Source organism: Serinus canaria, chromosome 3 (assembly GCF_022539315.1).
Source record: "Serinus canaria isolate serCan28SL12 chromosome 3, serCan2020, whole genome shotgun sequence".
NCBI lineage: Eukaryota > Metazoa > Chordata > Aves > Passeriformes > Fringillidae > Serinus > Serinus canaria.
In genome coordinates, this window is record NC_066316.1 from 26,414,626 (window position 1) to 26,486,714 (window position 72,089).

The 72,089-nt window shown below is 44.5% G+C and overlaps 1 protein-coding gene and 1 long non-coding RNA gene across 2 annotated transcripts; one reads left to right on the forward strand and one right to left on the reverse strand.

Moving 5' to 3' along the window:
• Positions 1–14,599: 14,599 nt before the first annotated feature.
• SIX2 (SIX homeobox 2) lies at positions 14,600–18,995 on the reverse strand. Its single transcript, XM_030236194.2, has 2 exons — positions 18,363–18,995; positions 14,600–15,804 (listed from the first exon to the last, which is right to left on the reverse strand). Exons 1-2 carry the CDS (start codon positions 18,920–18,922, stop codon positions 15,501–15,503), a joined length of 864 nt encoding a protein of 287 aa, XP_030092054.1. The 5' UTR covers positions 18,923–18,995; the 3' UTR covers positions 14,600–15,500.
• LOC127059458 (uncharacterized) lies at positions 18,801–37,188 on the forward strand. Its single transcript, XR_007777333.1, has 4 exons — positions 18,801–18,923; positions 26,361–26,417; positions 27,606–27,696; positions 37,103–37,188. It is a non-coding gene; the product is annotated as an uncharacterized LOC127059458 (long non-coding RNA).
• Positions 37,189–72,089: the final 34,901 nt, after the last annotated feature.

Sequence of the window (72,089 nt, forward strand, 5' to 3'; positions counted from 1 at the left end):
CACCGCCACACTGCCGGGTCACCGCCACACTGTCTGCCACCGCCACACTGCCGGATCACCGCCACACTGCCGGATCACTGCCACACTGCCGGGTCACCGCCACACTGCCTGCCACCGCCACACTGCCGGGTCACCGCCACACTGCCTGCCACCGCCACACTGTCTGCCACGGCCACACTGCCGGATCACTGCCACACTGCCGGGTCACCGCCACACTGCCTGCCACCGCCACACTGCCGGATCACTGCCACACTGCCGGGTCACCGCCACGTCTGGGAGCGGCCCGGTGGGGACAGGGCTGACTCCGCGGGCCAGAAGGTGACGGAGAAGCGTTGGCTGAGCGCGTTTGCATGAAGGAGCTTCACGGCCGTGTCAGTCGGTGTCAGGTGCTGCGGCAGCAGGTGCTGGAGGAGCTGAGGAGGGAGCGGAACGCCGTGGAGTGGAGGGGTGCTCTGGAGGAGGCCATGCTACGGCTCCAGTCAGCGCCACAATCCTGGCGCTGCTTCTCTCTTCCCAAAGCTACAGCTGGAAACTGAGGAGTGGCTCCCGAGGCGAGGGACCCCAGGCTGCAGCGGGCTGAGCATGAGGCAGCTGGGGCAGACAGGAGCCCTGCTGGAAGAGATGGAATGGGGGACAGCCCCACAGCTGCAGGTTCCGAGGCTAAAATCGGCTTGGAGGCTGATGGCCCTTGTTAGGGTGCTTGGGGAAGTGGATAAGGGGCCCAAATGTGGCACTGGGTGACCCAGGCCCCTGACAGTGTGCTGGGAAGCCAGGCCAGCTGCACAAGAGGCAAGCAGAAGAGGCCTGCTGACCAGTCTGACCTGTAACTGTGGCAAGTGGACTGCCAAATTTTATGGCAGCTGAAGAAATTAGATGTATTTTTGTGAAATGATAGAAAGGGAAGGTGCTAGAGGAGAAAAGATTCGTTTTTTGGTACTAGTAAAAACAGGTTTTTTTGGAAAATTTGGTTGATTGATGCAGAATTGATGTCTCCCTACAATGACACACAGGCCAAACCAAATTAAAGATTTGGCTTACTTTGCTTTTGGTGCCTAGATTTCATGACCTCAGAGGTCCACTCAAATCTTCTGCATGCACCCTGCTTATCATCAACACTTCTCCCTTCTTTCTAACCTACGATTTCTGGTTCCTCCAGGAGGCTTCTCCCAGCCTACTATAAATGAGGTGTTTAGAGTCATGTCATTTTGAAATCAGTACATTAAGAGCTAAACCTCTGATGCTGGGAGGAACAAGATGAGATATTCACAAAAAAAAAAAAAAAAACAAAAAAAAAAAAAACAAACATGTCTCATCAAGAATATGTTCCCCTTCTTTCCCCAGGAAGTTGGCCTTTCTTGATGAAATTATTCTGTACTTTCAGATAGCAAAATATTTTTACTGTGAATTCCTCTTAGTTTTGACCACAAAGTTTTCCACTCTGAGGTTGCCTTGCTTATTGTATGCAACCTGCCATGGATGTGCATCCAACCCAAACCTTGTCCTGGAAGTTCTAAGGGTCTTATCCTCAAAATGGCATTAGTCATGGGAGGGGGAAATGCTGAAATCTTCTAGGAAAAACAATGACAAGGGGTGGCCCATGGCAAAACTATTCATTCAGCCAACAGGCTGCTCCTTCCTTGAGCTCCAACTGTTCCAGGAAGGCAAAAAAAAAAAAAAAAAAAAAAAAAGAAAGAGAGAGAAATCACTTGTTTGGGAGTGCACTAAGTTAATTATTCCACATGACAACTTTCTCTCACTGCTTTCTGGATCTGTCACCCTTCCTGGATCCTCCTCACACCTGGGGTTTAAAGTTAGTCCTTGTTTTATACCACGTGTGCAATAAATTCATGACTTCAGGGAAGCACTGGACCTCTTTTACACGTGCAAACTGATTACAACAGGGTTGTCAAGAAAGAATCCTGACATGGAAAAGGAATCATTCATTTTCCTATCTAAACCCAAAACTGGATGTTGAAAGAGATACAATATGTGCATTTTATTAGACAGTTGCATAGTGAAAGCTTACCTGGAAATTAATCTTGAATTCCTGAGAGAATGCATGAAGTTGCAAATGTGCTTGAATGGCTCTAAAAAAAAAAAAAGTCATCAGGGTTAATGGTACTGTATCAAATAAAGAAAGGACTATTTAGTGAGAGCAGTATTTGACATCATCTTTGACATCTTCATTAACAATCAGAGGGAACACAATGCATATCACTGACACTTGGAAATGGCACTGGGTTAGAAAATGTTGCTGAATTGAGAATGAAGCAAAGAAATCCAGAAAGAAAAAAAATGTGGGTAAAAATTACCTATATGAAATTTGTCTGAGGAAAAACGACACAGCCTAAAGAAGTCTATGAAAAGTAATTAATAGATAGTAAAAATAAGGCAAGCTAGTGAATGTCAGGGAGGATATCTCCCTTCATTTCATTGCTGCACCAGTCCAAGCTGTGGTCACTGATTTAGATGTTTTTTTATCTCATAAAACAGTTGCAGTAGCTCTCATGTGATTCCACTCCACTATCGTTGTTTAACATAACAATGTTAAATTCAGGAAAGTATTCTTTGAACAGTAGGGACAAACTGGCAAAACTTTGGGGAAAATCAAAAGAAGTTGTCTGACATAGCAGCAGTAGCAAAGCAGTAGCAGCATAGCAGCAGTAGCAAAGAGATGAGTATGAATCTGTACAACACTACCTAAAATGTAAGACATATTTAAGGGGATTTATTCTTCAGCAGGGTCAAATCAGGATGTGTGTCTTTTCCCTAGTAAAGACAGAGAAGTGTAAAATATCCCATATGCATAGAAGAGATACCTAGACAGTTTTCAAGGCTGTGGCAACAAGACTCACAATCCAAGCACTGGACAGTATTCCTTCTAGAGCTCATTATATCTTATGTTTATGGGTGCCTCCTGTTTAATTTTGGAGGTGGACAGTTCCATCACTGATGACACTGAAAGGTAAAGTATAAGCCTACAGCAGGGGACTTCAATCTGTGAATTCCATGCAATAAAATGAGAGTGGCTAAACAATTTCTCCTCAAACCCATATTTGTTTCCAGAAGGAATAATTCTATCAATAAATAAAATGAAATGAGCACCCGTTAGAGATCACATGCATCAACTGTAAGATATTTTCATCACAGAAACAATGACATACTGACAGCATTTTGCCAGTGAAACTCTGCCCAAATCACCATTTCTGTGGAAATGGTGGGGAATTCTGGGAGAACAGGCTCTGATGAAATGTTAACTGTACACTGTGCTATGTCCTATCAGATCACAAAACCTTCACTATTACTGTATCATGGTAGAGAATGCTGATACTAGTGAAAGGTAAAATACAGGTTTTTGGCTTTGCAGTGTGAGAGAACAAAGCTGTGTATGTAATAGCAGCATTCTTCAGGGGTCACAGCAATGCCTGCCCCAATGGACAACACTAAATTTGATGGGCAGAGGGGGCAAGACTTAATAAAGCACATGGGAAAATGTGTCAGTGGCACTTCCACCTGTCTTTCTCAGATGCTCAGGGAATTTATAAGGCTCTTTTGGCTGAGAGTTTTCATCTACAAGTGAGTCTTAAAAGGTGTTTGAGATAACACTGGGCTATCAGGAGTTTGGAATTCCAGGCTTGTTTGCCAGTTCCCAGTCCCAGATTGCTCAGCTGTAAAATGCTTATGCTGCTTTTGCTTACAGGTGCCTGTAGCCGTACCAGTATCCTGAAGTACACAGGTCACACTGGGTGTTCTTGCTGACCTTCACTCTGTAATGGACAATCAGATTAGCAGTCTTGCCTGTTTTGAAGAGTTGAGTGTGAGTTCTCAGAAATATTTTGTCCCCCGTTTTTTTTTTTTTTAAGCCTTGTCAATTAGGTCTCCACATCTAGTTAAAAAAACCAACCCACTGCCTTTGCAAATCCACCATTTCAACAACCACAGATGAAATGTAGCACTGCCTTCCACCACCCATTTCAACTGGATAAAACTTACCTGTTTGTAAATGACAGAAGATTTATGAAATATCAGTGTCACTGGCCTGCTTGTACACAATGATTTTGTGTCTGGTTGAGTGTAACAAGAGACTGGATACAGTTGCCACGAAGTTAAAAGGTGAGATTAATTGCTATTATGCCATAAATAAATGCTGAGTTCTATAAGCTCTATCTGGCTTCTGTCCTCACTTCCCCTCTGGTCTTCCCCAGCCAGTACTGCTGCACCAGCTGGAGATGCCAGTTATTCACACCTGAGCAGGAAGCACTGGCACCAGCAAACAGAGGTTTCTAAGTCAGTATTTGAGAAATACACACAAATGTAGAAACTCTTCCCACCTACCCAGCTTTATTCACTCATTGGACACCAGGGATTTGCAAGAAATGAGGAAACATTAATTATAACAATGTCTCTTCTGGACATACATGAACACAAGCAGATTTTGCAGATGAAATGTCAGTGAGTGCTGGTGTTGGTGGGTAAAACCCAGCCACCCATGTGTTCCTCCCTGTGGCCCCTCTCCTCCCTTCCCCGGGCTCTGCTCTGGCGGCTGGGTCCCTGACGGTGCTGCAGGGCTGACTCCCTGACACCATTTCATTTCTGCATGACACAACAGAACAGGCCTCAGAGATTCCTTTATAGTGCCACAGATAGACGTAAACAGATGCTCCAAACAGATGTAATCAAACACAGATGTGATCTGAAGAGTCCCAGGCGGGCTCTGGGGTCCAGCCAAACTGTACAGAGCACAGACTGACAGCAAACTGAAAATGCAGCAAGGGGCTCACCTTTCCCCCTTGCTGAAGCTGGCTGAACAGACAGAGATAGGTATGGCAGATACAAACATGCACCAGCTGCTGGGGAACATCTGGGGACAGCCAGGCTGCAGGAGGGACCCATCATCCTCCAGCAGTGCCTGCCCCTGCCCGGTGCTGGATGCATTGTTGTCCTTGGAGAATTTGGTAGTAGATGACTATGTCAAAGTCAGCTGTTTTCATTACCAGAGTCTACCCAAACAGCCTAGTCTTCCAAAGAGACTGCATCCAAAGAGACACTGACTCTTTCCTTTTACTTGGTGATGAGTGGTAAGGGGTGGATGAGTTTTCTCTAACTTGCAGAGAGCGTGAAAGCCATTCCTACTCATGTAAAACAACTTATCCTAGGGCATATTCATGGAAGGGAGGCTGGGGGCATTGCAGAGTGAAGAAAGCAGAATTGAACAATGGGGAGCGTGGGTCTTTTCATGTCATCGCGTCTGGTGCTGGTGTGCTGCTGGGGCTCCAGTGACTCCCTGCACCTCCTTATATATTTGGTGAAGGATTCCTGGGAAGACAGGTCAGAGGGCAAAAATAATGGGTTTGTGTAAGAGTAGTGCCACCTAGAGCAAGTCCCAAACTGGAGGTGAGTACCTGAGGGGGGCAGAGTAGAGAGGGCTGGACCCATTTTTATTTGGGAAATTTTTACCAAATAATTTCTTCATCTAGGACCCTAGAATATGAGGGTGGAAAAATCCTCGAGATGCAGTTATCTAAGCAAAGGCAATGTGCATTTCTATGAGGGAGAATTAATCACTTCTTAAATTGACTCATGCTATGGGCTTGATCCAAAGTCCATGGAAAAACTCTGACTGACTTCACAGCTCCTTGGGGTGTAGGTGGGAACTTTGCCACTGTCTTCAAAAAGAACAGGACCAGGCTTTAGCCCTTGGCTGAAAAACAAATCAAGGAAAAGACACAAATTCTTTTCAAATACTTTAGAAATAATTTATAATTTGAATTTCTGTAGCTATACTGTTAGTAATAAAATTAAATACCCATGAATCTATGTTTTAAAGCATATTGTACCTAAACAGAAGCTGTACACATAACTGCTTACATGTTTGTTGGATAGGAGTCACTTAATAGAAAAAGTAGCCACAGAGATTGTATAGACTGAAAATAATATGTTAAATAGCACCTTTGAGTCCTTCAGATTTAGTATCAACTGTTTTCTGGTTAGTGCAAATGACCACTTTTCAGAATAGCTGTTTTATTTAACTTCTCTTACAGAAATCAGCTGGGTGGCAGTAGCTATGATTTCAGCAGGTGGAGATTTTCTTCAAAACCTTATACTAATAAATTGATGATAATGCAAAAAGTATTAATAGGAAATATAAAATATCCATTTGTCAAACTCCATATCACCTGCAGAAAAATGAATTAGAATTTTAGCAAAATTTCTATGTAAAACCCTCGTAAGACCTTGAAATGGTATAAAAGTTTTGGAGAGGTCTTTTGAAATGAAGCAGTGGTTCTAAATTTATATTCAGATTAATATACAGTGCATACACACACAAAGATTTTAGAAAGAAGCTGAGATTGTGTTCATGATTATGCAAACAAAGAAAAAATAGACTGAGATTTGCAACACTTTCTGAATTTTTTTGTATGTCCCGTTTCTTTAACTTCTTTTACATTTTCCATACCTAAAAATAGGTTACACCAAACTAAACTGGTTTTGACCCCAGCTGCCCTTGCCACCAAAACCGTCCATGGAAATCACTGACTTTCACCGGCTCCACATTCATCTCGGGATGATTTGAGCATGTGGTTTGCGTTCAAGAATGCCCTGTAAATATAAACAACTATTACTACTGGAGTACTTTTAATGACAAAAATGTGCTAATGCCGAGCTGACGACATTGGCCCTGGAATTACATTCCTTATAAGGTCGACGCTGCTCGGCCCGGCCGGGCGGGCTGCGGGGCGGTCCCTGCTGCACTACCGTGTCCATCCTCTCATCTTTGTCCGCAGTAAAGTAACCTAAGGCAAAGGTGTGTGCCCCCACCTTCCGAGGGTACCCCCTCCCAGCGCCCTGCTGGGACCCTCTACGACGGTGCCTCACGGTCGGTAGCACGAAACACCGGGAAAAGTGAGAGCAAATCCGCCTCTCACCTTAAAACTCTTACTCCTCCGAGCTGAAAAGAAATAATAAAATGTTTTTGGAAAAAAGAAAAAAAAAATTAAAAAATGAAATCCCCGGCACCTCGCCCCGCAGAAACGAGAAGGGCAGCTCGGGCAGCGCCCACGGGTGCGCGGGCAGCGCCCACGGGTGTGCTGACGCCTGGGTCCTGTCCTTCCCTCGCCCAGCTGGCAGGGCAGAGCGAGGTGCGGGATGGCCTCCCGGGGAGCTTTTGGGGTCAGAAGCCGTGGTCCCGCTAGGCAGCCCCTCACCCCGAGGACCGAACGGCGACACGGAAGGGCTGGTGAGGGCCCTCCCGTCCAGCTCCCGGGTTAGTGCAAATGCGAAGCACCCGCCTGCCGAGGAGCTGCTTTTCATTAGGCGCGGTAATGACCTTCTCCTCGGCCAGGGGAGACGAGTCAAGTGCTTTTGCACTCACAGCCGCTATGCTGCCTTCGATGATGGCTTTGCCCGAACTGCTCTTAAAGTTGCGGCAACAGAGGGGTTAAAAAAGCCCCCGGAGCCCCGGTGGCAAGAGGGGACCCGGCCGCGTCACCGACCCCCGATTGTCCCACCGGCAGCGGGCTGTGGCAGAGCGGGAGACGGGCGGCCCCTGTGCCCCACGTCTTTCCCTGTCACCCCGATACCGCTTCAGGGCTCAGATCCCTCTCTTTCTGTCTCTCACACCACCCAAAATGACAGAGAGGAGCGACGGGTTTGTTCGCTTGTTTTCGCATTTCGAGTTAAAATCCCACTTTTCCCGGCGTTAACAGTTCCTTCCCCCGCTTCTACATCTTCTCTGATGGAAAAAGAAGAATCCCGACGAGGCCCCCGGGCCGGCCAGAGGCAGACGGGCAAGGCCGCCGCCGCGGCTGGGGGCTGGCGGTCCCCGCAGGAGGAGCCCCGCGGTGTCCCCGCCGATGTCCCCTGCCTCAGACCCGCCTCTGGCCCGGGCGTGTCGGCGTTCGCCCGGCCACCGAGTGCCGGAGCTAGAGCCTGTCCCTGCTGCTGGCGCGGCACACGAGCTGTTTCGGAAGACGCCCAGGGCTTGAGAGCGAGCGCGGAACCCGCATCCAGGCGGGTTAAGCGGGGGCAAGGCAGCGGCCGGGACCTGCCCCCGCCAACACCAAACCGGCACGCGGGGCTTTGTCGGCTCGACTGGCCCCTCTGAGGGGGCATCTTTCGAGAACTGCAAAGAAAATACTGTCTTGCAGTCACTGTAATCCACGGTTTTCATTTACTATTATTCAATCAGGATTTATCTCTGTTTTTTTAGGAGGCTACTTTTCCAGGGCTGTTACTCGATACTGATCCATTAAATCATTCCAGCTGAGAGATTAAATGTATGATTTGCAACCAGCTGGATTTCTTAAATGGTGTCTTCGCCTCCCTTCAGAGTATGAGCAGACCCGACGAGAAAACACTTTGCTTTGGCATGGAAACTCGCACATTTGCCCGAAAATTACCACACGGAGTTCATTCAATGCCAACAGTATTCTCTTCCTTTCTCTTCACTGGATTAGATTTCCCCCGGCCATAAAATGACTCCAAAAGCAGATACCATCGAAATGGCAACGCATGCCAAGCGAGCGGGTAGGCAGCAGACTTAAGCCTCCCCTCGTTCTAACGCCGCAGCCGCTCTCTGCATCTGTCCGGGCTGCCCCGGCTCCAGAGAGCCCATTCAAGCAGCGCCGGCCCCGGGGAGGGAGAGTCGGGGCGAGCTGGGCACTTACAGGGGCTGCGATTCCCCCCAACTCAACCCTCGTGGCCGATGGCAGGGACCCTCTGTGTCCTCGCAGGGTGGCGGGGGTCAAGGACAGGCTGGCGAGACTACGTCCAACGGACAGAGCTCCCCGTTGTGCCCCGGAGGGGCGATGCGGAGGAAGGAGTGACCCCTTCCCGCTGACATTAGGCCAGGTAATAAATACACTTGATTTAGGGTAATTACGGGAGAACTACTGGCCGCCCTCCACCTACGGAGATTCCCCTCGGGGACGGCATCTCGGAGACCGGCCATCCGATCTCAAACACCCGATAACGTGGGAAACACGTCGCTTTGCCTATGCCACTCTCGCCCGAAAATATAAAAAGAGCCCTCCAAGCTAAAAGGGATCTGGGGCTTTTTCTCCCACCGAAACCATACCGTAGAGACACCACACCTGGGGGGATTTGCCGCACCTATGGGGGGAAAAGCATTTTCTGGGCACACTCGGGGAGAGGGAGCCGGATCTACACACACGCACAGCACCAGCGGAGCCCCGCGTCTGTCAGCGGCTCTTCCCTCTGACCGCCTTGGTTTCTGCTAAAAGCGCCAGTGAGGTGTGATCATCCACTGATTCGGGGAAGCAGCGAGGTGACCTGCTCAGGGACAAACCCCAATCTCACGCCTCTCTCTCCACGGCTACCCGAGGGGCCCGCGCCGCCCGGTTCCGCGCCACGCTCAGCGCTGCCAACGCGTCTCTGCCCCACGTCTGGTTTCGTTTGGATCGGGGAAGTTTCCTAAGCGCCCTGACTTTCCAGTTGCTGATATTTTTGTTGGGTATGCTCTTGACACGCTCTTAAGAATGATGTCCCAAACTGTTCATAATTTTTTAGTGATCCCTCCTTTCCCCAGCCCCAGCCGTGGCGTCGCTCGGTGCGCGGCGCACTGCGCTGCGGATGCTCTCCCCGAGCACTGGGCTCGTGGGTAATCGAGTATGTCACGGAACCGAGAGAAGCCCAGCCGTGCCTGGCCCCGCAGCAGCCGGGGAGACCCGTTCACGGGCTTCAGGAGCCCCTGTGCCCAGGGGAGGCAGTGCTCTTCCCCGCTGCCCCGGCTTTGGCATTGGGCGGCGAGGCGGAGAGCACCACGTCCTTGTGAAGGACAGCGTGTCCCCACGCGGTGTGGGTCCACCCGCTGCCGAGGGGCCCACTTCCCGCCGTGGCACCTGCCGCCGGCTTTTCCAAAGCACCGGGCAAAAGCCGGGCCCCGCAGCGGGGACAGCAGATGCTCACCTTCCGGAGGAGGTGGGAAAGAAAGGGAAGAAAAGTGGGGAGCGGGATCAGATGTCCCGTCGGAGCCTGCCCGCGCCGTGTTCGGCTCCGTGGACAGGGTGGTCGAGGTTCGGGGTTCGGAACGGTGAAACTTTTACTGCTAAAGTGCTCTCTGATCTAATTCCCTGCTCTCTCCCTCGACCTCCAGCACGTCTACATCACTTTGGAACGGCGCCTACCTCTGCCCAGACCCACACTCCTGCACGACTAGAAATCGCTCTTCCAATATGATTAAATGGAATTTGTCCAACTTTGCAGAAAACTGTAGACTTGATAAAGTCCCTATTTATAACTCTTCACGCACTCCTTTTTTTTTCTTCCTGCCTGTTGCCAGTCAGTCTTGCCTGGGTTGACACCCAGGCGAGCTCCTGACAGTCACTTTTCAGACTATGTTCGTCTCCCAGGCGTTAGCTTCAAATGCTGCCTCGGTTTTCACGCTGCAGCCTATTCTTGGAGAGCAGGGCAAAGCAAATGAATATTCCCGATGAAGGTAGCTTTCAACGGATTCTTTACAAAATCTATTCCCCCTTCCTCCCTCCCACCCCCTGGGTACACACGCACCATACCGAGGTTTGCATTTTTCATGGCGGGACAAGTGAGTCTATAAAAGGCATGTTTGTTTTTCCTGGCTGTTTCAAATATGTATTTCCTGAAGGACTTCGCATCTGATGGGGTCATCAGAAGCACATGTGTGATTTTCATCTTTCCAAGTGATTTCTCCTCTCCTACCGTCCTTTCCTTACCAGCACTGTATTCTGATTTGACATTTTACCTGTTCGTCCACCTTATTTCCAACTAAACCAGCCTCTCCGTCCCAGACTCTTGGTGAGGTTCCAGTTTGTTTTGGTGGGTCTGACTGTGTCTTCTTGCTTTTGTTTCTTTGTGTTTTGGTTTTGTTGTTGTTAGTTTGTTTTGGGGGGGACAGGTGTTTAAAACTATTTTTTTTTCCTACACGGCTTGTGCTGGAGGTGGTCTGCCGGCCAGCTGCACACCGGGACTCCGGATAAAGGCAGATCTGATATTCAGACCTGGAGACAGAGCGTTCTTACCCAACCCCCCCCGCCAAAAAAAAAAATGTCGTTAATAAACGATCCCCTCCTCCCGTTTATTTTAATAGTAAGGAGATGGACCTTCTTCCCGAGTAAGAAGACGCCTCCTCGATACATGGAAGGGAAGCTTTGAACGCCGCTCCCCGTAGCAAAATAGGAAGAAGGTTATCCCGCAGCCCAGCTCCGACGTTTATGTATTTTTTCCAAATCCCAGAGCTACTCTCCTTCAGACAAAACCCTCACCTTTTCCTTGTGTACTGAAGCACTGAAAGTTCCCTTCAGTATATTTTTCTTGGCTGCCTGAGACTCAGCGTTTTGATTCACTAAGCAGAAGAGCTCTGCAGTTAGGGCCAGTGCCCAGTGTTTTCATCGCCACCCCCGTACATTATTTGTCATGCTCAAGTGAGGGTTTGTTCAAGGCAAAAGCTTGCTTGCTCATACTGGGCTGCATTTGTTTCTCCTAAAGAAGGCAAGAGATTTTGTTTCCGGGTCTGGTAACAGGAGCCCCAGTGCCTTGCACAAACATTGCTGGGCAGGCAGGGGCACTGCCAAGGCTTTTGGTTCCGGGGCTGTAGCAGCCCTTCTCAAACACATTGAGATGTTTGTTAGGCCCGAACTGCTGTACCAGGTCTGGGGAGAAGAGGCAAAGGAGCTTTCTCCAGGGTAGCTCACAAAAATTTGCGACCTCTCTCAAGTGTCTCCAAAAATGGCTTCTATTATCCAAAGGAAAATGCAGCCACCCAGCCTTGTAGATGAGAGTCCTGGTTACCCCCAAGAGCCTGGAAGGGCTCACAGACAGAAGGTGCTCAACCAGCAAGCTCTGGCATTCGGTCTCCTATAAACAGGAAAGGCTCTTCATCCTATAAACTTGCTACCTGTCCCCAGAAAAGTGGGGGAATTTGTGCCACATATCCAGTAGCCTGTCGGGATGCTCTCTCATCGCATCCATTAGTATTTGCTCGTCAGAGTCACGAGCTGCGCCTTGTCAGGAAGGACAGAATTGTTTTCTGTCTCAAGTGATCTATTTCTCTCATGGCTCTCTTCAGCACAGCCTCATGTCCGTGAACGCTCATACGATAAAATACAGCAGGAAAAAAACCCCTCTGCCCTAGTACCTGTGAATATTCAGCATGCTGCTGTCTAAAGGACTGACTCCATTTACATTTGCCGCAAATGCTGAATACATTGTGTAATTTGGGAGGATTATATTTCGAGGTCAAACACTGCATACGTATATATTACATACATGCATACGTACATATAGATGGGTGTGTATGGGCATATAGGTATGTGTGTGTGTGCCTATATGAGACAGACAGACAAATTGTCCAAGCTATAGGGCATCTGCCGAGCAGTTTGTCTGCCACATTCTGGCCTCAGTCAGAGGGTAGCCAGGGGAAGTTTCATGGATAAAACCTGCCAGAACCAAAATGTCTTTTTATTTATGCCCCAAAACCCATGTGGGTACCCCAGGAACAGCCAGCCCTGAGATGAGATATGTCCCATGTAACCTAATGCTAGTGAATCATAACTAATCTGTTTAAAACCAAGGATTAGTCACGTCAGTTTCGGCATATTCCTCTATCGGGAATTTTTTTTGTGCGTGGAAAATTGGAGGGATTTGGGCTAATTTTCCAAACATCAGTACTAAGGCAAGTACGGTCTGATAAAATGAGTCTTAACATGTTCGGGGTTTCAGGTTGCATTACACACGTCCCATCACAGGGGCTTTGAGCTGTGTGCATCCTTAATGCCAGATTGACCTGCAGAATTTCTTTCTTAGAGCATGATTTCTGTTTCTAGCCATCTTTAAGTGGCTTCAGCGACTCGTTGTCTCTTAATTCATCCATATATAAGTGTTTCTTACTGAAACGTACATGAGTTTTCACAGATCCCACTCTCTCAAAGGGCCTTTCTCACCGTGTCAGCTCTTAATTTACTTTCCCCGATCGAATTCTGCCTTCTCTGTGCAATATGACCTTTTATTAATCACGTAAACCCCATCCTGTTTTCATACTGCCTCTTTAAATATTCCCCATCTTGGCTTTACTCTTTCTCATTTTTTCTTTCTCCAGCGGGCAAAGCCTTAAGGCTTTATTTCAGTTTCGAGGCTATGTTTTATTAACCCAGACCTTGTTTTCCTTCCCAAACTTATTTCTATTTATAAAAATACAAAATAATTGACTATCCAATTAATTAATTCTTTGCCATATTGCACCACTGTGTGTGTTATTTTACAGGGAGCAGAGATTTTTCTGCAGCTCTAGAAAGCAGTGGTTCCTCTACTTGCAAAGTGTTTATTTTCAAAGATTTAAAATCCATAGCTAAAATTATTAGATGCCTCTCAGTGGAAATAACAGGATCCTCTACTGAGATCCTAATGCACGTAAGGCCACACTGGTACGCTCCCACAGCACAGGCATCAGCCACATCATCTCTGCTGCTAAAAAATCACCCCTAAGTGTAGAAGCGGGGGAAACATAAACCCGAATATACCACATTGTCTCCTATAAAATATTGCAGCCCGCTGCACCCCAGCATAACCAGAAAGCTGGATTTACGGCCGCGGCTAAGGGAGAGCTTTTTTCGGAGACCGAACCTCCCCATTGCTGACATCCATACATTCCCTTCTATAGACTTTTAACGGGACCTCAGAGAAATGTGCTTTTAGCGGACACCCGCAAACGCACAGAGGCGCTAATCCAGACCCAGATTACATCAAATTAGGACACTGTGCGCACAATACTCCCACTGATTGAAATTTCAGCCAGCATCTGAAACCTGGACTCGATCTTTGCTGATCTACACATTTTTCTATGCCGCTTGAAGTCAAATCGTTTTCTCGGTTTATTTTGCACAAGAAAATAATTCCAAAGAAGATTTAAAAAGACCAGAAATGAAGGTATAAAGCTGTTTGCAAGTTCTGAGAACTTTTTAAGCACATAACACATTTGGCTTCTAGCAAATATGGACAGCGAGGGTGCGAGCTCCTAGAGTCCTGAGCTCTTTTAATGGGGCAAACTGGCGAGGAACCTGCCTGTCTATTTACTTACAGGAAAAGAAATTTTTAAAAAAGAAAGAAAAAGAAGAAAAATCCCTTTCCCAGCATCCCGCAGGCTTCGGAAAGGCGTTTGCAGCCCAATGTCCGTGCTGGATCCCGGAGCGGGGTCTGGCCACCCTCGGTTTGCCCACCCGCCCTCGGGACGAGGTGGGGGGAGAGGGGGCGGCTTTTTGCCGGGACAGGCGGACACCGGGGCAGAAAAGCCCACAGCCTGCACGGCCGTGCCCTCGGGGAGCAGGTGGGCGACCTCTCCGCTTCCCTCAGGGCCCGCCTCGCCCGTCCTTCCCCGTGCCCTTGGCTCTCCGCTCCCGCAGGGCGACTTCGGCTGCCCGTGGCGTTCAGCGCTTCCCCGGACCGGGCCGGCAAGGGCTCCGACGTGCCGGGGCCAAGCCGGGCAGGGTGGCGGGGCTCTGGCCAGCCGACACCGCCGTCCCCGGCGTCCTCTCCAGGACGCCCGCCCTGCTTCGCTCAAGACTGAGCCCGAAAACATCCCGCGGGCGAGTGAAGCAGCCATACGCCAAGCTAGATTTCTAAATTTTATTATAAAATAAAAGCAGAAATATTTTCCAAAGAATGTATTCACATAATATAAACAATAAACAAAACTAAGGTGAGTGACTTGCGGTTGATACTGTCATTTAGGTCTAAACTTCAGCAGCAATTCCTGTTTTCTTTTTAAAGCCCGCTCCAGCCCGCGTCGCACACAGAGGGGAAAATCTACCTCTGCCTTCCTTCGGGCCGGAGCCGGGCCATCATTTCCTTTCCCACACAGCAAATGGCGAAAGCACCACATGGACAAGGCCAAAGAAGCTGTCTCTCTGCATAGCATCAGCTACAAGAAGGTTACAGAGTCTGCCTAGAGCGCGTGTTGCTGCTATATCTCGACTACAACTTTTGTATTCTTAGTTGAAATTGTACATCGTACACCTGCCACGGATACATAGCTACAATAGAATAACGGGAGCGATGTGTAACTTTCAAACAGGCATGGCAAGAGCAGCCTTGCGTTCCCCTTTCTTCCCCCCCCCACCCCCCCAAAAAAAAATATTACGATGTGCCTCTTCCGACACAGACCGGCCCGATCGAGTGACAACACTGCGAGATTTGTGAAGTTAAGGCTGGAATGAGCTGCTACACCGTGCCTTACAGCCTGCCGTGAAAATCACGGCTACTGTCCAACAGTCCTTACACGCCTGAAAACGCCTGTAAGCAACCCTTAAGGCTTTTCACAATATCAGCTACCCGCAGCGGAGTCCACTACCTTGCAAACCTGCAGCCAGCCTGCTGCCAAAGGGCACAACACTTCCACTAAGGTGTTTGTCATTGCTTTCAAAGTCCCTGGTAAGATTAAAGGAAAAAAAAAAAAAAAAAGAAAAAATTGAGGAAAGGAGGGCTGGCGCGAAGGAGTGAGCGTGTACACGGTTTTAAGAGCCCAGATCGACCAAGTTAGATGACATGGGGTTGAGAATGGAGTCCTGCAAGCTGTGGTGGTGCATGGGGTCAGCGCTGGGCACGGGGATGGCGCTGGGGCCCTGGGGGTGGCCCAGGCCGTGCAGGGGCTGCAGCCCGGGGTTGGAGCTGAGCAGCAGAGCGGGGCTGGAGGAGGTGTGATCCGGGGTCCCTGACGGCGTCTTCTCGTCCTCTGAGCTCCCCAAAACTGTCTTATTCCCGTTCATTGACGCCGAGAGCTGGTTGTGGCTGTTGGAGTTGGAATTCTCGTTGTTTTCCCTATAGGAAACACAAAAGAGGGAGGGAAATCACCATGCGGCCGTCGCTCCGGGGTGCGCACCGCAGGAGCGGGGGCGGCAGGGAGCTGGCTCCGGGGAGCAGCCGGCGGAGGGGAGTGCAAAAACTGTAGGTTTAAAAACTCTGCCAACCTCCAAGGCCTCTTCATCTGGCACTTAGGTCTAAGGTCCTCTGAGCTTGTAAACAGTCTCCCACCAGCCCAGCGGAAAGTGTCACTTTGCCAAACCGTAATTTTCTGTGTCCAAAGAGTTTGCACAGCGTGAGGAGGGGGGCGGAAGGGAAGGGAGGAAGACTTTATTAAAAAAAAAAAACCAAACCAGCCAACCAAACAAAAATACTTTTTGACTTTAAAACTACTCTAGGAGCTGAGGAGATGTTCAGCCATGATTTCTCCTGAGGAGGCCAAAACCCGGCGAGCTGCAAGCAGGATGGCTCCGTGCAGCCCTGGGCTCACATCAGGACAGAAAGTCTTTTGCTTAAGTAACTGGACATGTTTTTTTTTTCCCCCTCGCCCTGAGCTTCAAGCTCAAAACATAGCCCAATATGGACGATAAGGAAAGCGAACAGAGTTAACCCGCTGCTTTCCTCTCGGGAAATGCTCCGCACGCCCGCCGCTGCTCCTCCGTCCCCTCCCGGAGCGGCGTGGGAGCAGCCGGGCCGGCCCTCGCACGGCTCCGCGGCGCGGGCAGCCGGCACCCCCTGTGCGCCTGCCGACAAAGGCTCGGAAAGGCAGGACGTAGTTTCGAAATTCATCACCGCGTGAATACCAAGAAATCGCTGGAGGCAGGCCAAGCCCTTGCAGATATATCTATATATTTATATATCTATATATGAGCGCTTTTTTTTTCGTTAATGTGAGTGACAAGAAGGGGTCGGGGTTGCCGTCTAGGCAAGGCTTACGCGGCCTGCATAGCCCTTGTAGAAATACTTTAGACACCGTTCTGCCTGAACTACTGAAGGCAGTGCAAGTCTATTTAAAAGCTTCTGTGGAAGTTTTGTAACACGCTCTCTGGCAGAGGGGCCCTATCCTGCAGGATTTGGTCAAGAGAAGTTAAGCTATTGAACTGACGGGTTTTCCTCACTAAGGGCTGCATGATGTGGCTGGAGACACTTAGTGCCAAAAAAATAAAAATAGACAAGAAAGCTCTGTTTGAACAGGTTTCCTTGAGTGGATGGCAATCCCATGAACGGTCTGTTTTCCAACGCCTGGAGTGTAATATTAGGTTGAGTGTATTTTTCAATGTCAAAAATATAATTTGTCTCTGGAGACCTTTAAAATTTGATTCCTTGGAAAAAAAAAAAAAAAAGGAATGGAATAAGTGTAGCCTTCATTTCCTTTGGATATTTGAAGGTGAGTCCCTGCTATCAGCAATAAAAAGGATCTCTAACATCTCGTAAAACCAACACTTGTGAGGATTTGAAGGAAAATTAAAGTGCTAGCACAATTTCGGGAAATGAATAGAGCAAATCTGTGCCTGAATCTTCCAGGCTGCACAGCAGGGCGGCCGCGGCACTGCCCGTTTCCAAAACACGGCTGGCAGAAACCAAAGATAGAAATAATTCTCCTCGAAGGCACGGATCTACAGGATTCTGATCCGCTGATTAACCGGGCAGATCATACAATCATACGATTGCCTGTACGGACCGGGCAGTTCAGTGAGCAGTAAGAGGACCCTTTTTGCTTCTTCGAACCGTCTTCCTAAGGCACAGGGACTGCTGACAGAAAAATCACCCCGAATAGCCAGGGATGTAGGCATTAACCTCTTCCCGGCGATTAATGGTCCCTTCACTCCACTTAACGTGAAAAACACAGATGCAGAATCGTATTAGGCCTAAGAACACACACCTATTGACGTGCGTTCATGAGCACCTTGCTGGGCAGCGAATAAGAACTGCAAGGTCATGAGCGAGGCAGGAAGTTGCTCCACTCAGTCCTTGTCCAGGTCTCCTGCCGCACGCCAGGAGCCCAGGACAGAGGACGTATTTACTACCAACGCTCCGACCCACGCGTTGCCGGCTGCCCCCCGGCTGCCCCTTTCTGCCCCGGGGTAGCCCTCACGGACACGCTCTGAGCTGTGCGGGGCGCGGAGCCCTCGGGCTCCGCCGTCGCCGCCGGCCTCTTCCCGACGGGCCGCGGACCCGCACGGGCACCTCCGGCCACGGCTCCTGGCCGGGCTCCACGCCGGGTTACGGCGGAGAAGAGGCGGCAGCGCTGCTTAGCCAGGACTCGCCGCAGGCCGTGTGAAGCGTCCCTGGCAGCCGGGGCTGCCCCGGGGCCGCCGCGCCGGCTGTGCGGGGAGCGGGGAGTCGGCGGGGAACGGGTCTCGGCCGCCTCTCCCGGGGCTACGTTTGGTGCACAGACGCCTTCCCCGAGCCCCCGGTTCGCTGGCCTGTGGTTCTCTGGGCGCCCCCGAGACGGAGAGCCCCCGTCCCCTACCGGCAGGCCTTCCGCAGCCGGGGCCGGGGCAGATAGAGAGACCCGGGGTGAGCATCGGGGTCGGGGAGCCGCGGGCGCCGGGGGAAGCCGTGGGAAGCCGTACCTTTCCTTGGCCTCGGCGGCGCGGTCCCGCTGCCGGCGGTTCTTGAACCAGTTGCTGACCTGGGTGGTGGTGAGGCCGGTGGCCTCGGCCAGCTCCCGCTTCTCGCGGGGGGACGGGTAGGGGTTGTGGGCGTACCACTCTCGGAGGACGCTGCGGCTCTTCTCCTTGAAGCAGTAGCTGGTCTCCTCGCCGTCCCAGATGGAGCGGGGCAGCGGGAACTTGCGGCGCACCCGGTACTTGCCCACCGCCCCTAGGGGTCGCCCCCGCAGCTTCTCCGCCTCGATGTAGTGCGCCTTCAGCCAGAGCTGCTGCAGCTTGGGGTGGTTGTGCGCCGAGAACTGGTGGCTCTCCAGGATCTTGTAGAGCTCTCGGAAGTTGCCCCGGTGGAAGGCCACCACCGCCTTGGCCTTCAGGACGCTCTCGTTCTTGTGGAGGTGCTCGCAGGCAGGGAGGGACCAGAGGAACCGCCCCAGCCGCTCGATGTTGCCGCCTTGCTGGAGCACCTCGCAGACGCAGGCCACTTGCTCTTGGGTGAAGCCAAAAGTCGGGAGCATCGACATGGTGAGCCCTGCCGCGCCGCGCGCCCTACGGCCGCATAGAGGGGAGCGGCACGGGGCGGCGGGCAGCGCCCGGCATGCGGGGCCGGCCCCGGGGCGGCGGCGCCCGGCGGGGCCCGCTCGGGCGTCACGGCCGGGCGCGGGGGGCCGCGGCCATCGGCGGCGCCCGGCCCCGGGGCGGTAGAGGGAGCAGGGGAAAAAATGCGAAGAGCGACGAAAAAAGTCTCGAGAGCCCGAGCGCGGGCGGCTTTTCCCCCCGGCCGCCGCCTCCTTTTTGTAAGTCCAAGTTGCGAGAGTAACTTCGTGCCTCTTTTGTCTCCTATCTGCAGCGCTCGCAGCGGCCGCGGCTCTCACACCCCCACCCCCCTCGGCCGCCGGTTTGGGATCTCCCTGCTTCCCCCCCACCCCCCGCCGTCAGATCCCACATAATATAGTGGTAAAGCCCTGCTCGCTCGCTCCTCTCTCCCTCTCGGAGTTTTCCCCCCTTTCTTTCTCTCTCTCCCTTTTTTTTTTTTTTTTTTTTTTTTAATAATATTATTCTAAGCTGGCATGAAAAGTGATTATCCGCGCTGTGATTGGTCCGGTTATCTGACCCGGGGACTGCCAGGAGAAGACAATAGTTTTAGTCAAATTATTTGCCATGGTGACGCTGTCAATCAGGAGTAACCCGATCTGTTTTGAGGTGGCTCCCCGGCTGGGTTGACAGATTGCTCAGATCCACTCAGAGGCGGCCCTGAGAGCTGAGATATTAGCTAGCGAGGGAGAAATTTCCGTCGTGATTGACGCTGCAGGCGCCCGTCGGGGGAGAGGGGGAGCGCTGAGCCCGGGCCCCTGCTCCTCGCCGCAGGGCACTGCGGCGCGGCGGGACGGAGCCGCTGTCTCGGTCGGGCCCCGCCGTCCCGTCTGGATCCCGCAGCCCCATCCCGTCCCCGCCGCTCCGGACGGACAGCGGGCTCTGCCGTCCCTGACAGCCCCGGCTGCAGTGGGTGGAGAAGTCCGTCTCCGGCCCTTGCAGAAAAATTTCTTTCTAAAAGCGTTCCCTTATAGCCCCTCTCCCCAGCGCCCAGTAACCACTGTTGGAGAGTTTTATAAGGAAGGGGCCTCTCATGTACAATGGAGACCCTGTTCATGACCTGGGATCCCATTACACGCTTCTCGTACCTGCCCGGGAGCGAGAAGAAGGCACGATGATACGGGGTCGGAGAGGGATTGCCTCTCCGTGAATCGCCGGCCGTGCCCCACCGCGCTCCGGCGTGAAGGGCGTTGACATTTGTGATCACTGGACGCCGGACACTTACTTATACTCGATTTCCAGAGCGTGTCGGGGTGTTTCATCCAGGAGAGGAACACGTGTAAAAGTGTAAAAGTCAGAAACACTTCGCTGGGTTAAACGGACCCTTATCACCCACGCGTGCCCTTTGCAGACCGCGTTTTAAGTTTACCGACTCTGCGGGGCACGGACCCGCATCATTTCCCGTCCCTTGTCTGTCTACACAAAGTGAAAGGCGAGGGAGCGAGGTCGCGCAAGCTGCAAGGTCGAGGGAGAGGGTGCGATGAGCGGGTGAAGGGAGCCGCGGTGCCTCCTCGGGAGCGGCGCGCGGGGTGGCGGCCAAGTGGGACCGCCGGGGCGAAGGCTGGCGCCGGGGATCGCCCAGGTGAGGGCACTCGGGAGGAGCTTCCCGGCCACAAACTCAGGGTAGTTTCCATGGCCTGTTATGCTCCCCTTTTGCTGAGAAATAATAATTAATCCCACAAGCTCCTTCTACGGTATTTGCAGTCCTGACAGGAGGGGTCTCTGCAATTGTGGGTTCCTGCCACGGTACCTTTTTAGCCGCCCCGGCGCGTCAGGGATTTAGCGAAGCCACAAGAGACCGGGCTGCGGCTCCCCGCCTCGCAGCCTGAGCCTCCGCGGCCGACGGACCGAGCCTCCGTGCCGGCCCGAGCGGGCGCAGCGGCCGTCCCGGGGGAAGGCGAGGCTGGGGCGGCGGCGCGCAGCCCGGCGGCTCCCGGCGGCGGCGGCTCCCGGCGAGGAGCCGCGCCAGGGCTGCGGCCGGGGGAAATGCGGCGGGGGAGGGAGGCAGGAGGAGGAGGAGGAGGAGGAAGAGGGCGGAGTAGGGGGGCAGCGGATCAACCATGTCCAGCTCCCAGCATGTCCGAACGCCTGTGTATATCCGTGGCGTACGCCCGTACTTTCTCGAGTGCACTTCGCTGTGGAAGCTGCGTTGTCCTCCTACCTGTCCGTCCGGCCTTTTCGCGAGTGCTGCCACAAGCAAAGAGTGGCAAGCGGGCGGTTCCCGCCCTGGATCCTCCGGGGACGGAAAATAGAGGCTTCTTTTTCAGGTGGAGAAAAGAACAGCTCAAATTCGTTTAAAACAAAATCGGGCACGCTGGTGACGGGTCGGTAAAGTCCCCATGCGTGATGCTCCCTCCGTTCTTTCACAAAATGAGCTCTCAACCGCTTAGTGCCTCGATTCCGGTCGGTCTCTGCAGGATTCAAACTGTGCTTGTTTGTAAACGAAAGCATCCCGAACCCAGCGCTTCCTAGCCAACCTTAGCGGCTGGATAGTTCATAGCCGCAGCTGTAGCCAACAGTGGCGGGACGGTACAACCGCGCCACTTCAAAAGTTGCTCTGAGCAGAAAAGGCAACAAAACCACAAATGCCCTCTCCGGTCCCCGACCTCTGCGCGCACACACCGTGTGCCTTCCGCTCCCTCCCGCAATGAGGACCGTGGAAATAATGAAAAGTGCTAGCGAGGTCTGAGCTGCATCTCCCGCCTCCGTGCTACCACGCTCGGTCGCCCCAGGTTTATTAGGGATATACCTGACTCTCTTTCTATCTCGCAACCACAGTGGTTAAATCTGAACGGGAGCAGCTCTTAGCCCTAGCTGGAAAGGAAATGTCAAAACCTGTTGCATAGATTTAGACCTGAAAAAGAGTCTTCTTAGCACCCTAAAATGTGAGTACAGTGTTTACACTCAAGTTCCTCCGTAGGCGCTTTCACTTTAGGCTGTCTTAGCCGGACTGCAGCTTGCATGTAACTTAAGTTCACTTCCCGGAGAGCTGGGCAGAGGCAGGGCTACCCCCTTCCCGGGCACCCTGTATCAGCTTGCGTCCTAGAGCAATCGTAAATTAGTGACATCTGGACCCAAATTCTGCACAACTGCTTTTATCTTAGGGGAAAGAGAAAAATTTTCCTACGTGCTAGAAGTCAGAGCAGATACTGCCTGCACAGCCGCGGCGCAGGGCGAATCGCATTGTAGCGCCTTGCGAGCGAAATAGGCGATCGGGAGAGGAGCTTTTTTTGGCATTTGCGAAGGCTCTCGTTCCCTGACATTATATTTCAGAGCAGGAGGAGCGAATCGCCTGCTCACAATTGCCCCTGGACCGACGAGATGGTTTCGCCTGGCTACTGCCAGCTGTCTCCCGTTTAGCTGTCGTGGAAAGTCTTAGCTGAGCCGACACAAATTTTCGCTCGTCTCCGCTGCCGCCGGGCGGCCAAGGCCGGGGTTTCACCCGCTCCGGGTCCCGCTGTCACTTTGCCGAGGCCCCACTCGGCAAGGGCCTCACCCCTCCGCGCAGCAGCGTGCGAGGCCACCAGTGTCAACACAATCTTTGGGAAACATGAGTGAAATAAAAAGGTGTTTTTTATTGCCAGGCTCCTTTCATTAGCTGTGACACAGTCTGGCTGAGGAATGGGGTGTGGGCGGGCGGTTTTCTTCCGAGGAGCATTTCCTTGCCTGGAACTGCTCCGTGCCCCCGAGTGAGTGCCAAAGTAGAGCTGCAGTTATCTGAAAATCGCCTTTTCGGCTCTGCCTTCGCCGCCCCTTTGAAGACAGCAGCCTGCAAAGGAAGCTGCAGGCCCGCATCGCTCCTGTTAAACACAGGAGACGATTCACCTAAGCTGCCCGACACCTTTCCCCAGCCTCTTCGACGGCTGCTTTTGAGGAACCCCTCATCCTTTTCACCGAGCTGGGCTCGGGACAAACCTGTCACCCACTCTCACAGGGCTGTGGACACGTCCGCTCCTGCCAGCCAGCCGTGGGCTCGGCTCAGACAGGGCCACCTCCAAGGCCGTTTTTATCGGCAGGGGTAGCAAATAAATGATAAACCCCACAACTTCCACATGCCAGAAAGAAACACATTTCCCCGCAGATGTCCACTACCGTGGCGAGGACTGTAGGGAGAGAAACCAAAATGACAGACAACTCCAAGTTTTCGTTTCTTTCTTTCTTTCTTTCTTTCCTTCCTTTATTTTAAAGTATTTCTGAATTAAAAAAAAAAAAAATTCTTTCCTTTTGGCGGGACTGCAATGTGCTTTCCCTTTAAATCCTGTGGGGTTGACCGAGACAGAAAGTCTGCCGCAATGAAGCTGCTACTCCGGCTAGGTTTTTCTTTTATTTATTCATTTTTCTAAAAGGCATCATAGCCACCATTGCCGAGATACTGGGCCTACTTTCCCCATACCATCCAACCCAGTGGCTCAGCTCAGTTTCTCTGGGCTCGCAAGTTTTTCCGTGGCGGGACTAGGGCTTCTTTAGGCGGCCAAAACTCACCCGGGATTCCCGGAGGCAATTTTGCAACCCTGATCCGCGGGTTGTTTCCTCCGCCGCCACGTTATTTATTCCCTTTTATTTATTTTTCAGTTTTGTTAAAAACCCGAATCTATCCCATCAGAGATGTCACTAATATCCTGTCTCGACTGAAAAAAGAAAGCACGGCAGAGGATCACTGCACACAACTAAATTAAGACAAACAACAATTGCTTGTTGTTCTCTGATTTGGGGAGAAAGGAATAATTCAAAGCTTTTGCTGCGCGCAATGCAGCGTTCCTCAGGGGGACGGGTCAAGGATTTCAGATATGTAGCGGGTAACTCGATTATGCTAACAAACTCCGCTTGAAAGAGAGCGCTGGTGGGTGCGGGGCGCGGAGCGGGGTGCTGGGGGGCTCTGCTGGGGGCCCGGGGGAGCGGAGCCTCTGCCCCACGGAACCGCCCCGCTCCCCGCAGCTCCGCCGCTCCTCTCCAGCGCGGAGCCCTTTCCCCGCCGGCTGGACCTGAGATGCTCGAGTAACATCTTCGAAAGAGATGTATTAATCAGGAGATGGAGGCCCGATGGAACGTGACTGAGTCGGCCTCTGTGAACCTTCCTGCCCCCGCCCCCCTGCCCCCCCCCCGTGAAATGGGACTCCGGGAGCGGCACTGTGTCCCCAGCTCAAGGCGCTGTAACCTCCCGAGCTCCCCACGAAACACGATAGCCCCCCCAGCCCATTAATGCGGCCGGTCCTGATTGCTTTTATATTATTCTTTCTCAATCTCGGGCCAGGGGCTGAGAGTTTTCACCCAGTTCTGCCACCAGCACCCTCCCGGCCATTAGCATGGATATTTATTTGGGGTGTTCCTACAGATCCCTCGGAGTCCACAGACGGCTGGGGGGAGGACTGGGGGAAACAGAAGGGGGGCCCTGGCCCGTGCCCACCCAGCCCCCGCCCCACTCCGGGCTGCGGGGACCGCCTCAGATGCTCCGTGGCAAGAGGGGACTCTCTCGGCACACAGTGTACAGCTAACAGACAAGACAACAACAACAACAAAAGGCACATATGGTTAAAATAAAGAGAGAGCGAGCGAGAGCTTTCTGCCTTAGGGGATTGGCAATAACTAGCCAGAAATGCAGGGTATTGAATCTAAACTTCTGGTGGGCTTCTGCGGGATTGACAACTTAAATCACACTACAAGCATCAATTTGACAATATTTGTAAACTTCTTGTTTCCAGGGATCTTCTTGATCAGAGATAGACCAGGTTGGTATGAGCTTCAGCCACGAAGGTCTCTTTTTTTCCCTCCTCCTTTCCCCTCTTCCGAGTTGATGAATAGCGATCATGTTTCTTTTAATGGCTGCCCCCTATTCTCACAGCCTCCCACAACTAACCCAAGAGCCTGTTTCCTCGACCTCAGTTAATTCCGCTGATTATTCCAAGATGATGAGGAAAGCACGAAGATTGTTCACTGTTCCTACCGATTCAGAGCACTTTTGTTACCATCTCCATCCCTGGCCCACAGGGGAGAATTTTTAGGAAGAGGCTGCCCTCTCTTCCCTCCTGCCTTCCCTCCCCAGGCAGCAGACAGCTCCGGGGGCTCGGCCACAGTCCTGCGGCTCCGTGGGTGAGCGATCCCGGCCGTGGGGACCGAGCACGGGCCCCCTTCGTGCCGGGAGGTCCCGGGCCAGCGGCACCGCCGGCGTCCCTGGGGCGCTCAGGTGGCGGCGGCGCAGGTGAAGCCGCGCTCCCGCCGGGCCTTTTCCCAAAGGGAGCAAACCTCCCGCCACGTCCTGCCGCAGCAAAGGGAATTTCGGCTCCCCCCCGGGGAAGGAAAGAGGCTCCTTCGGCCCCACGGGCTGATGGCGGGGATCCACTCCGAGAAACTTCACTAGAGGGCTCTAATACTCAGCTCCCATGGCTGCTGAGTGGAAACAAGGCTCGTCCTTCACATCCTTCAGGCTCCCAGATAGATTAAGCCTGGTAAAGTCTTCCGCAGTCCGTCAAAGGTGGTTCACAATGTCATCTCCATGACAAGAAATCCCTTATCTCAGCAGCAGCCACCAGCTATCCTGCTTACCTGCAAGTGAGTGGAATTCATGTCCCCTTCCTGGTGCATAATGACCCAAGAGGATTTTGGGAGCACTTCTTCTTCTGTTTCCAGGGCAAGGGAAGGAAGCACAGCCTCTAAAACCCCAGACACAGGTATCCTTGCCAAGATTAGGGGACAAAGCACTATACACAGATATGTAGACTTTTTTCCCCTTCACTGTAGAAAGAGCTTGTGTAAGATCTTCCATGGTCTGTGCTATTTTATATGCTCATAAACATCCATCTTTTAAATTCTGCAAGACTGGGGCAAGCTGAAATGTAATGTAGTGCTAGCAAGTAACACACAGATATTTATGTCAAATACTGATGGATTTAGCTGCAGTTTGTTCAGTTTTCAGATTTTTTTTTCCTTTTAAATAATTGCTAGGATTTGCCATTGGAAAAAACACCACAAATGAGATGGTATCAATTAAAATTAAAACAATAATTTGTTGTAAGGGAAAATTCATAGAATTTCAGCATGCATTCAGCTTGTTACAACTCCAAATAACTTTTGTAATAAATAAGTAAATTGCCTTATCTGCAGAAATTAGGAAGTGCAACTTAGTTGCTTGTCATGTCTTGCAATTTTTCTGAGAAGTTTTGTGTACAGATGAAAACTACAGGAACAGCTTTGTGGAAAACTAGATAGTTCATATAACATCAGTTTAAATCTGATCAACTTTCTGGCAGAAAATTTGCTACTTCTGAATGTGTGACAATGTTCTGTATTTTCCTCTATGGTTTGTTTCAACCTCCTTTTTGCTGAGTTAGTTCTGACTCTGTTCTTTGATGTCTTCTCCTCTTTATTTCATAGGTTCTTGAATCGGCTCAAATACGCTGGGGACCTTTTACTTCCCAGAGAAAAAACCTGGTATCCCTTTTCATTCCTTTCTTTTTTTTCATCAGTTTTATTCTCCATATAAACAAGGACTTTATTACTAGACCAAGAATGACTTTGTTGCTTATTTAAGATATAGAAAAGGCCAACCCAGTGAACACTGAATTGGTTTCAGACAGTGAAGTCCCTTCAGCAGGCAGAACTGAGATTGTGTGCTGCTGGGGTACCATGCCCCCATCAGATTTCCTCCAACAGCCAAGTCGTGTGTGCACAAGGGGCACAATATCTCCCCTGGAAGCAGATGTTGAGGGCAGCTCACACTGATGTTACACAGTGCAAGGAGGGTGCATGAGCTAGGCACGCCATTTGGCTGCTACCATGCACCCAGGCACAACTTTGGTTGTACCAGATGGCACCTGGTTTGACTCCCTCTGTCCTGCACTATTCTAGTCCTCCAACACTCTTCCAGAAGTTTCTGCTGGCCCTTCCATGCTCTCAGTCCACCCCCTCCTTTGGCTTCCTGTTGTGAAAATATCACTTGAACAATTTGCAATGCATTCCTTTACATTATCTCTGATACTCAGAACTAGAACCTCACAAGAAATATATATATATTTTTTTTAAATTTTGAACCACAGAGGCACCAAAAGGCCCAAAGACCTAGTGACAAATGCCACTTAGCCTCAGGAACAGAGAGGGCCTCTCAGCCCTGTTTTACTTAGCAATAGACATAATTCAATCACCTTTGCAAAATGGGACTAAACTTCCCACCATCTTGAGGTACAGAAATTCTTCATTTTTCCACCAGAGTTTATAGTCACTGCTGCAGTAATTTTTAGTTGTTTCATTTCCACCATAGCTTGCTGAAGAAGCTGATACTAGGCATAGGGCTGGAGATTTCATTGAGTGACCCTGAGCTGCAAAGCATGGGATTCTTGTGCAACTGCAATTTTTCTGTCTGCTACCTGCTCTGGGCAGAAAACAATAAGGAAATTACTCTTTAAAGTTATTAAATACACACACACACACACACACATTTATGTGTATTTATGTAGTCTGGCTGTTTTAATTTACTTTTGTTTAATTTTAATTAATGGAAAAATAGATTGTAATTTATTTTAATCAAAAATTTTCTTAAACAGTAAGATAACCACATCAGAGTGATATAACCTGGCAAACATTACCTTAATCTTGAACTCTTTTTCATTTCAATCATATAAGACAAGTGGTGGAAGAAATGAACTGGACCTTACAGTCATCATGAAGTGAGCCTCAGCTCTCAAGAAGAGAAGAAATAAAGAAGTGTAATTGGGTGAGTTATGTGAATTATAATGTGAAAGCTGCAATGTAATGAGCAGGTTTAATGCACGTAAGGGAAGGAAATGCTCTCAGTGCCAAACTGGATTTGTGGCTGGCAGGGGTGAATGAGTGGTATGAATACATCAAGGAGAGGGATGTGCCTGAGGATGGTTTTCTTAATCCATCAACTGTTCTTTGAGACATTTGGATATAGAGGACAAAGGTGGGGCCATCAATTTAAAGGATTAGGGCAAAAACAATGAACAAAGAATGCAAACTGAAAGGTCCAAGCATGGTCCCATCAACATCCCACAGGAGGGTGTAGGCATCACAAAGATCCAGGGATTGCTGGATGCTAGCCCAGGGTGGGTGCAGTGATCTCTGGCCTTAAATTAGATGAAGTAATCAGCTAGGTGAGAAACTATTGGAGGGTTGGAAGTGGTTGAAAGAATGGAGGGAAGGAGGATTTGCCATGAGAGAAGAAATAGAAGGAGGTTTGTGAAAGTAAAAGTTTGAAATTTTTTTGATGAACCTCTCTCAGGCATCTACCAATGATGCATCTGGCACACAGAGTGGCAGACAGTCTAGGCTGGCACAGATCTTGGCAGTACTGTGGGACCAGCATTGTCACAAGAAGAAGCAGTTTCTGAAAAATGCATAAATTTCTTCCTCAGTGTCAGGCAAGCATTTTTGGAAGAGAACTCACATTGTTATTGATTATCATAAAATTATGCCTCTTAAATGAATTCTACTCCCTGGGGACATGAAGATGAACATTTATGTCTCTGGTTACATCTCTTAGAGCACACTAAAAGCAGCCAAGAAGTGCAAGATCTTGTTCCTGATGTATATTTCCTTTGTGCTAGTCTTTCAAGACACTGAAGGTGTTGAGATATTGTTGATATTATGTAACCATCATTAATTAAACACACATAAGTGTTTATTTTGGTTCTGAGAAATCTTATTTGATCTCTGGAGACCCATAATGTGGTTCTCGCTCAATCATTTTGAGCATAAAGGGCACTTTTCTAAGTACTGTAGAAGCTACAAAGTTTAAATGATCATGATCTGCAGAATTTGATGGAGCAGACATGTTTCCTGTCATATGTTAAATGATCAACTAGTTACTGTGTGCTGTGTGGTGATACAGGTTGATAATCCCATGCTGAATAATATGATGTCATGAGAAGACTTAAACTATTTCCTTATATAGTCCCCAAGAAATAATATTTTCTTTGCCCACATCTGAAAATTCACAGGCAAATATGCAACCAATCAAATCTTGCACAAATGTTAACACCCAGATGTGTGTGTTTCTGCATGGAATTAATGTACAACTAGCAGAACTGTTGGATAGAGAAATCCTGTAAAAATACAGATTAGGCACACTTAAGTTAAATATGTCTAACTAGTCTGCCAAGAATGTACAGTTTTATGAAATCTGTTTTAGGTACAAAACTCTCAACATTTCCTTCTAAAACTTTCCATTAACATACAAAAAGGAGAGTGCAGATTTCTGTAATAATCAGCAGAACCTTCCAATTTGATGTAAACAAATCAAAAGAACCATATAACCTTACTTCCAAAGGTCAACCCTTGCCCTCCAAACTCCCATTAGAAGTTAGAACTTGAGTAATCCTATCTTTTAATGATAAACTTTACAATAAACACATTCTATGTAGTAATAATCATTAATAAGTTTGCATGTTGGGTAGAACTTTTTTTGAGAAAGACTGTCCAGTATTTGCTATGCTAATATCCAGCAGAACTTGATTTGACCATTTAGAGTGTCAATTTAGATTATTAACAAAAATGGGAAAGAGTGAAAATTGAAAGAAAATACCCATATCTGAGAAGAAGTGCCTCTTGTTCAGCTTGATACACCTTATATCCCCAGTAAATTAGAAGGGCTATTTGAAATTTGGGAGCCACAGGGGATCAAAATCAGATAAACCTCAGAACAGAAACCCAGGGTAAATGCTTGCAGAAGTTGAAGTCATCACACCTTACAAACTTCCATTTTATTCAATAACTAGTTAGCCAGGAAAATAAAGGAAAACATTCTCTCTGCGTGCCTGTATGTGTTGTACATGTACATAAACAATGTATGCACACATTTACACACACCTGAGTATCCAGAATTAATATTTTTATAAATATGCTGTGAGCCTTCCCTGCATCCTCTCATTAAATCAGTGGGAAGTTTGCTGAAACAAAGTGTTTGAATATCTATTTATTTCTATTTCTATTTATTTCTAATCAGATCTATTTCTTTCACAAGTGATGAGACATGCAGTAGAGTTCACAAGGTCTTGCTGTGTTGTTATAGCTACTGGTCGCTTGAAGCCAGCAAACAGAATATGCTCTTAATTGATGTATTAATGAAATTCTTTCATTGCCACCTTGTTTGTTGAAAAATTTGGTGAGAAAATGAGTTAGTACAGCATAGATTTTTCTGTAATATCTTCATTAAAATACCAACTTGAGCTAGAAGGCCAGTGAAGAAGAAGAAAAATCAGCAGGAAACTATACATTGTAATTTACATTTGAAATGTGGATATGCAGCATGGGAGTTTTTTGCACTTCTCTTAATGCTCTCTACTGCCATGCATTACATTAATCTAGTGTCAGTTTATGAAAGATACCAAGTGAGAAAATTCTCATTAGTTAACATTCATGATATATACAGGATGATTTATCTCTTCCTAAATGCAAAGTACTAAGAATTCATGCTCACCTACATCACAAAGGTGAGTTCCTTTTCTGTTTGTAGAAATAATATGCCCCCAAAAATTGGGAGAACCAGCAGCAAATCCCACAACAGCCAGTGGGAACTGGTTTTCTCCTCCATTTCTTTGTGTCTGTGTTTTGAGTTCCTTGTGGAAATGGACTCAGATATTAATTTTTTATTGAGAAGATTCATCCTTTTGGACATGCAAAAATATAGTTTAGTCTGAATTGTTACATTAGGGTCAAAACCAAGCAAAGCTGCAGGATTTAAATTCCAGTTTAAACTCTGGCGTTCTAGGCAAGTTTATTTCATTCTAATGATGTGACTATTCAGCGTGCTCTTAGTGCTGTTCCATCTGTCTCTGATTCAGAGACCCAATTTGATTACCTGAAGTGGTGTCTTTTTTGAGGAAGGCTGAACAATCCTGCCCATGAAACTTCCCATTTCTGGCCTCACTCTGACACTGTGTACTTTTCACAGACAGATGGTCACTGACTGATCACAGTACTTTCTGGGTATCTTCTGATGGCTGCTCAACCCCAGGAACAAAAAGGGAAAGTTGCCAAGTCCATTTGCTGCCTGTGAGTCCCCACTTCAGTCACACAGGAAAAGGCCTTGCCTCTAACCTGGGCAGTTGATGGCTGGGTTTTCTCTTCATGTGTATCCTCTAAAACTGATCTGTGGATTTGAGAGGAAACGAGCTTAATATGCCATGTGCTTCCTATTTGTTGGAGGCATCGATGCTGAAGCTCTGTTGGCATGCTAAAATGTGAACATTTTTACAATGTAGCAGGTTATGGAAGCTGCTCTTGATAAATTCCAGCAACGGCATTTTACACTCCATGTGTTCCTTTCTGTGAATGACAGATTGCACTATTATGTCTCTAAAGAAGCTCTTGACAAGGGTGATTCAGGCACAAAGAAAGTGGAACACGTGTCTAATTCAGTGTTTCTAAATTCCCTAGCACATTTACACAGGACGGTGATCTTGTTCTCTCTGATATACTAGAGCAAGCAAAAACACTGTTGAGTCTAAGTTAGACACTCCCTAATAACATCAGAGCCTCTGCTGATGTGAACTTACAAAGAAACCTCTGAGTTTGTTATCTCTTCTTCACTCTTGACTGAATCTAGAGCTATATGTAGAAGTTCACCAGATTTTTTTCCTCTTAGCTGAACAGTAGAAGGGACTGTGGCAGATAGACTAGAGGTAGATGATTTGACTTGCTGGATAGCAGGGATTGGAGATCAACCAGTCTACCTGAGTAACTACTAGAAGTCTTTGCCTTGAAAATAGAGTAACCAAGAAAAAATAATTGACATACATCCTGTATTCTGAAAGTGCTTCTTGCAAGAAGATAGTTCATAACCTTACCCAGTAGGAATCTTCCAGGCATAGGAATTACCACTGGTTTTATCCTTTCGGTGGAACAAATAATGGGAACAAATTTCAAAGATATATTATTGCTTGTGATTGGCTAAATACTTAGAACACATATCATTAACCACTAGGTGCTCTCTAAAGACAGCACACAAATCCAGTTGTAAATACTAGAAACACTGTGCCTGATTTGGAAACGTTCAGAATAACCCCAGCGTTCCTCAAATGCACATTTTAAACTTTGCTGAAGTCTGTTTTGTGGTTTATTCTTCAGCCTTCTAGGTGGATACATGAGTTTCCATTTCAAGTTTTAGCTTAATGACTTCACTTAAGAAGCAGGAGAAGAGGGAAGCTGTATGAATTAAACATTACATAGGATTTGGCAAAGCACATACAGGAATTCCATAAGGAAGAGTAAAAAAAACCCAATCCCTACATAGCTGCACAAAGTTAGCAGTAACAACAAATAGTGCTGTTACCCTCTAAAAGGACACACTTTTCAGTCAGCCTTGGCTGGTGAAATGCAGAAGCTTCATGTGGATTACAATTTTTAAAATCTTTCAACATCAAAAAATAGAGGAACTGTAGTGTGTTTTTGTTTCAGAGTACTTTGCATGCAATCTCAAGATAAATTGGAGATACTGATTGTGTTTGTACCTGTGCCAGACGTTGTCGTTAGATATTTCTGTTTTGTTTCATCAGCCAGATGAACTTACCCAGGGACATTGATCAAATACCTACATTTAAAAGAACACACTGTCAAATTAGTGGATAGAAAGAGCACATTATGAGAGAGAAATTATCTGGTGAAAGATTTAAAGACTGACTCACTTGTGTTTTGTTTCATTAAATGTGGGGTAGTCCCCTTTCATTTTCCATTTAGCATGAACCTACTTGTACTCCATTACAGTATCAGCCTTAGAAGAAACTCACTGGCTTGGGACACACGGGAGCCTCCTTGGAAAAAATACAACTTCCCTTATTACAGATTCTAGATTGCATTGAAGTGTAGTGCCTGGGCTAGCTTATCCCACAGGCCTTCCTGGAGATATTCCTGTGCACTCCAGCAAGTCTCATGGCTGCAAAGTGTTGTGGTGTGCTGCAGGAGCCTTCCCAGATGGCCAGGGTGGTGGCTGCTTCTCCAAAGGGAAGGATTTGGGACAGCAAAGGGTCCACCCACCCCTCTCAGGGATGCAGAATACGTTCTCAAGAGGAAAATACAAAAATCCCTAGGAAAACTATTTGGACATTGTCCTTCCCCTCCTCCCTCTTAGATGCTCTTGGAAGAAAATCTTGATCCTTTTAGTTAGTGTCAAGGGAGCAGCTTGTTGTGATAATGGAGGGGTGAAGATGGGGCTGGAGAGTGAGCACATGTGACTTAGTGGACATCCAGACAAGCAGAAAAAAAGAAAGAAATGGATTTAAAAAGGCTTCAGAAGTTACAGCTGAGAATATTTTATCTTTGTTTTGGTAACACTGGGTAATGTCATTCAGGTTGGCTAAAAGCCCTTGCTCTTCAAAAGAGTTGTCAAAGATTTATTTTATAAAAATGTAAGCAAAAGACACACCAAACACTTGGTGTTTCATGTTTTTTAGGTCTTTGTGTCAGTGGTAATTTCTTGCTGTCATATTTATGATACACTAAGTATTTCTAGAAAGCAAATACTTCTGTCCTCTGATTGATACCTATGTGATACCCAACTATTTCTCTCTGGGTATGTTATCTGTATAAATGTACAGAGCCCAGAGGACCCTGGAGCCCACCCCCATCCTGCACAGCAAGAGCAGCCCATTGCTGGCCCAGGTGAGAACTCAGACACCTCCATTCATTTTCATCTCGGTGGGGGATGCCTGAAAGGCCTCTGCCTGATATGGCAAGGAAGCCCCAAGGTGGGAAGAGCCATCTGGCTGCAACTGAGGCTGTTCCTCCCGTGTGCTTGCCTGCTTTCTGCCCTCCAAATGTTGTGACATTCCTACTTTGGTGCAATATTGTGGCACGTCATTGAGTGCTTTGGTTTGCTCAGGCCATGCTCACCTTTAAGCCCCACACCTCAGGTACCTCGAAGCTGAGCAAGCAGGCATGGAAAAGGTTCCCAGCAGGATTTCACATGGAAGAAACCCAGTGTTACTAGTCTTACCCTTAGCCTGTTAGCCCTCACATCAGTTGCACCAGTGTGTGCTCCTTGCTGTGAGGGATCCTGGCAAATGGGCCTCTTCCCTTCCTAATCCAGGTGGTCCATGGAGAGCTGCCATTCCAAAGCCAAGCTTCACGGCTCAAACTCACAGTTCACAGAGAAAGTGCCCTGTATAAATTGTCAGCTTTGAAGCCAAGCCCTTCCCCACTTAGCCTGCATGGTAAATCAAGCTTTGGTGCTACTTTCCATCCAGCTCCTTACACAAGTAGTCTGATTTAGCTTTGTGGCAGAAAAGTGTTTTAGCTGAAATGGGATTTTTCACAGAGTGGGGGATACACATGACTATTTTATTTGTAAAGTGGAAGGCTAAGAGATTGTAACAGGGAGTGCAGGTGCAGTTTCAAATCCCTGCCTGGCTGTCTCAGTACCTGGGCTTGGTGCCTGAATTCTCTCATGCTCAGATCTACAGCAGCACCACAACAAATCAGAACCTTCCATGGAAGCTTTCACTCCTCATATTTAAAAAGACATTTCCATTAATGCCTGTGAATTTTTGCCCTGCGTCTTTTGGAAGTGAAAATAGCCAGCCCCCAGAACTACTGTACCATCCTTGTTCCCCAGAAATGTTAATTCATCATTAAAATTATTAAACAGTAAATGGCTGAGATGTGTTATTACAAGCTTGAAGTATTTCCTTGGATTGTTTAAAAATCTCTGTTTTAATTTGAGTCATCTATTTTTTTTCCTTTTACAGTTTTGAGTGCTCTATCTTACCATATGTGAAACATTTCTTAAAGGTGTCAAAGTGACTTGTCATGGCTTTGGAATGAGAACTAAATTAAATGTCCATACTGTAACATACTTATATAAATAATGAGATATTCCAGTATAAACCATTCATTTGGCAGTCATTTCTACATCAGCAAGTACTAAGTGCTATAGAATTCCTGCCTAAATTTGACACATGCAGAGAAAATCAGGAAGGGAAATGTGTGTGTCTGTGTGTGTGTATGTGTTTAGAATTTTATGGAAAAAGACAGCCCCTTGTAGTCTGTTGCCATGAAAGTATTTCTAGCATTTTTGGAAATAGTGCAAGGAGTTTAACAAAATATTCTGGATTCACAGCAGAATGCTGGAGCATTCATCTGTCTCCCTCTGAACTCCATAACTAGTTTGCATATTTCAGAAACAGAAATGGATAAAAAAGACATTAATGAGCACAAGAATGATTTATTATGGATGATATAGAGTCACTGCTTTTTAGAAAAAATACATTAAATAAGAATTCTTCATAAAATAAAAAATGCTTCCTATTGAACATCGCTCAGAATTTGCTTATTGTATTCTATCACTGCATTGCCAGGTCTGGCATTTCTCATCCAAATAACATTTGAAAGTGCCAGCAAGGCTTGTGGCCTGCAGAGCAAACCATGTTAGGAAAAATGCATGTACAGAAACACGACAGCAGCAAAGTGAGTTTTGCTGGGATTCTGGATATGGCTCTGGAGGGCCCTTTTTCTTGCATCAGCTTCACAAACTTTCATGGCACCAGGCTAACAGTGATCAAAAATGTATAATAGATATTTGGTTCTGAGCTGTCTTTCAAACTGCCCAGGTACTTGAGCAGTGTTTTGGCTAAAAGGCTTTCTCACTCAAAGGTCCATGCACATATGCTTTGACAGCATACATGGTAAAGAAACCTTGTACTCCAGGTGAATTTTATCTTTGGACAAATAGCATCACCTACCTGTTCTAATGATCTGATGGCAGCAGATCCTGCACCTGCTGAAGGGCAAGTCCCAGACCCCCAGTCTGACAGAGATGGCCCAAAGCAACCACAGAACTTTCTCACATTTAAAGACTCACTTCAGGTTCAAGTCTGAGATGTGCTGGTTGAGACACGGATATTTTGCTGGCACCAGGTGTGGCACAGTCTTTATATTTGTCCATGATTCATGGACAAATCTGTCTTTATATTTGCCCATGATTCATCTCCAAAAACTGTATCATCTTGGATGATCTCTGAAATCTCTCTGGATTAAGAAATAAATAAGTTAACCATTCCACTATTTGTCTATGCCTCAGTGACTTAAAAGATTGAAATAGTTTGTCACTTGGAATCAAAGTTCATAACTATAGCTATCAACTTGTAGCTTTTCATAGATTGCTTCATGTAAATGCAGAAGTGTTTCTTAGTAGTTTACAGATGCATTTCAGTTATCTTCAAAATGTGGTTAATTACATGAATTCACAAGCTTCCAGCAAATAATTTGATTGAGTGTTAATCTTAGTTGAATCATGTTAAACAAGACCATTTTTTGTCTTTATTGTAACCAATAGCTGAAGTTCATGGTCAGGAAGCACAAACCTTCCACTGCACTCTTCAAGGTTGTGTCCCTATCCTGTCATGAAGAGAAAATCTATCTGTGCTGGAATCTGGGGAGGACAAGAGTCCTAGCAAGGGCAGTGGTGTGCCTAAGACACCTTCCTGTAGTCTGGGTTGCACCTGTAGCATACAGGAGCTCGTGATGGCACCAGGCACCCCAGGTGACTCCAGAGGAGATAAACAGCTGGTTAAGTTAGACTCATGAGGTGTTTTGGGATAGGAAATATTAGCTTCTTTCATGCTCTTTGTGCCCTCAACACACTCTTGCAATAGCATTGCAGGACCTTTTTTTCTATCCATCTACTAGGGGTAATTTAATGACAGTTCATTGCTCACTTGTCCATGGGTTGTATGGATTTCATTAATTAAACATCTATTTTTTAAAGATTTTTGACCTGTATAAAGCAACAAAGTTTCTATGAGCTTTTTGCTTAAAACCCTCTCTGACAAGAATCTCACTAAATATTTGCTGATCTCAACTATGTTCCTACAGCTTAAAAACCTGTATCAATAACTCAAGGGTACAAATGTGTCAAGTGGTCGCAATTATCTTCTAAACAAACATTGGAAAAGAAAAAGGCACAAGCTAAGCCATAGAAAAACATGGTTAATGCACTCCAATTTACCTTGTCCAACAGTGACTCCATCACATAATGATGTATTTATGATGAGTGCATAGCAGAGTCTGAAACCTTATTTTTTTAAAAACTGAAAAGTGCTTAGTTTTCTTTTTTTTTTTTCTTTTTTTTTTTTCTTTCCCCCCTCCTTAATGGTGTCATGAGTCAGGGTGGAATTAAAAGACAACTAGAGCCATATTGCACAATCAAGTTTTAAGCAGATTTGCCACAGAGTGCGATACATCCCACATGGAAAAAATCCTCTCAGCTCCTGCTGCCCACTCTGCACTAAACTGCATGAACACATCAAGTGGAACAGCTTTGGAAAGTGATTTTTGTGGGTACCAAAACACTTAGGATCTTTGCTCCATCATCACATCCTCTGAACATTGGCCAGAAGGTTTCCTGCTTCAGAGACTGTTGGGGTAAAGAGATTAATGGGGAAGCTGATTATGTATTGGCTACTGATTCCAGCTCTGCAGAGAGGTAAAAGTCAAATAAAATTCATTATTTTGTAACATTGTCACAGTCTTTTAAATATATTATACTCTGAAGACTTCTGAAAGTCCCAGAGCAGTATTTTGATATGTTAATTTGAAAAAAGTGCTTTTTAGGAGAGTTCATGGAGACCGAATATTTTCTTGTGTTAGCGTTTCTATTTTTACATTGCCTTGCTTTCCCCCAACATTTTATTTCTCCATTAATTTTAATTAGGTTCTCACTGGATTTCAAGAACAGTAAAAGTACAGAAATGGGAAAAGTTTCTTGCCAAGACTGACCAAGATGTCAGAGAGATATAGTCCCACATCCTCCCACTCTTCATGTCCAAGGGTTCATATTTTCAATCCAGCACATGTCCCTCTCCTGCTCCTCTGCCCCGGATTCAAACACTGGTGGAATCTGTAGGGTGTTGACAAATTCTTATATTGGTAAGATAGCTATTTATCTAACTGCAACACAGGCACTCAAATTTCCCCTTGTCTCTTAACATGTAGCATTGTCCCATTTAGGAAATATTGGTGGTGTCAGATTCTCAGCACTGGGAGAGTGACACAAAAGAGCACTAAATCAGTGTCACTGGCACCTGGAAACAGCTGGTGGAGGAAGCAGCGCCCTCCAAACCAGTGAGTATGGCCCCAAGAAACAAAGTGTGTTTCTGGGAAAATCTGGGCCTGGGAATCTCTGAGGTGGCTCTGGTAGCACTGTAGCCAGATTTGCTGGGCACAGTGCTTGGGAAGAGTGAAGGAGATAGTGCAGTACCTGTGCTCCATGGACAGATGGAGTAGGTGGGGTCACACTCACCAACAGGGATGAGCCCTTCATGCATTCCGTGTTCTCACCATAGCCAGACAAAGCACTGGTCACATCCAGTGGCAAATACACAGGGCATTCCTGAGAGATAGTTTTCATCAGTGATGTGGGGTAGGACCAGATCCTTACAATTATGCATTTGTTCTAGTTACTAGCAAGGTGTTCTTCTGCATGAAGTGTTGGAAGGAGATGCTGTTTCCTGCAGATTAAATCATGGCCACAGTACCCTGTCATTTTAAAGGGGCAAAGCAACCCTTTTCTGCCTGAAGCTGAGGTGAACTGGAACAATGCCATCTTCACAAGGCTGAACTGAACAGTCTCTGGGTTGTCCAGAGTAGCACTTTAAATTTCTTTCCAGAGCAACCATGAGGGGATAAGCCTGTGGAGGGGCTTACAGGGAGGTGGCTCCTCCTGGCTGTGTACCTGTCCCTCACTTGGCTCTTGTGGGCTAGCCCCCTCCCCATCCCCTCAGTTACTCAACAGCACTCTTTCTGCAGTGGAAATCCCACTCAGAGAACTTCCCTTCTCTTTGCTGACCAGGGCTGAGCTCCAGGGCATTTCCCCCTCTGCTCCCTTTCAGTAACACCTGGCCAAGAGAGGAGAAGGAGAGGAGATGAAAAGAGAGAGGGGAGATGTAAAGACCAAGAGCCTTGTCTGTTACCTCATCCTTTCCCACCACCTGATCAGGGGGAAGGGAAAGCAGTTGGAGCTCTGCTCCTTGGCAGCATCCCTTCCCCAGCCAAGTCTGGGGCAGAGGCTCAGGGGTACAAAAATGTGGTTTGCACTGCACACCTGACATGGGCACTGGGACAAAACTCTTTCCTGGAACAAACTGCTGTATGGGAATGGCATCTCCTTTGGGTGAAGTTGTTTTTAATGCTATAGAAGTGCTGTATGCCCTTGTCTCAGATGCTGATAACTTTCCTATCTCTTAGGCAGACCTTAGAGAAGAAGTTTACCACACAGGAATGCAGCCTCACACAATTCCCCACTACTCAAACATCCTTGAACAGGATCCAGATGATGTGGGCTCATGAGAGAGACTGAGCCATGGTTACAAGTTAGGGTCTACTTCAAGATCACTTCTACTCAGACAAATATTTACTTCCCACAGACATAGAGCTATACATTCTGTAAGACATTGCATTACCTTCCAGTATTTGGAATCACCTGATCCATGTTTGGTTGATCTGATAGCTGCCTGAAGTATAGGTCACAGTGAGTTATCACACTTTTCTGGCAGCACTGAGTGGAAGGAAAAAGCTGTAAGAGAAATGATCTATTGTCCTCAATTGCATGAACTTGGAATGGCAGATAAGAAGCAGATCCATAATTTCCATCTGCAGGAGGCAACCTTCCTGTATCTCCATGATCTCTACTGTAGATAAAGGTGGAGTAAACCTCTTGCCTTACAGAAAGCCCTCTGTCCTTTTGGTTTAGAGCATAAGCTCCCCTGGCAGTGTAACAGGCATATCAGCAAAAAAGCAGACTTTTCTTAATACCTCCCAAAGAGAATATGCATTTAATCATATGCTTCATTTTAAGCTTGTGCTTGAACTTCTACTACTTTTTAATTTTGGATGTTAATAAAAATGTTTTGTGAGAGCATGTGAGTAATTCATAAGTGTATTTATAGCTATTATTTCCCAATTCACTCAATTTCCAACCAATTCTTGTTGGCAAAGAGAGGTGTGGGGATTTCTGTCCATGCTAAGGTTTCCACAACAACGAAGGTCTCCTTTCAGTCTCTTTCCAACAAGATTGGATTGATTAACTATGCTACTGTTTATTTTGCTGTACCTGCCAAGTATATGGCAGTGCAGAAATAGGAAAAATTAGCCTAATGTGAATATGTGGACAACAGAGGATGCCAGAACAAATATCATCCCTGAACATGCAATGATTCCCATTTGATTTCATTTCAGGACACCCATGATTCAGATGCAGCATCCAGACAAAGAAAACATCAGCTTCTAGTTCAATTTGGTAATTTTCTAACAAAACCAGCTGAGAACATTTACCAGAAAATTACAAAATTACATTCATCTTTCTTTCTTTCTTTCTTTTCTTTCTTTTTCCTTTCTCTTCCTTCTTCTCCTTCTTCTCTCCTTCTTTCCTTCTTTCCTTTCCTCTCCTTCTTTCCTTCTTTCCTGTTTTCCTGTTTCTGTTCTGTTTCTTTCCCTTTCCTTTCATCTTGTCTTTTTTTCCCCTCTCAACAGGGCCAGATCTACCCAACAAAAACCCTGATGGGAAATGGAGAAGTGTATGTTCAGAAAGGTAGGTGAGCAAGGAAAGCTGGAGACACAGTATGCTTTCAGAGCCTTGGGATCTTGTTTTAGGATTAGGATCCCAAAACAATGTTCATCTTACATGAAGTAAGTAACAGAGAAGACAGGAAATGGTAAGACAAATAAATCTTTCTGCTCCTCCTTTTCAACTTGATGTTGCACATGGAGAAACATTGAAGAGAGCCAATGATGGAGGGGAAGAGGATGGTCTTCCAAGCTGGAAAGCCAACACTCTTTTCATGTTTCCCTTTCTTCTGTCCCTCACTGTAAGGACCCATCAACAATACTCTGGATATGTGGCTGGACACTTGGTCATGAACTTGTTATCACACATGGATGCCCTTCGATTTCAGTGAAACTTTTCCATGGACACACCCAAAGAATTGAGGCAAGAAATGACAGGAAACAGAAATTCCTGCAGCCATTTCCTTTCAGATGGAACAGTGATCCTTTAGATAACATTTACAACTGTTTTTCTTCTGATTGTAATATCAGTAGCATTCTCAGAAAGCCCGACTGAGGTCAGAGCTGAGATTCAGGATGTGTACTGCACAGGGAACATAATCACCTATTGCTACATATCCCAGCTTCACACACAAAAAATCTGAACATGTTTACTGCTGACAAAATTTTGCTAAGAGTTCATATCAAATTCTAAGAGCAACCACTGGACTTTGAACGCTTTGGATCAGAGCTGGGAGCAGTATTTCATTCTCAGTTCTTACAGTGACAGTGGATCAAATCAAAAGCCTGTTTCACATTTTCTTTGAATTATGAGAGTTCAAATTCCAGATCATAGCTCTGCTGTTCAGTGGATATATATTCATTGGCATTAGTGTTTCTGAATGGATTAGCTCAGCCATTGTGGAATACAGACCCTACAGTTTGCTTCAAGATAAGCATGAGCAGTGTTGGAGCAAACATTTTGGATATCTTCCAAGAGAAAAGACTTGCTCATGGAAACTAAATGTTCTGTAGAGAAGTTGTGAATTTGATGAGTCTGTTGAAAGCAGTCCAGCAGGCGTGTGACCAAAACTTGACTATTTTTCAGTCAGTTCACCTATGTTCCTTTTCCCTCCCAGGCTCCATCAAACTCCATGGGCTGACACAGCCCCACAGAAGAGCTGGGAAAAATCAAAGGCAGGTTTGGGTTTCTGGGGAGCATATTTTGGACTACAGCTCCAGAAATTTTTACAGTGACAGTACTGTCCTCAGGTAGAGTACTCTAGGAGTTTTGGTTACACTTTCAACTAGAAACTCTAAAAATATCACTGCTCTCCCACAAGAGGAAATTAATTTTTAACATGTAGTTTTGTGTCATCATGCCAATCCACCAGAGTTCTGCCTCAGCAACCACTCAGGGATGTAGAAGCTGTGTCCAAACTGTTTGTGATGTCTTTGCCACCAGGATCAGACTCAGTGGAGAAAGTGAGGCTAGCATGTGCTCCAGCTTCCCACAGCATGCCGGTGGGAGTGGAGCTGTTCAGGTCCTTGGGCTGGGACTAACTCCTCTCCTGATTTATCCTAAACCCAAAGAAGGCTTCAAGTGCAACATCATGGGCTTTTTTGTGTACCAGAGAGAAGAGCTCAGCAGAGGGTACCAACTATGTCCAAAGAGCCAGTTGGTAGTTGCAGAGACATACTGGATATGACCTCATTACCCAGAAATGGAAGGCTTTCTATGTAAACCATTTACTCAAGTAAAATTATGTCACATATGCTTACTTTCACCAGCTCTATTTATTAAAAACATTGCTAACATGTTCCTTGATAACTTAATTTATGAAGTTTATGACAAATTTCTTTCTTAATTGAAATATGTCAGGTTTCTAAATACTGAGGTTAATTATCCCTCCTTTTCTAGTTGAAGGCTGACCTTTAATTATACGATATTAATCCACATATTGTATGAATTATGTGAAATATCCATTTTGTATGTAGAGGGAGAGGTGTATGTATTATTGTAGTGGAGTACAGTTACATAATTATTTTTAATTTAGGATATCAGCTTAATTAAATACTTGCAGAAACCAAGCTTTTTCAGGAAATTTGCAATTACAATCAATTTGAATGTACAGCTACATTAATATGGTGACAAGCCCAATAATAAAAATGAACTAAGTAATTATGGGCAGGTGCTGAACAGATGTGTAAATAGAAGGTCTCTGCATGGAACATTGTTATATATCATTTTGAAAAGCGAAAGAAACCTGTTATCCATAGCTATTCCTATATGCAGTTATAATCAGTCACAAAAAAGTTAGTTCTTTCAATTTAGATAAATCACTTAAAAATGTGTATGGCACTTAGGCTTTCATTTTCTGTTTCTGGAAAGAAAGTCTGGTTGATTGAAGACTGCTGCTCTACTGTACTCAAAGAGTCTGCCGCACTATTGAAATATATTCTTCTTTCAACACGTTTATGATGAGTGGGTTTTCAGTTTGGAATGGTTTAACAGTCAAAACAATTCACATTCCATATTACAAGCTGAGCTTTATTTAAAGAAGGGGGAGGCTGAGACTAGTTTAGAGTTGTTTGCTCAAGTTATCAGGTTGCCAAAGGCCCAATTTAACCTCCAAATAGTTGGAAAACAATTACATTGCATTACTACTGTGAATTGCTTTAGATTGATTTACTGTGTATTTTTTTTTCCTGTGTGTTTTAGGTTTTTTTCCCCCCAAGCCAGAATATTAAAATACACTTTTTCAAGTCTTCTATTTTTGTGTGATGTGTGAGAAGTAACTACATCTGTGATGTAAGCAAGTAAGGTAAACTGAAATGGTTTCTATAGCAATCATGTAGGAAACCCAAGGAAAGACTGGCATCTCAGGAAAGGCGAATGTGAGCTATCCCCTTGTATGGAGTGGGATGCCCTAAGCTGTCTCTGGAAGATCACAAAGCTTAAAGCAGCCATATCTAAGCAAAGGGCATGTCTAAACTAGACTCTTTAAGGAACTTACATGCTTTATTCCAAACTGCAGGAATCTGCCTGCTTGTCCCTGGTTTATGGCTCTGAAATGGATCCCAGTGGCCAAGCCAGACCCTTCTCAAGCAATACTGGAATAGCAGTAATGTACTTTTCCTCATTTTCAGAAATAGTCACTACAGCTGTTGGCACTGTGGGAAGCTGTGAGAGGCAGCTGGAGTTGTGCACCATTCTCTTTCTCATCCCACCATGTGCAGGGCCATCGTCTTATCTGGAAAGCAAACAATTGACATGTCTGGAGAGAGATTAATAATGGAGCAGTGCTGCTGCAATAAAAACTGTCTGGACAGGTTCCACTCATCTATTTCATTTGCAAAAGGGCAAACTTCAAAAGCATAAATTTGTATTCCAAATGTGCTGTGAAATATTTCGGGTGGGGAGGGTGAAGTGAGGACCTCACAGTGTTGCCTCCTAGAGTCCTCTGCAGCGGAATAGTCCTCATGGATGACATAAACAGCAGGGACTTTCACCCTGCCTGCTGGTGTGGTATTGTTCCATGCTATCACAGGGCCATTCTCAGCCTGTAGACTGTGTGAAAGCAGGAAGATGACAATAGTTGGTATAACAAGAGAGAGAGAGAGCTTCTCTCTCAATTCCAAACTCCAAGATATGCCAAATGTTGTGTGTGAAAGGTGAAAAATGAAGCACTAATTATTTCCTAGGAAAAGTGAACAAACCCAAAGCAGAAAGGAGGACAAAACAGTCTCAGTTTTGAAGAGGAAAAAGTTTGGATGTTTACTGACACCATGTGCCCTCCTTGCTACAGGAACATGACTGAAAGGATGGGCAGGCTCTTCATCCTGCCTCAGCAACTGGACAGAGGTCTGTTTTAATGCAGTACTTTGTGTTTGCAGTAAGAGAAGCTGGAACACAGAGTTTGTCTTTGTCACAAGAACATCTGATAGTCAGACTTTGAATAGGACTTGTGAGAAAGAGGAGTGAAGTATTTGGCTACATACGATATCTGGATTTTCGTTCTTTATTCATGGGGTCCAGTAAGGTGGGATATAAAACAAACCTCATGCATTCTGACAGGGAATGATTTTGCTTGTAAGTTCAAAACCAAAGTGGTTTGAATTTCCTGCATTGCCACAGTTAGCCACATGTGACTCCTCCTAACTCTGTTTGCATTCATTCCCTTTCCAGCTGTTCCCATAATCTCCCTGTTCATCCATGTCTGAGGAGGTGAAAAGGGAGATTTCAGAAGAAGTTGTGGAAGATCCATGCTACAGGTGCAGAGAAACACAGGCCAGCTCACACCCAAGGGCAGGACAGAGACAGTCCTTGTGACCCACATGAGTTAGTGACAGCACCAGAAACAAGATTCCTGCTTCAACACCATGCTGAGCAACCAGGCCATATCCTTCTCCAGCTGCACCAGCAACTGTGCCTGACTCCACAGCACACTCTGCTAGTGTTAGGGCAGGAATCTTTGCAGAGTACTTGGAGCACTTGTGGCCTCAGTCCCCTTGTCAGAGAAGCCAGCACCTTCAGCTGCATTTTACTTGTGTGGGAATTGTTTGAGCTCACTCCTGCTGCCACAGCTGCTTTAGGAAAACATTTAGTTAAAGATGAGGGCAAGCACACATTATGGATGCAAGCATATGGCTGTCACACTGCTGCCCAACAGCTTCTATGGATATGTGGCACGTTGTGTTATCCAAAGCACTTGGAATTTTTCAGACAACAAAAGCTAATGAAGGCAGCTAATACAGCTTTATGTGGCACTTGCTTCCTGATAGAATTGCCAGTCCAGTGCTTTGAATTCTGTGCCAACAGCTTTGACACAAGTGAAAGAGCAAGCTGTGCTTCTAACAGATGTGAGTGCTTTGGTTGCAGCGATCACTGCTTTTTCAGAATTGTTTTCATGCATGGGGCATTGCAGATGCATGCTTTTTCCAAAGTGACAACACAGACAATTGAGGTAACTTTTGGAATAATTGGAATAACTTGCAGTGGCAAGCCTTTAAGGAGCAAAACCAAGTGGCATCACCCAGCAACTATTTTACTGTCCTGCAAGTGCTTGTATTGAACAGATGCACAGCATGTGGCTGGCATGGTAGGCAGTGTCCTGCACTGCAGCTGAAGTGCTACTCCAAAAGCAAGCCATGCTGCTGAATTTCAGGGAATCTGCAGTCCTTTCATGACAGCAGGATGAAGACAAACACAACAGCATTATACATGAAATTACTAGTTAAATAGTCTCAATTTGAGAGACTATTGACAGTTCATCCTTTAGTTTTAGCCTTTCTCACTCTATTTTTCCATTTCGTAGCCTAAGAAATGGCTACTGAAATAAGGTGATATTTCTTGCTCTGCTAAAACAAGGTTATCACAGTACCCTAAGAACTGGATACTATTTATTTAGTTCTTTTAATGGCAATTTCAGCAAGGAAATGGCAATTTTTATGCCTGTGAAGATGATGAATATAACCTAGAGATACTGGAATGCAGAAGACTGTCTTCCATGAGAAAACCTCTGAGATTTCTTCAAAAGGCTGGGGTTGGTAAGCAGTTCTTTTGCAGAAGGCGTGCTCTGGCTGAGGAGCAAATGCCTCAGGTGAAGGAGCTACAGGAAGAAGGCTCTCCAGGGACTCCAACCTCCAGTGCAGTGGAGAAGTTTATGGACTTGATGGAACACTACAGGGTAATTTGTCGAGGGACTACTAGTCAAGGATCTGTTAAAGATGATGGCTGGATATTAGGAAAAAATTCTTAATCCAGAGGGTGGCTGAGCTCCAACAGAGGATGGCTGAGCAGGCTCCCCAGGGAAGTGCTCACAGCACCAAGCCTGACAGAGTTCAAGAAGTGTTTGGACAATGCCCTCAGGCACATGGTGTGACTCTTGGGGTGTCCTGTGCATGGCCAGGAGTTCAACTTGATGACCCTTGTGGATTCAATAGTCCCTTCCAAGTCAGCACATTCTGCAGTTCTATGACTCTGTGAAGTACATTGCCAGTTCTAAACCTTTGCTTCACATGGACAGGATGTGGCAAATCTCGGCATTCTGTGCTATTTGTCAAAGAAAGATACAGTCCAGACTTCAGAAAGCCTTGACCCTTGAAGTGTTTGTGTTGTGCTTGGATGGCACATGGTATGCAGTCCAGTGCAAGTGAAGGTTGGGCTGAGGAACCAGTGAGGTTCTGCTCTGAGTCATCTGCTGAACAGAAGCAAGTCCTAACACAATTCCTTACTTCAGCAGATCCATCACTAAGGCAGAGCATGATCTGAATGAGAAAAAACTATGCCAAAAATTTTGGGCTTTTTGTCTGGCTGGGAAAAATAATTTTCCTATCATATTTTTTAAGCTTTGTTACAAATGAGAAAAACCCATATATTGCAAAATGAAACCTTCTTTAAAGGTAACCCCCCCCCAATTTTTCTTGACATTTTATTTTTCCTACAAGCTTTGCCATCTTTTAGGCAGTAAAAGCAATGTAATGAAGTTAGCACAGATTCTCCAGAACATACTGTTTTGGGAGGAAAAGGGATCCAGGAAGATTTTACTCTATTGACATGATGAGCCATGTCACAGTAAAAAGACTGAATTTTCATATAGAGACATTGAGTCTGTGCCATTTGTAGAGTAACCAAGGAATTGTGCTCTCATCAGCTCCTGCACAGATGCTTCCCTCTTGTTTTTGTCCATAAATGACACTGCCTACTCAGACAGGCCATTTTACACTTTAACATAAGGTAAGATTCAGAGTGCTTAAGACACCTGGATACCTAGGCTACTCAGAATATCCTTCCTAAGCTATCTTCTGTTAGGGCTCTCTCTTCCAGGGCTCCCAAACTTTCTCCTAGGGTATTTAGTTATAAGCCAAGACAACCCACTAAACCAATGTGTAAACCTCTAAAATGTTCAATATGTATGGCAACATGGAGATATCTGGCCTCAGGCAAGGCTTTCAAGCTCCAGAGGATACACAAAGTCCATTATTAGATTGGTTCTTCATTAGCCAAACATCTGGCTCTCAGCTTCTCTCATGGTAGTGCTGTGGTTGGGATGCTACCTCAACTTCATTTTCATAATCTACACTGTTCAGTGATTTATATCAGTCTGCTTTTAATCACATCATGCCAAAATTAACCAACTGTAATTGTCACCCAGGGTAGGCTGCCTTCTGGAAAGGCCATAAATGAGATTAACTGTGAGGGCAGGATGCAGCTGCATGGCTATGAAGTGGGAGAGGAATCTGTGCACTAGCTCAGCCTCTACCCCATAATGTAAGAGAAAGAACATGGCCCTAATGGGAAGAAAGGAAGACTGAAGAACACTGAAGTATCTGTGACTTCATGCTCTCTCCACCTTCTTCCCACAGTTTTCCTTATGTATATTTTTCAGCTGCAGAGAAATCAAAACATCTTTATTTTTTGTTTCATTTCTCAACCACTCTGTTTATAAGATCAATTCAAATATTTGACTCCAAATCTCAAAATACTTCCCCTCTCTTCCTCCCATAATTTCAGTTTGTCAGCAAAAATGCACCCATAAACTCATCATGTTCACAGATGTGTGTTCTGCATCCAAGCCACGTTGTGCTCTGCAGCATAGTGAGAGCCTTTGCGTAGCTGGAAGGAGCAGAGGAATGGGATCTGGAAGGTGGGAAACCTTCAGAACATAACTTTTCCCTTTTGGTGCTTCAGATCCAGCACTGACTGAAGTCATAAAGCGATCTTCTAGCAGCTTCAGTAGGCTTGGGAACAGGCTCTAACAAGGGAGTAAGCAGAAGATGCATGGTATGACATCAGCTTAATACTAGTTGCCAACATTTTTTTAACTAAGAAATATTAGGAAATATTAGCAAATGCGATAACACAGTGAAATGTGGTGACAATAGGAATACTGTTCATATCTTGTTCCTTCAAGTTATGACACAAAGTAGAAAACACAATGAAAACCATGTGGTGATCTTTAAAGTATCTGGCTTTGTTTAAAACTACCCTTTTTAACAAGATCAAATGTAAAACAAAGACTTTACAAATAATTTTGTTAATCAGGCAATGGTGATACAAAGGTCTCTGTAAGCACAAAGGGGAAAGGGAGCTTGGATTTTGTCCTGCTGCTGCAGAAGTGGAGGAAAAATTGGTTGAAACACAGAAAGTAGAAGAGCCTTGCTCTCCCTCTTCAGTGATCTCTCTGCATAAACTAGCCATAGCAGTGGACTCTTGGAGGTCTTTCCTGAGGGAAAGAAAGAGGTTGTCATACAGTTAGCTAACTTTGGAGCTAAAAAGAAAACTGCCACGTGAGCCCAGCCTTGAAATACAACCAATGTAGCCAGTAATCAGTAACAGCTTTCCCCTTCAGTGGAAGATACAAGAAACCCACAGCACGTTCTCAGCGACAGTTTTGATGCATGCCTTGCTATAAAGCTGTTCAAAGGGAATCTTAGAGCCCAAAACTGTTACAGCTATACTCTATACTCTACAGAGCTAGATCCTATAATCCCATTGATGTATCTTCTTTTTTTCTTATGGTCAAAGGTCTGCCAGATAAAGACTGATTTATTGTTTATACTTCTATAATTACCTCATGGAATATAAGCCCTTAGATCTAGTGAACACCTCTTCTTGTAACATCACACCTATTCTTTCCTCTGTCTCCTTCCTTGTGTTCTCACATCTTTGCTTCTTGTATCTCGACCCTTTGATGTTCAAACCACTGTCATAATTAACATGTGCCAACTGGTCCCCATCCCCTTCCCACTGCTCCACTGTGAGCAGGAAGGCAGGGAAGCATCGCCCACTCGCTGCTCTTACCCCACTTGTGCCTTTTCTCCTTGATGTGCAGAAAAGGAGTGAGTGGGAACCAGCTGGTGTTTCTGCTTGTACATGTTCATGGATGAATGGGAAGTCAGTAAAGGTCAGATGGAATCAAGAGTCCCTGACAAACTCAAAGCATCCTGTCTACTCACAACAGGCAAAAAATCTGTTTCTACAATTTCCCCGAGCCATCTTCAGTACAGAACAACAGTAAAAGAGACTGCTGAAGATACTGTTAGTAATATGCTTGCTATCTGGGATAGCAAATGTCCTTTATGGTCATTATCTAGATTTAGATAGCTAGATTTATCTAGATTTAGATAGCAGCTCTAGATTTTATTTTATGAGAACCAGCAAATGAGACTTTGGAGCTTCCGTTTCTGGATGGAAGGAGAGACTCAAGGCAGTGGCACTTGGGAGATAAATGTGTAAACTGAAGATCTGTCAAAGCAGAATTGAAAACTAATCTCCACAACAGAGTAAATTTAATTTAAGCCTAATTTGGCAATGAGGAAATTGCAGATACTATGACTTTAACTGGACAAAAATGTGATTACTAATTTTGTATGACACTGGATGCAGCTTAGAAAATCATTCTGTAAGTGAGGATTTCATATCTGTACACGGGACAAATCCCCACCACTGAAGCTCTAAGCAGTCATACACTATTGCTAAAGAGTATAGCAAGATTTTCAAGGATCCTCAGCATCAGATTAGCCCTGGCTCCTTGAGGCAATTCCTGCTGACTTCTGCTGGACTAGAAATAGGACAATGCAAACCAGCTATTAGAATACTTCACAGACATTCAAGTTGTTCTGGCTTTACCGAGTGAGAACTGCCAAGGGACAAGTACTGCAAAGGGGGAGCCAAGAGCAGCAGTTGCAGGGAAGAACAGGGTATCACATATAAATTTAAAGGCAGACTTTTAAGCCTGAAGCAATTGAGGTGTCCTTATTACTAGGTAGCTTATGTAGTGTTTGGCTCAGGAAATACCCAGCCCCAGGCCTAAGATATGTGGCTGAGTTTTTTCAGACTAACAAGTTGCTGAAACATAATATATATCTCTATTTGAAGCCACAGAAAATCTTTGGCTTAATTTATTCAGTAGAAATGGCACGCACAGAGACAGTCACTGAAACAGTTCTGAAGTGTTTTTTCTTAATCTAGTCCATAGTGAAAGCTGGTGCATGCACAATTTGTGAAGCTTTTCTGGCCCAGAAAGCAGTGTGTATTTGGCACACATTTGACAAGCCCCTCTCATGATCCCATCAAATTACCTTTTGAAATAGATCTTCATTCCAAGAGCATGGGCTTACGTCACATGAGAAGCACACTTTGCCACATGGCATTCAGGATTTGCTCAGCCAGTATTGCATTTTGACATAATTTCATGCAACTATGACAGAATCACAGGAAGGTTAAGGATGGAAGGGAACATGGGATATCACCTACTCAAACCTCCCTGCCCAAGCAGGGTTCCACAGAGCATGTTACTGTGGATTGTGTCTGGAAAGCTTTTGAATATCTCCAGTGACAGAGACTCTACATCCTCCCTGCACAATCTGTTCCTGTGCTTGGTCACTTGCACAGTAAAGAAGTTCTTCCTCATGTTCAAGTGGAATTTCCTGTGCAGCAGTTTCTGCCCATTGCCTCTTGTTCTTTTGCTTGGCACTACCAAGAACAGCCTGACTCCTCTTGATGCCCTCCCTTCAGATACCTACAGGCACTGATGAGGTCCCCTCTCAGTTGTCTCTTCTCTAGGCTAAGCAGGTCCAGATTCCTCAACCTCTCCTCATAAGGAACAGGAAATACATGCAGAGGAAAGCACATCACAATTTAGCCCATTTTTTCCAATTAGGACTGTCTTTCCCAGATAACCAATTTATATTGGGAAGTCCTAATTCCCTGACACGTTGCAAATATTTTTCCTTTAGAATATTTAAAATACTTATATTAAGTCCTCATCTTTATTATTAGAGACTCAGTTGTCACTTGAAAAGCCTCCTTTTGTATAGGAAAGCTCCACTAATTATTACACACTGGATATTTACCACAACATTTAATGAAGAGGCTCAAGAATTGGTACAAGTTGGTACAGAGCACTTGGAAGTAAATCAGCCACAAGTCCTCCAGGTTCTGGCACAGCTCTTGAGTCAGACTAGTCTTCTCAGCTGAGAATTGCTCCCAGGTCAAAAATCCAGGCTTTGGAGCAAGCAGAGCAAAAATATTACTAGCAGAGAGATAAGATCTAAATCAATGATGAGTGCCCAGCATACATGATCACCTGGTAGTTAAAATATGAAAGACAGGCTTTTATTAGTTTAACAGTTGTGAGTAATATTTTCAAGTAATGCCAAATGTGTTACAGATGTTGATAGGAACAACTGCTGACTTCAGCGTGCTCCAACACAGAGCTGGACTACTTTGGAGAAATCCAGATCAGAACTCAGCCAGCCTCCCTGTAAATCACAAAGAGCAAAACACTGTAATAATACCAGCCAGTCCAAGATCCTACATCCAACTCAAGGTTTTGGGAAACTCACTAGCTTGCTGACAGCTGCTTGTGAAGGGCTAAAGCAATGTTCTCCATCTTAAAACAACACAAGCTGATGAAAATCCTGTCTTGGAGTTGCATACAGAACAGGGAATCTTGTTAAAGCACTGGCAGGGTAATCAATGTGACATAATAGATGTTATGTACTGCATTAAACTATTTTGCACATCAAACACTGACTCTATGGAAAAGAGGACACATCATGTTCTAGTGCAGGATGAAGATGATGTCTTAAATGCAAGGAAGCAAACAATGAACACCAATATAAAATTCACCATGCCTTCTTGAGCTAACCTGAGAGACCAACTGGTACTGCTTCAAGAAAGACAAGTTTACCAGCTAGGTACTGTAAATGTGACCATTATGATGGGAGGCAGGACTGTCCCTCACTCTCTGTAAAGAAGACATAAATGGGATATATTTTCAAATGTTTTGAACAGTTTTACTCTGACCATCCTGTCCAGGATATGGCTCATCAATTCCACTTGGGACAAGGCTCCAGAGACCAATAGAGATTATTCCAAGGAATTTGTCTTAAAAAAACAAGTCCAAATTTTCCATCTCTCCATCTTCAAAACTGACTGCTTAAAGTTCATTGTAACATTACGTCACACGCATAAATTTTTAAGCAGTCTGTTGAGATATTACATTTTTGATTACTGAAGTAACATTTGAACTGCATAAAAATAACATGACAAAATCAAAACCTAACCTGTCTTCTACACATCACTCTTGCAATGCTACTTTAGATGTCTGCTTTTACACCTCTGTAGTTCCAATCTGATTTTCAGCTTATATAGAGGCCTGGAAATATTTTGCTTCAGAATGGAAGAATTGTAATGCACAGTGGAAATTCTTGCTTAAAATGGCACATGCACACCTCTGAGCCAGATTTTGGGATGTGGAAGGTTTCTTCATAGTCACTTTTTTTAAACTCCCAGCAATATATCTTACAGTTTGATTTCTAGGCATCTCAACTTTGCCACTAATAACATTTGTTACAGTTTTCATGTAAGCCAGCTCTAATATCAGACACATTCATATTTTCCATTACACAGAGGAAATATCTGGTGATGATTGGAAAAGCCTAGATAGATGTCTTGCTAGTAAGTCAGACTGTGACACTTACCAATTCTCCAAGCAAGTTCAGGAATGATCAAGAGCATAGCAGGACTCAAAAAAGATTAGAAATGTATAAGGATAATAAAAATAGATGGAAGAGCAGTGATGTGTAAACCCATGAACTGTTTTGTCCTGCAGTCCTCCTTAGGCTCAGTGGCTTATTGGAGCTCTAGGCATCACTGGGAGGTTCAGGCCATGCAGGACAGACTATGGGGCTAAGACTTGGGTCTGGGAAGAAACTTCTCTCTGGAATGCTTTTCTATAAAGATCTGTTATGTATGTTTCTTAGGCTTACAACATCTCATCAAGCCTAAAAACAAGGTAGTGTACTTAGCACCACATCAGGTCATGAACAAAAATTAGCCATGCTGAAAGTGTCAGCCTGTAGCAAGAAGCAACAAATCACTTATTTGGCTGTGGCTGGGGAAGAGGAGGTGAGCTGATAGCTTGTCCAGCTAGCTCCACACTTCTGGGGAAAGGAGAAGATTTCAAGGGCAAGGGCTGGGAGAGCCAGGCCTTCAGCAAAGTGATCTTACATTGCAAAACCCACTGTGTTTTAAAGATAATTTCTCTGTAGGGCTGGCTAAACTCTGCTTTACCAACAGGACTGAGAGACTCCAAACTGGATCTGCTGGGATAAAATAAAATAATATCTTTGACCCAAAATCTGTGTGCTGCATGTATCTAAGCAAACTTAAGATGACATATGCTCTTGTTACCATGGAGGATGGCTTTCTTCTCTCAGACAAACTGTGGGATTCATTTATGTGATGCATAAATAAATTTACAGCAAGAAAGGAATATTACAATCATCTTCAGTGAGGAGGGAGTCCCGTTTTCCCAGTTCTCTTACAATTCCAAGATGAAAAATCCAGGACTCCTTACAAGAAAAACAACAGCTTGTTGTTTTGTTGTTGTTTTGTTGTTGTTGTTGTTGTTGTTGCGTTTTGTTTGTTTTGTTGTTGTTGTTGCTGCTTTTTAAGGGAACTTAGAGTTATTCAGTGAAATTCTGCTGCTGAGTAAAAGCAGTTTAAAAGTACAAAATGTGAAGTCCTAAACTGCAACTGTTCAGAATTTAATTTTTGTGTTAAATTTTCTCTAAATGCCTCTTTATGACAATGAAAGCCAGCTCTGTAAAAGGATATTTTATCCCATACTCACAAAATTAATATTAATATACATTAAACAGAATAAGGAAAGCTAATGACCCAGGAGAGAGTAAGGAATTACATAACAATTTGGAGCTCTCTAACACCCTATCTTATTATGCTCTAAAGAATATGTAGGATTTATTGATCCTTCTCAAGATGACAGGCCTTATTTATCTTACAAAAATACAGGACATCCTGGTAGTATCTGCTATGTCATCTTGTCCACTTTGTGCTACTCCATCAACAAGGCCTCATCCTGCTTAGGGAGACACAGAAGACAGAAAAAGGCATTTAAGGTTCTGTGCCCTTATTCTCATTTGTGAAGGTTTCTGGCTCTGACAGAAGCACCTGTCTTCTAAAAACAGGAACAAGAATAGCTCCTCATGTGCATGCACTGGAGTGCACACCCACACATTCAATTTATCACCCTACTGCCATGTCCTCAGCTAAATATTAGAGACAAATGCAAATAATTCTGCTGAGTAGCTGAACCACCATGTTGCCAGTGATCTAATCAGTGTGTGTGTATATACATGTGCATATCAGAGAGAAGAGAACCCTAAAAGTAAGTTCTGCCACACAAGATGAGCAGTAAGGATGTTGCTCTCTGAACTCTCTAAATAGCAGGATACTTGGCAGATATAAAAACAGCTTGGATTTTCCTGAAAAGAGAACACGGAGGGGTGAGAATGATTTCCAGAGTATGGAAATCCACCCTTTGGTTTGATTTCAGCCCCTCTTGGTGAACCTGTCCCATCTGTTAATTTCAATGACATTTTGGTGGCTGCTGATACTGAGAAGATAATGAGATTGATGGATTCTGCTTTGTAGATGCCTATAAAAAATTTATTTTCCTTCAGGAAATATTTATTTCTAAGGAAGATGCAAAAAGACTCACTGGGATAATCATGTAGTCATTTGCAACAATATTCTGTACCACACCTGCACTGCCTTCCCAAGCAATCAGGAAGATGTGATATTGCCATTTTAATGTTATCCTTGATATTCCACTTCATAGTCAGAATTTTATAGCCAAAATGTAAATGTGGCGTTTTCCCCACTGTTCAATCTAACTGTAGCTTAACACAGCTACAAATATCTCTTAAAATCTTTTAATAAGTATGCAAAAGAAACATACCTGAAAGCCTGGGGAAGATTCACTTATTTTAAAGTCTTGAACTACTATATTTTCACAGGCAACATCAGATGGCATCATCCTTGAGCTCAGAATGCATAGTCTTTTCTCTCTGTCTCTTGGGCTCCTTGGTATTATCTCCAAAGGATATTCACCTGTGCTGGTCTTCCCCTACACTTCTGTTCAGTGCTGCGTCCCCACCCACATTTATTCTAATTTTATTAGAATTAATAAAATTCTTCTCTAATTTTCTTCAGGCAAGTGGTCAGATAATGGAGCATGAGGAACACCACCACTGTGGTCGTTGCCACAGTGCATGAGTTACTGCTCTGAATTTCATTTGCAACCTTGTGGTTTTATTTATTCATTATTTTGCAGGAGCTTTTGGCCTCTTTTGCCTCAGACCCTACACAGTAATAACTGCAGTTTTAATTTAACAGTCCTGTGCTGGTTAGGAAATTTTACAAACTGATAACTAACTGCAGCTACTCCGTAAATACCACAGCCTCTGATGTGAAAGGCAATAATCCTCAAGAGGACCAGAAGAGAGCCTGCTGCATGCAGCAAGTCCTTGCAGCAGGCAGAGAAAGTATGGCAGAGCTTTAGGTAAGTGGGATATAATTAGCCATGTTGGAATTTGACCAGGATATCAGGGTTAACACCGCTGCTCCTGTGAGAAGTGCCTTGGGAGTTCCTCAGCAGCAGGCAGCCAGGACCTCTTGTTTTCATCACATTCCAGGCACTACATGACAGCTACCCAAATACACTTTGCCTTAATGAAACAGAAATGCACATATGATACCTACAATTTGGAACCAAGGTATGGACTTCATCCCAGAATGGATTCATTCAGTTTTGTGAATTATTCAGAGTGAAAAAGGGCTTCTGTATTTTGGTGTTGGACTTTATCTATTGTGAAGTAGTAACAACAAAATCAGTCACTGGTGAAACTGTGGAGCCCACAGTCTTCTTGAACATCTTGATGTGCTTGTGATTGACTGATAAGTCTAGAGGTGGGCATTTCTTGCATTGAGCTTTCATGCATTGCCTGCAAAATCTGTTTGGAAAGAGCTGTGGTCATGGGCATTACACAGTGCTCCGGGCTGTGCATGGAGATTGATGTGCGGGCAGAATTCCCAGTACTTACAGCATCCCAGAAGACTCACCCAGCTGCTTCCTCTGCATGTGCTTTTCAACTGCTTAGGTTTCTATCTTAAATGAGCTGCTCTAGCTCTTGCACTCTGAGCTAGTTGCCTTCCTGAGACCTTTTCTAGCCCCAGGTTTTTATTACTTTCCTGTGAGTCATGCATACCATGGATTGATGTAGCTCTGCCCTGCCCAGGAAGACTGCAGGGACAAACAGCTGCTGGTGGTGGGAGGAATGAAGCTTCTTTAATTTCTACAGTAAATCTCTGCTTGCTACCAGCAACAACCAGAGGGTTATGGAAGAGCAGCCAAGAGCTTTGCACTGATGAGTGTATGGACAGAGAGATTTGCTGTATGCCAATGTTTTCCATAACCTAAAATTATTCAATTGGTTAAACTGAATTCACCTGGGTTCAAATCAGTGCACTTGTCACCAGAAATTTCCAAACAATTCCATTATTCCTCCACAGAGAAGAAAGTGTGAACACTGGCAAAGTTTAGAGCTTCTTATTTTACACATGTTTCCATATATTGGGCATGGAAGAGAAACATCCTTTTTCTCTCAAATGTATTCCCTCCTGTGTGAAGTGAATGTATTATGTGTACTCATATTCCAAGGCAATAAGATTAGACAAATTACTGTACTCTAAAAAGTGACATCAAAAATTGCCTCTCCATCTTTATTAGCTTACTTTTTCTCAGTCAAATATGTTTGGCTTACAAGAAAAACGATGTTTTTCATTCTGACCTCAGGCTTCCCAAATTCAAACAGAGCTATGGGTCAATAGCTGAATGAGAACAGGTTTGTCAGAATGATTCAGATCCTTTTTGACACCTCAGCATCTTCAAATTACTGCTTATGTCAGGCACTGGTTATGCCTGACACTGAAAGCCTGGGAACAAGCACATGGTTCAGATGATGATCTGTGTTTAGGAATTCAGATAATCTTGTGGTAGCTCTGTTCCACTCCATGTGAAATGAAAAAGTAACATAATTTTTTTTGTCACTGTAGTTAAAGCAGAAGAGTAAGACAAGAGTCAGCCAATGTAATGAGTTAGAAATGTTTTATATTAGCTTTACATAGCTGAGTGAATACGAATCTTTTCTTGATGTTTTATGCCAACAAGTGTTGTGGAGGCTGTCTGTAGGCAATACGTACCAGGGAAAGTGATTTTGCTACATGGTTATTAAAAAACAATACTGCCACAATTGCTTGGCTAGAAAGGGCTACAGAAGATGTCTTCTTTCTGATGGCTGGGGGCAGCAGCAGAAGTCAGGGATTCCACCTGGGCTTTTGGGTCATTGTAAATCCAACAGGTCTCCCTCCAGCTGGCAGGAGCCCAAGAGCAGCATCCCAGGTCTGTCTAGACCCTGAAGAAGGAGGGGTGTTTGGTAGAAAAATGAAATTATGTCCTTTTCAGCTTCATGGTAATTTAAGTAAATTGTTGATAGAGCTGAGCTTGTAGGCTTTGGCCTTTAAATTACTATTGGCCACAAGATGAAGACCAAAAGTAAGATATCTGTAAAGTGGCACATCCAAGACAATTCACAACAACCCAGAGCTGCCTCTCCATTTAGAGACAGCCATCTCCTGATGTTCTTGAGCTAGCTCCCATTTCTGGGCACAGTGAGGTGTGTATGGCTGCTGCAGCCTTGCTGCAGAACTGGGGACCCTTCATGAAAACTGCAGGTAGGGAACATCCCGTCCCATCCTCTAGTTGTGGAGAACTGGGAACTGAAACTGTGACTGCAGAGAGAGATGTTTGCTCTGAAATTAGGAAAAAGAGCAATTAAGGAAAACTCATATTGAATCAAAGGGAACAAATAAGTAGCCAAAATACAGCAGCTCCTGGTGGAGGAGATGGTGCCCCTTCACAGCACTGGCTCTGCACTGCTTTACCCTGAGAAGGGGCTGTTGGTGATTCTTCAGGCTCAGTGGCTTTCAACAAGAGGCACAATTGCAGGGACAGTGGCTGGCAGGATTTGGCTGTGGCTGAAGGTGGATATCCAGGCTGATGGAAGGCACCTGCGGGTCAGAGCAGTGGAGCAGGGATGTGTGGGTGGGACAGCCTGGCTGCCATGGCTGCTGCTGGCAGGTGGGGTGTGCCACAGCTGCCCCTCCTCACTCTGGCAAGTTCAGCTGCCTCACAGGCAACCAGGTGATGGCAAAGCTCTCCAACCTGGCTGGAAATGGCTGGGGGGCAGCCCTTGAAGTAGACCATAGAAATGCTGCTACTAGAGGCCACCTGCTCTATTCTGCTTCATAGAATAGCTTACCACTCAGTAAGCTTTAGCTAACATGAGCTGTTTTGTGCCTTCCATCAGGACTCTTTCTCTGTGCTTTGATCCTTGCTTTTCCCATCTTCTGGGCATTGACAGAAAGCTGTAAACAGGAGAGCCTGGGCAGGAAAACAAGTTCTTCAGTGGTGGTCCATGCTCTCTGTTGTGGCCCAAGGCACCTCCCTCAGCATGACATCCTATCAACTTCCCCTGGTGAAAGTGGGAATAATACTCACTTCCCTCTTCCCATAATCAGTTTCCACAGTGCTGGGAAATTCTAAAATTTCTTCTTGAGCTTACTGACATTTTCTTCCCTGGAAATCCCCTGGGTGACAGTAAATCAGCAAAAGAGTATTAACATGGTCTGGGCACTCCCAGATGTGCTGTGACAGGAGGCTTCACTGTTGATGATCCTGTCACAGCCCAGGTAACTGGCACAGTAAGGGCAAATGAACAAAATGCACAGGGTGGGGAATTCTTTGATTATTGAGTAAATTGGAGAAACTCAGTCCACAGAACTGCCTTTCTTTCCAGGAGGAATATTGTGACGTGGAATTTTGTTCCATGATTGTTTTATGTAAAACATTTCTTGAAAATTAAAACAACTTAATTTTAAATAGGTCACAAGCAGCCTAGGCAAGTAAGTGAACTGTGTTTTAACAAAGTTCAATTACATCAACTCACAGATGGCATTCTGAATTTTGGAAAGACCATTCTGCTTTAAGGTTTAGCACTTGGGATTAAAGACAGTACAGTATGACTTAAAAGATTTAAGAATTATACTCTAGGAAGTCATGCTATAATAAGCTTTAGATCAACAGTTCATATAGCATCATGGGACTCTCAGACCCCCAAGAGAAAGAGTTCTAATATACTGTAACCTACAACTTTCCCCTTGAAATGTCTTAGTTCTGCAAAGCAATAAACCAGTCTGGACTAAGTTACTGGAGGTCTTTGAAGTACTGGAAGACCCATAAATAAGGTGAGTACTTTGGAAGGGGGGGCTCATTTTGTGGTGTACATATACAACTATTTCATAGTCAAGTTGATTTGTAGCCGCCTGTATGTCAGTTTCCTGGGAGCAATAAATCTTCATTCAAGCAAAACTAAAATGTCACCAGTATTTATTTCATGCATTTTTTACCCTATCATAAGAAGAAAAAGTCAGTATTCATGTAAACTTCTATGCCCAGCTTGCAGCTCTGTGCTAAAACCATGCTTCATAGTATGAAATTTTTATAAATCTAAAATGTAAACATTGGGTAACAGATGTACCATTGCATGGCCAAAAAAGAGTGGTAACTGTCACTGGAGAAATAAAACTGAGTTATTGTTTCCAGTTTCAAAAGAACAGCAACAAGTCTAAAAAACTATATGTGATCTTTGTCCTTTTTTCCCCCTCAGACACCTGCACTCATCTAATGTTTCACTGAGCCCTGAAAAATAAATGCATAGCTTCAGTCTCCTAATCCATGTGGCTCCAGAGACCACTGTTACATGAGAACTTAAACTGATGATGCTGAGCGTCCTAGGGGCAGCTTAATCTTTTTTAATTCAAATCAACTGAGTCCCATGTGGCGCTAGGATGATACTCTATATGCTGCAATCAGACTGACCTAGACTTCTTGTGCTCTAAATGATTAATGAAACTGCCTCCTAGTTTGTTTCCATGGTGATCCGAAACTTGACACGATGTAGGAATCTGCCATTCACGCTGAATGAAACGAGGAGGAGATAGCCCAGGAACAAAACTCCAAGAGTTGGACGGAGCAGGCTCAATTTTAAGTCATTAGTCTCCTTGTACTTGGGTTGTTGACTCTTGAAAATAAGAGTGAGATAAAATATCCAAGTTAATATAGCTTTAATTGGGTAGTTTACGAGTAAATTGTTTCAGTATTAGAAAAATGAGGTACTCTGAATAGAGCTTTTTAAGTTTCCTTTTGATGGGCAAATGTGGGACAGTGCTAGAGCAATAGCTGCAGAGTTTGCAGTTTCCTATAAAGAAGCTGATTCAACTGTGAAAACCCTGCAATGCCTTTAAATAATGCTTAAAGAAAAAAATAAAAACAAAATTTAGGAAAAAAAAAATCTATGTTTAGGTTTTATTGAGCCCATGAAGAAGATGTCTTGTATCCTGCATTTTGGTACTGCCATTTCAAATAAGGAGTGATTTACTTCACTGCAGTGCTTTGAGGCTTTCAAAGCAAATAAATGACTTTCAATTTAATTTCCAGAGTAAGCACGTTGGCAAACTTTTAAATATTTTAGGTAGTCCTGGAACCACTGATAATTATCTTTAGTCACACTTAGGTCTATTCATAGTGCTAAGGTAAAAAAAAAAAAGAAAAATTAGTAAATTAACGTAGCTGCTGCAACAGCCACAACACCATGAAGCCCAGATCAAAACATCTGCCTGAATTTTTACTCGGAGAGCCAGGGTAGCAGCACATGCTGGATTCCAAGAGGCCATTGCTAAATTGTAGGCAGTGTTGGCATTAGTTAGTTACTGAAGTAGACTTGGTTGTTCTGCTGCTGTAGCTTGAGTGCATTTAGAGCAGGCCTCATCTTTGCTCCTTTCTACTCCCAGGCAAACACATTTGAGCTCTTGTTGAGGCAAACCTCAAAGACCATCTAAAGATGCGCACAGCAAAGGTTTTCTGAAGACAGTGAGCACAGTGGAGCCCTACAAGCTCTGAGATAATTTGGGGTATTCTTTCTGTCTCTGTCCCTTAACACTGCCTTTATTGCCTCCTTTCCAAACTCCCAGCACTGAGCACACCACTGTTTTTGTCCTCTCACCAGATCCTCTCCTCCAACACAGTGAGAGATGCTGTTGCTCTTTTCCCTTCCCTGTCTGTTTAAAGGGAACACTGTTGGCTGTGTTTGCCTCTGGCAGGGCTGGCCCAGCATTGATCTCCCTGCATCTCTCAACAACTTTTCAGGAGGGCACAGCACACCCAAATCATCTCATGGCTTCATCTGGAATCAATCACAGCAGGTCCACTGATGTCAAGAAAACTATGCTCATTTGCATCAGCACATGACCTGGTCCTATCTCTTTGTGATCTTTAGATCAACAGAGCTCCTATTGGGATTCATGATCTCAGAGGAATCTCAGCCCACTTTCTAATGTATTTAACCAGTGTCTGCCATTTTCCTTTCCTATCATAAAAACATTGTGGCTACTGACTCAAATTCACAACAACTCAAAATCTTTTGATAGGAATCTGAGGCATTTCTCTTAGTATTGCACCCTGCATTCTGAGACTTTAAGGATCCAGACTTAGCAGAGGGTCTAACTGATGCTGTGTTTCTTAATATATCAGTTACCTTTGCAGATGTAAAATACTTCATGTCCAGAATTTTGAAAGGAATCTGAAGTACTTTGTATTTTCAAATATGACTTCATGGACATTGCCCCTGTGTTTCTTCAGCTGTTTTTGAAAATCCTCGTTTATGTAATTGCCACAAAAAGATATTATGGTGCAATGGTATTTTCACCAAGTTTTATTTCCTGGGATCAGACAATACTTTAAGTACTTCAATTATCATTTTTAGAAGGTAGGGCAGAGAAAAACAGAAATTCTTTAGGATTCCCCAGACCACAAAATCTACTATGCTGCACCCAGATTCCATTTTTAAGACAATTCTTATTTGAGGGAAGAGTTTCAACTTGCTTAGAATATCTTTGATTAGTAATAATAACTAAGTACACGTCTCACTGGGATTATTTTTCCAATAATCTTAGAAAGATTATTGGAAAAATCAGTAATTTTCCTTGGGGGAAAAAAAAGGTTTTGTTTGTTTTTGCAAGAAACAGAGAGAAAAAGAGTTCAAATAGAACAAGAACAGGTGATGGCTGCACAAGTGGAAGTGTGTGAGACCATGTTCCTGTGATGCCTGTTTGGGAGAAGCTTCACTTCATGGATTTCTGCATATTAGGCCTTTGGGTTCTGTTTATTTTGCTTTACTCTTATCAAAATAATTTATCAGACCAGCGGGAGGGGGACACTGGCAGACTTTTTATCAGGGCCCTCACCTGGGATGCAGGAGACTCAAGTTCAACTCACTGCTTCAAACCATAAGGGCCAAATTCCTGCAATTTGCATCTGCAGGACAGCCCTTCTCAGATAAGGATTCAGTGACTATAATGATTACAGTCCCTCTCTCCTTTGTGTATAAAACCACCCAGGAAGGAGGTGAGAAACTGTGATCAATTATTTTGGCTCAAGTCCTTTTTTGGAGGCAAACCTGCATGGCAAACCTTGGTGTCTGTCTGCCACTGCCATTCCAGGGAAGCAGCCTGCTTCCTGGGAGGGTGAACTAAGCACAGCCCTAATTTCCCTGTGGTTTTGTCCTTTCCAAGCAATTAAACCTGAGCCTCTAGGGCAAAAATTAAGAACTTGCTTACATGGGTGAGCAGCAGAATCACCTTGCTGAGGATTCTGCCAGGGCAGCCAGGTGAATTTGATGCCACCTGCCAGAAGCCCTGCTGCCAGAAATTTTCATTCTCTGAACTTAAGGCCCAGGCTCATTTTGGAATAAAACAATGCATTGATCAAGGTACCAGTGGGACTCTGCTTCTTACTTGTGTCACATTTTTGGGAAACAAAGGCTTTGCATCCTCTCAGGCAGGAGAACGCTCACTCTCCTGGCAAATGCTTCTCAATGCAGTGAGAGCCACGAGCTCTCCTGGGAGACTTTGGCTACTTCATGACAGTATTTGAAGAAAATTATGTCCTGTGATCCTCATAGGAACATAAAATACCTGTTTAAGGTTTAAGGAGACAATGCCAGAATGCAGACATGAAGAAAAAGTCCAAACAGGACTCTAACAGTAATGCCAATGATCCCTTAAATCTTCATGACAGGAATCTGTCTTGTTACAATGGCTCCAGTAATATTTTCCTTGGGACAAAGAAAATTCCCATCATTTGAATGCTAATTTCTAGATCTTCTGAAGACCATATATGCAGAGGGGAAAGGCAAATCTTCATTTTCAGATGTGAGGTGTCACTTTGAAGTGACTCACAGCTGGGATACACTTAAAATCCTGTAAATCTGAGGAACCAGTAATCACATATGGGTACAGAAGCTGGCAGTCTAGTTAGGAGGAGGCACTGTATACCTTTATTTTTGTACAGAGCAGCTCCTGCCTGCTGCCACTGGCAGCTGAGGGACAGGCAGTGCTAGCACATGGACTTACAGAGCAGCAGTGAGGGTTTGTGGTGACTAACTATTTGAATATGAATCAACAATGCAACGCTGTGGCAAAACAAGGCAAATGCTCAGCATTGAGTCACATTAATAAGAATGTCACGCATAAAAGAAATGAGGTAATTATTCTGCTCTACTTCACTTGATAAGCCTCTGCTGGAACGCTGCATGCTGTTGTGAACACCACATTAAGAAAGAAATACATACTAATTGGAGAACTTAGGAAGAGAACAACAAAAATGAGAAATGATTTGGAAAATAACACTTGTGTGTATGACTGCTCATGAAGTGCCATAAAAAAAGGGAGCAATTATTCTTATTATCTTAATTCCAGACTAATACAGTCATTAAGTAGGGAAGAAATTGAAATGGGCAATGCCAGGGTTACAGGCTGAAATGCAACATAGAAACAATACTTTCAGAGCAAGAGGTCAAAAAACCTCTTGGCATCACCATTTGTGGGAACAAATTGAACTAGCCTGGACAGCAGAACTGGCTAGAGGACAATTGATTTCATTCTCCAAATGTTTCTGAAGTTTCCAAATTTAGCTTTGTGTCAAATCAGAAAATGTCTACATTCTCTGTAGAGGAAAATGTTATGAAAATGGAACATTAAATAAAAGTTTTCTGTTCAAAAAATTTTAAAATGCATTTAAAATTAAATTATTTCCTATTTTGTGCTATAATGAAAAGTGATGTGGGAAGGAAAAGAACCAAAATAATTATCTTAAAGGAGACAAAATGGAATCTGTCCACAACATACTCAAACATGAAAAGAAGTTTTTAAAAAAATACAAAAGCATGATACCATAAAATAATTTCAATTTTCAATAGAACATTATTTTTAAATTCGGTGTATGGTTTATTTTATTTTACCTTATTTTATTGTACCTTATTTTATTTATTTTTAATGTCAGCTTTGTGAGTCACATGTTCATCAGGGAAGATTTAGGAAATGTTATCTCCTGTTTTGAGACTTGTAAAATTACTATATAGCAAGGGAAACAAAGGAAGGTCTCTGATGGTTGCTCTTGAAATTAGAAAGTGCCTTTGGAGACTGTATTCTCCACTTCCACTTTTTAACAATTTATTTCTAGTACTTGTAAAGTACCCAAGAAAGCACACAGATCTAAAATGTGTGCAGTGCTGTTGATCAAATGAACAATTTAACATACACTGTGTTAGTTTTCAGCAGTAAAACTGTCCAATTTAAAAATCTCATTGTGGCTTTTTACATTTGGGTAAGAAAAAGCTGATTTTTTAGAAATATCCACTCTAAGCTACTGGAACAAACAATGAAAAGGACAACATAGCTGTATAAGACTGGATGCTGCTTTTTGGCCCTCCTGGTTCTGCTGTCCCTCCTTGCCTTCAGATGAGTGCATTAGCAAATTGCCCATCAGTTGTCTGAGTGTGGCACTGGGCCTTTGCAGCCCTGGGGATATCAGTAACACAAAGATTGCCCCTTGCCAGCTGCAGTGACCTGCGCCCTACAGCTCTATCTATCACATAAAAATGCACTACTCTGCTACTGTCACTTTTCACAGCTCCATCTCAGTATCTCTCTTCAGGTTTCCTGCTGACTGACAATGTCAGTTACAACATTTCACACAATTTTTCTTCTCTATGTGTGAAATTACATAGCCAAGAACTGTGAAAAGAGAATCAGCAGGTTCCTGGTGCTTTCTTTCCAGAAGGAAGAAGAACTAGTCAGCATCTATTGCACAAGGCAATAGCTCCAGGGAAAAAAAAATCTAAGAATACTTATTCACATTTTTAAACACATCTGCTATGATTCTCTTCAAACTGTTTCTTGTCAGAAAAGAAGGCCAACAGACACTACTTACCTCAAGCAATTTAGCAGAGATTAATTCCTGAATTCTTAATTTTCAGTATTTTGACTGGAAAGATGATTCTAAGAATAGTGTTTATCCAGAAAATTCCAAGTTTTAAATACTGCTCACTGACAATATATGGACTAAGAATTATTTGCCTGGTAATTTCAGTCAAGTAAATATGGCAGCTTTATGAACAATGCACAGGACAAAGAGGAGAAAAAATGTATTTACAGACAAAAATTATCTTCTTTATTCTGCTCAGCAAAAGTAAAGTAGGATAGATGTTACAGCTGCAGACCCATGGCTTTTAGTTCTACACACTGACTTAGGAAAAAGACATCAACTTGTTCACCAAAATATAGCTGACCCATTTTCATTATGTTCAGTGAACACATTGCACAGTTATTTCTCCTGACACCTGAGAGAGAGGTCAGGTGAGGGTACTGATTGTGGTGAAGATATGTGGAATCCCTCACCATGTCCTACACCTCTGGCTTGGTTATTTTGAGTTGTTGAGATCATGTCCTTTGAGCCACAGCATCAGCACAGCTCCCAGAGATGGGGCTATGGAGTCTTACGTGCAGTCCACACAAACATTTTCTCCCATTTCCCTTTGCAAAAAGTACCCCCCAAACAATCAACAATGAAAAGGAAGATCAACACAAGCAAATCTTATTTACAGTTAATTAGAGAGATGGAGCAAGGACTCTCCAAAGACTTCCTTCCTGCTTGTAAAGCAGCAGCATTCATGCCATCTACCTCGAAGGCTTACACAGAAATACCAATGGCAAGAAGGCATTTTGTACATCCTTTTGGAATTAATTGAACATTTGGGAAACAAAGACAAGACAGCTTCTTGCTGATGGCCAGAACTTACTTTAGGGGTGTTTGACTGAAATGTGAAGAAAGAAACGTTTGCTCATGAAGGAGTGCAGTGGGATTGGAAATGTCTGTGCTGTGCTGGAACCCTATCTGTAGTGTATCAAGCAAGTGAGGTCATTGATAAAAATGAGTGCCACATAACAATTTCCCCACCCCCACTTTAAAAAATTTTACAATAATTAATTCCCATTAATGTAAATTTGATTTTGTGTAAGTTTTAAAATTGTATTTCTTGATAGTGTTTGTTTTTTTCTTTGCACATTTTCTAAGCAGTCCCTACCACTAAAATAATGTCCTTATACCTAAATTATGCTGCTCATAGCATCAAATTTCAGGCAGTTTTTAATTATGAAAAATTAGATATGTAACTTAGAGCTTCCCCAGGATAATCTTTACATATGTTGCCAGGACTTAACACACCAGATCAAAACAGGTTTTGTAGTCCTTGGAAGAGATCTGTGGGCTATATTTTTACATGAATAAACTGTTCTTGTACACTTTCTCCAGTCCATTAACATGAACAGTCTCTTCTTTAGAATTAGACCCAAATATCCTCTTGGATTTTGTCTGATTGTCACGGTGATACACTTAATATATTGTGCTATGTAACAGCTTATGTCCATGTCCTACAAAGCAGTAAAGTGGATTTAATTTTTATTAGCAACAAACACACTCAGTGGGGGTTTCATACCATACTGTGGGGTTTTTTCTCCTTGCAGGTAACTGAAGAGTAAAGCAGAACTGCAGGACAATTGATACCCTTCCTAAATGTTCTTGTGTAAGTTATTGCCCTGGGGACCTTAAGTGTTCAACTGCCACAGGCAGCACTTGAATATCTCTAGAAACAAAGAAATATTTTAAACACCAGAGACCCATTCAGGTTATAGATGACCTGACACACTGGTAGATTTTCAAGATTTGGACCTCCAAATCCAGTTTAACCAGGGCTTATATCCAAAAGTCAGTCCAGGAAGGAAAGGTGTGTGTCAGTCTTGTTTTCTAGCATGTCCTAGTCAGTGAAGAATTTTTCTTTAGCCTTTTAAAAACAGTGAGACAATTAGAAGTTGTAATTTTGTATCTGTTCATTTTTATACATGGGTGTCCAGCCTTGAAATGCCATTCTCTATAAGCACTAATATTTCATCTTTTAAATGTGAACTTTTGCTGCAGACTACCATGCTTCTGTGCCATGTAGGATCAAACTACTTGGCAGGGCAGCAAATTTGATTTGCACTAGGAAAGGGATATTACGCATATAAAATTTCACAGTTCGTTTTGTATCCTAATCATCAGAAGCCCTTATTCAAGGTCTGAACCAGAGGGATTTGCTGCTCAGAAAATCAGTGTATCCAATATCAAAATATTCCAAAAAGTTAATTTCATTTCATCCTTCCAAAGTCAGTTAATGAAAGGTGCAATTCTAGTGAATAGTCTCTGGTCACAAAACTCTCTGAGTCCTCTTTAGTTTCATTAGGAGAGCGAATGAATGTAATGTTAGATGCTGACATTTAAGGGTCACTGCACTCCTATACATTGCAATAGGATGGATACCCATTAAAAATATTATAAGACTAATCCTGCAAAGGGTGAACCAGAAGCTGAGGATGCTCAGACCGCCTTAGGGGCTACTGCTTTCTAGACAGATCTCTAATGATGTAGCTCTGCTCTTCTGATGCTCATGTTCTCCACCTTGTTGTGATTGCTGCTTGCTCCTGGCTCACTGTGAGCTTCACAGGGATCAAAACCCTGCCTTCAGGGATGTGCCTGAACCCATATTCATTTCCACTGAAGAAACAATGACTATTGCCAGAAAAACCCCTGCTACTCAACATTAGGTGAGGGAATGCCCTCTTTTTCCCTTGTTAGGTGGTTCAGAAGGTAAGTGATTTGCAAAGTCTGTGAGGCAGACCTGTCAGCATTTTTCCTCATGGTTACAGACAGCCAGGAAAGAAAGAGCAGAGTACTTGCATGAGATTAATCTGTCATAGCAAGAGTATTTATTTTACTGACCTAAATCTTGGTTCTCCCACCTCTTCTCTCTACAGCTGTGGGCCATTATTGGTATATATTTCTTCATTTATAACATTCTGAAGTAAAATCTTTAATGTTGCTGATTTTTGGAACTGAGTGTGACTGAGATGCTGTGCCGCTGGCAGAGCACAGTTTGGTCTTCTGGCAGAACCCAGGCAACTTTTGGCTCAGCAAAGGCCTAAATTGCTGCACCCCCAGACTGGGTTCAAGGTGCTGCAGACCTTAAGCTGATGCAGAGAGCAGCAATCACAGAGTGTCAGGTCCGTTCTTTTGCCCACATTAGTGGGTGTCTTCACTGTGGCTGCTGAGCTCATCCAGTCCTCAGACTTCCTCATGTCTCATTGAGTGATGTGTAAAAGTTGCTGGAAAATGTGCTCTACTTTATATACAAAAAGAAATAACTGCTGGTTGGTCTGTGTTGGTGCTCTTCTCATGTTACTCACCCAGAATGAAGTCAGCAGTTCAGGGTGCTCTGGCTGCTGCCACTGGCCCCCAGACCCCCTTCCTTGTTCAGAGCTCCCTATCCAGGTCTGCAGAACTGAACCTCTGAGTCCAGTCCTTAGTCAGAGTCCTCTTAAACCATGCACAAAATCGACAAGGGGGTGCTGAGAGCTGGATGCTGACCTGAGAGTCAGCACAGACCTGCAGTGAAAGCACAGGCAAGATACTTCAGATTCAGTTTTTCCGTGTGCACTGATTTCTCTCTGGACTCTGAAGACCATGACTGAAAAATGAATGCAGGCACCAAACCTGAGTACCAGCCTTAATAAAACTCTAATTGAGAAGAAAACCATTAAAACCTAACCAATATCCATACTTTGACACTCCTATGGAAAATTATTAGCATTTTAATTATAATAAGCTACTTTGTGTTTTAAAGCAAATAATAAGTCAAAATAATATTTTATTGTTATGAGTAATTCAGTTTTAAATCTCAATCCGTTGTGATTAATTTAAACAATGTGGGTCTTAATGTAGCCATTTAGTAGGGCAGGATAAATCCTGAATACATTTAAAACTGCAAGTTACAGGATTTAGGGGTTTTTTTATTCATCACATCTCATTCCAAAAACCATGGTGTTGTAGAAAAAATTTTACATATTATATGCAAAGTTTTAATAGTTTTCAGATAGTTCTCTATACCTTTGGCACATTATAAGTCTCTAAACTTCCCTAGACATTGTGCTGCACAATTATAGACTGATCAAGAGAAAATAAATCAAAAATGAGCCCATCTAGGAGTTTCTAAATGATGCCTGTGCTGGAAGATGCAGTCCTTTAGGGTGTCTTGGTGTGTACAGTACTACTGATAAACCCAATTTTTGAAAGAAATGTCTGCACATCCTGCTTCAAAGCAGGACAGCCATTTCAGCCCTAGAGCCAAAAGTTATTACTACTAAACCAGTCTCCAACCATGAGCTCACAGTTCTAAACTACTGGCTATGCGGGGGAGCAGTAAAGCACACCAGACTCCTGGTCTTCATCAGCACCTCTCCCTTTCCACTTCCACTCCATTCCCTTCCTCACACAAGGATTCATGTTGAAGCAGAAGATGTCTGGGCAGTCATTCTTTGCAGTCATTTCTGCCTCTGTGATTGTATCAGCAGAGCCAGCTGAGGACAGCAGATGCTTCAAGTTATTTTAGACAGGAAGTCAGGAAGAGGTTGTCTACATCAAGCCAGAATCAAGCTTGTGTTCTGCTGTATCACACTAACCTGTTTTGTCTCTGAAGGTTGTCACAGCTTTGAAATTATTGTGAACAAAGTGGGAAAAATAGCCCTGTGACTATCTTTACATCTAGGGGACAGTACCAGAGAACTGTGCAAAATACAAATCATCAAGACACTTAAATAAATGTCAATATTTCATTACCACAGCTTGTGTCCAGCTAATTTTCCAGGCTTCACCCAGCACTTGTAATGAGTCATTGACAACTAGCAGAAGAAGTGCACATTGGTTAGAGGCCTACCAAGGAGGCTAAGCATGAGGTTACTTTTCAAAAATCCCTGAGATTCTGGGACAAACAGTCACACACTGGGAGTTCCATCCATGACTCCTTGGTCTTCTGGCTGAGTGAAGGTAAATGGCATTTTTCTGCTACTCTGACCACAGCATGTAACCACATACTGTAACCACAGATGGTAGCACCACGCCTTCAGAGGAGCTGCTCTTTCCCTCTTTCTTCCTCATACCTTTCCCTCAGTAATTCTTGTGCTATGAGGAATGTTTCCACAGGACTCTGTGGGTTTTATGTATTGAAAGATCAAAGCCTCATATGGAGAACTATAGGATCAGCCAGGCTGACTTTTTACAGTCCCCAGGCACCACATTTCAAGACTTATTTTCCAAGCCCTTTTTCAAATGGGACACAGGAGAGTTTGTGCAGTGCTGGTACCCTCACAGTTCAAGCACATATCTGAGCAGAGAAAATATTCATCCTTTTTGTTGCAGACACCCAATTGGATATGCTATGTTCTTTCAGCTGCTTGATTGCTATTTGGCAGTAGTTTCTGAACAATTTCAAATTTAATGGTTGTGTGTATCAAATAAAGGGCCTGCAGTAAAGCAGACTCCAAGGATATGCATATTTTATGCTTAGATCTAAAATTAATAACTGCTGTTAGTGCAAATAAGTAAAAGAAGTAATATGTCATCACTGGACTTTTGTTTAGACTAATTTATGTGATATCTGCTCTGCATCAAGCAATACAAACATTCTTCTCTCTGGCTCCAATATTAGTACATACATTTGGGATGAAAATAGTATGACAGGAAAAGCAACCTGCCATGCTTTTGATTTTGACTAAAATATGTTTTTCAGGAAAAAATGAATTTATTTAAGGTAATAGAGAAACACTGTTCTTCATCTCAAGAACTTCCAAGGCTCTCCTCTGAAGCCATGGGGATTTTTGGGTTAATCCACAGGTAGGATTCAGTGAGGTGCAGAAACTACTCACAGTGAAACATATTACATAGTGTCCATCCATCCAAGCTGAAAGTCACAATGCAGGACTAGAGAGTTGGTCAAAACTAACCAGACCACTTGGAGGCAAAGTACTGGTCTTTCCTTTGCTTTCAGAGACTCCTAAAATAGAGTGTTGTCAATTCAGCCATTGCTGATTTTAGTGAAATTAAGTGAGAGGTGAGGTAGCAACTCATACCCAAGGGAAAGGATATATGCCACTGCAGCAGTCTTGTCAACAGGTGGGAAAAGCACAAAGGAGAGGCTTGTATGTCGTGGAGGTCTCTCCCTGTGGCTTCACAAAGCCTTGGTGTGCACCATTTCCTCAGAAAGCCCTTCAGAAACATTTCAGACACATGTATATGATAAATATTCAGCAAAGTCCTTGGCAGAAGACTAAAGTTTTAGTTAACATAAATGACTATTGTCTGCAGCAACTAGCAGGCTAGTCCATGGAGGGAGATGCAGTTTTTGATTTTGTCCTAA

What these genes read in the sequence shown, in the direction of transcription:
- SIX2 (XM_030236194.2), bottom strand. Translation starts at nt 18,922, where the DNA reads ATGTCGATGCTCCCGACTTTTGGCTTCACCCAAGAGCAAGTGGCCTGC. An exon ending in GCCGCCGAGGCCAAGGAAAG is followed by an intron (nt 15,805 to 18,362) that starts GTACGGCTTCCC and finishes TGTTTCCTATAG; the next exon opens with GGAAAACAACGAGAATTCCA.